Source organism: Lolium rigidum, chromosome 5 (assembly GCF_022539505.1).
Source record: "Lolium rigidum isolate FL_2022 chromosome 5, APGP_CSIRO_Lrig_0.1, whole genome shotgun sequence".
Lineage (NCBI taxonomy): Eukaryota > Viridiplantae > Streptophyta > Magnoliopsida > Poales > Poaceae > Lolium > Lolium rigidum.
The window spans coordinates 261193403-261265491 of NC_061512.1; the positions used below are offsets into that span (position 1 = coordinate 261193403).

A 72089-nucleotide genomic window follows, 5' to 3' on the forward strand; every position below is an offset into this window, starting at 1 on the left:
GGTAGCTATGTGGTTCACCTCTCTCCTATGTGTTTCAATACAATAATCTCATGAGCTGCCTTACATGATTGAGATTCATATGATGATGCTTGTGATCTAGATGTCATTATGCTAGTCAAGTGGGTTTTACTTATGTGATCTCCGGAGACTCCTCGTCCCACGTGTGTAAAGGTGACAGTGTGTGCACCGTGTGGGTCTCTTAGGCTAGATTTCACAGAATACTTACTCATTGAATGGCATAGTGAGGTGCTTATTTATATCTCTTTATGATTGCAGCATGTTTGTATCACTACTATCTATGTGCTACTCTAGCAATGTGTTATTAAAGTAGTTTATTCCTCCTGCATGTGTGCAAAGGTGACAGTGCGTGCACCGTGTTAGTACTTGGTTTGTGCTATGATCATGATCTCTTGTAGATTATGGAGTTAACTATTGCTATGATAATATTGATGTGATCTATTCCTCCTACATATGCATAAAGGTGACAGTGTGCATGCTATGCTAGTACTTGGTTTAGTCTCGTTGATCTATCTTACACTAAAGGTTACTTAAACATGAGCATTATTGTGGAGCTTGTTAACTCCGGCATTGAGGGTTCGTGTAATCCTACGCAATGTGTTCATCATCCAACAAAAGTGTAGAGTATGCATTTATCCGTTCTGTTATGTGATCGATGTTGAGAGTGTCCACTAGTGAAAGTCTATTCCCTAGGCCTTGTTCCTAAATACGCTGAGTTACTATCGCTTGTTTACTACTCGCTGCGTTACTACTACTGCGTTACTACGCTTGTTTCTTGCTTTCTATCGCGTTACTACTCGTCTGCAATACCACCACCATCAACTACACGCCAAGCACTTTTTCGGCACCGTTGCTACTGCTCATACTTATTTATACCACCTGTATTTCACTATCTCTTCGCCGAACTAGTGCACCTATTAGGTGTGTTGGGGACACAAGAGACTTCTTGCTTTGTGGTTGCAGGGGTGCATGAGAGGGATATCTTTGACCTCTTCCTCCCCGAGTTCGATAAACCTTGGGTATCCACTTAAGGGAAACTTGCTGCTGTTCTACAAACCTCTGCTCTTGGAGGCCCAACACTGTCTACAGGAAAGGAGGGGGAACGTAGACATCAATGCTATTGAGTGAAACCGTTGAACCAAGGTTTATGTTCAGATTGTTATTCATTATCATATCACCTCTGATCATGTTCCATATGATGTCTCGTGAGTAGTTCGTTTAGTTCTTGAGGACATGGGTGAAGTCTAAATATTAGTAGTGAAGTATGGTTGAGTAATATTCAATGATACTCCCTCCGGTTCATATTAATTGACTCTAATATGAATGTATCTAGACATAGTTTAGTTCTAGATACATCCATATTGAAGTCAATTAATATGAATCGGAGGGAGTATGATATTTAAGTTGTGGTGTTATTCTTCTAGTGGTGTCGTGTGAACGTTGACTACACGACACTTCACCTTTATGGGCCTAGGGGAATGCATCTTGTACTCGTTTGCCAATTGCGGGGTTGCCGGAGTGACGAAACCCGAGCCCCCGTTGGTATATCGATGCAGGAGGGATAGCAGGATCTCAGAGTTTAAGGCTGTGGTTAGATTTATCTTAATTACTTTCTTGTAGTTGCGGATGCTTGCAAGGGGTATAATCACAAGTATGTATTAGTCCTAGGAAGGGCGGTACATTAGCATATGTTCACCCACACAACACTTATCAAAACAATGAAGATTAATTAGCCGTATGTAGCGAAAGCACTAGACTAAAATCCCGTGTGTCCTCGAGAACGTTTGGTCATTATAAGTAAACAAATCGGCTTGTCCTTTGTGCTAAAAAGGATTGGGCCACTTGCTGCAATTGTTACTCTCGCACTTTACTTACTCGTACTTTATTCATCCGTTACATCAAAACCCCCGAATACTTGTCCGTGAGCATTTACGGTGAATCCTTCATCGAAACTGCTTGTCAACACCTTCTGCTCCTCGTTGGGATCGACATTCTTACTTATCGAAGATACTGCGATACACCCCCTATACTTGTGGGTCATCGGAGGCCATCCGCGGAGTCGACATAGACCTAGTGCCCAAGGGCGGGAAGGTTGTCCCGCGCGCCTTGGGGTCTGGACGTTGAGGAAGAGGCGAGAGACGTTGGGCATCCTGGCCGCGTGGGTCGTTGGTGGCGTCACCGGCCAGATGCCAAGGAAAGCGACATCTATGTGGAGCGGCTTAGTGGGATCCATCTTTCTTTCGTTGGTGAGATGTTGAGCACTGGTCTGTCCTTTTTTCACCCCTCCCGCAATTCTCACCGCTCTGGCCTCCATCGCTACGAATGTCAGCCTGTAGCTAAGTTTCAGGTCAAGGATGGGGATAGTACGCTAGGGTTGGGTAGTGGATTGCCTCCTCTAAAAAAACCCCCGCCGAGCCATCCGCTCGTGGAGGTACCTGGCCAGCCATCCGCGACGCCACCTGTGCGGCTCCGAAAAATGGTAATGTACATCACCGAAAAATGGTGATGTAATACGTTTACATAATTTACGTCACGAAAAACGTTTCAGTTTTATATGGTTATAATATACACATTTTAGTTGTAGATATGTCTGTACTTAGATTTTTTTTAGAAAAAAATGGTCCTCTCCCGTTTCATTGAAAGAACCACATGAATAGAGTTTTTATAGCTTCATCGAGATCGGAAATTCAATTCGGCACATGGGAGCATATGCTCCTGCCACCGGAAAAACATTTTGAAATGTTCAAAAAATTCGAACAAAAAATTCTCGCTTACGTATCAACATGTTACGTGCGCACATCAAGTCTTGCGAAAAACCGATATTTTTTGTGACTTGTGTGAAAAAGATAAACAAAACGTCTCGTACACAACTTTTTCTTACAAATTTTTTTGTCTTTTTTACAAATGACACTCAAAATGTCGATTTTCTGTGAAACCACTTTGGGAACATGTAGAATTTCGAGATGTATCCACTAAATTTTATGTTCAAATTTTTCAACATTTTAAAAGTGCATTTAAAATGAAGTTTAAAAACCGGGAGCATATGCTCCCGGGTGCCAAAACGCCACTCCCCATCGAGATACATTGACAGAATGTGGGGTGGAAAAAGTTTAATCACTTGATTTGGGACGGAGAGAGTAGTACTACTTATATTTCTTCCTTGGTACTACCGGCACAACGGCAGAAGATATCGTGGGTCAACTTTGGCACGTTCACCGCTGCATTTGCCACGTAACTTTTCTCGGTTTTGCCATGTCTCTGTCAACTGAGACATAGACACACCCAACTTTTCTCCGTAACAGAAGTGCCGGCCGGTAAGTCTAGCATTATTGGCAAAGAGGGTACAGAAGAATACTTGCCTGCCTACGTTCAGATTCCCCCTCGATCGCGCGCCGCCTGCACAACTGCAGATATGGAGTAGCAGATCTACCGGCATATATAGCTTCAGGCCGAGCTTGGTCGACAACGACCAGATAGCTCCACACGTCAAATCTCCGATCCGCGGAAGCGCGGCGCCACCATGCAATCGCCGGCGCCGGACTGGACGTCCCTAGCCCCCGACGTCGTCAGATGCATCTGCAGCATGATCCTCGCCACCTACGACGGCGACATCGACTACTACGTGAGCCTCCGCTCGGTGTGCCGCGCCTGGCGCGCCGCCACCTACGACCCGTGCGGCTCCGCCCCGTGCTTCCGGCCCTACGGCTGGGCCATGCTCGGCGCGCTCGATCGGGACGCAACGGGGGACCGGGATAGCCGCCGCCTCTTCCTCAACGTCAACACCGGGCGTTTCATGTGGAAGGACATGCCGATGCTCCACGGCCGTGCGGCCGACGCCTGCCTCGCCGCCGACGACACCAACGGGCTCCTCGTCCTCAAGTCGGCGGCCGACTCCGAGATCTGCGTCCTCAACCCCTTCACTGGGTACGAGGTCGCCTACGGCGAGTCATGGGACAGCTTCGCCCGCAGAACTGTACGAGTACAAGTGGGCGGCTCCCCGACGCGGGAGCTCTACACCTTCGGGGATTCTTGCCATGTTGTGCGCAACCGCCATGGCCAGGATGACCTCGACACCTTCAGCAGCTCCACACGTTTCGCGGCCCGGGTGAGCTTCCATGGTTATGGCGCCTGCATTGTCGACGAGAGGGGATATGTGGAAGATGAAAACCCCGACAGACGTCGGCAAATGAGACGTCGGGAAATGAGCCTGGGGCGCCCCTCGCACGGTCAACGCTTTTGCCCTAGTGAGGACGAGCGTAGTTATCGGGAAACATGCTTGCGGCCCCTGGACACCTTCCTTGTCGACAGTGATGACGAGGTACTGCTTGTGCGTCTCTGGACGTCGTCCTGGCCCTCCAAGGGCCACACCGACGTACAGGTCTTCTGGGTCAATCAGGAGGACAAATACGTCGATTCAATCAGGAGCATTGGAGATCATGCCATCTTCCTCGGCAACAGGTGCCTCTCCGTCAACGCCAGTAATCTTCCTGGCATCAAATCCAACTGCATCTACTACATCGGCGACAAGCATGAACGGTGCCGCGGGATCTACATGTTTTGCCTCAAGGACGGAAGCCATCAGAAACTCTTCGAGCCCTCTCTCGATCAGACAAGGTTAGCTCCAGCCCTGCCATTGAGCCTTCTAGAAATTCTCCTGGACTACCCGAAGTATCGATGGAAGTTGGGCAGTCCGTGCCCAACTTGGCAATATTAGCCTCTTCTTTTCTGCTTTGCACCCAGGCGCCCTGATCATGTCCAGCATCCAACCCATCTAGCTGTGTGATAGAGAGCACATATATATTGTCGGCTTGCTGCATACTATTTAGGATTTCGTATGAGAAGAGATCAAAGCCAGGATATTCTATGTGGGTTTTAGAGTGTGATCATCCATTTAAACATTTGCGGTTATTGACTAAATAGTTCACTATTATTATATCATTCACCACGCACTGAATGTGTATCTGTAAAGAATAGAGATTTGGGGGAACCGGCACTACTCCAAGGGAGAGGCCTATCTCATATATATATAGGCATACATGATACATATACAAGTGTCTATACCACATACGGTATGACGTACATATACAGCTACTATACATGTCTAACACCCTCCCTCAATCTTAGCCACTTCGTAAAGAATCAAGAAGGGTAAGATTGCGCCTACAAGCCTCAAACTGTGGTAGAGGTAATGACTTCGTGAAGATGTCAGCAAGTTGATCCTTAGAGGAGATGAACTTGATTTGTAGTAGCCTTTTTGCAACACGTTCCCTCACAAAATGAAAATCAACTTCAATGTGCTGTGTTCGGGCATGGAATACCGGGTTCGCAGAGAGGTATGTAGCACCGATGTTGTCACACCAAAGTATAGGAGGTCTAGGTTGGGGAATGCCCAACTCCTTAATCAGCGACTGTACCCAAATGAGTTCAGCAGTAGCATTACCAACAGCCTTGTATTCTGCTTCAGTACTACTGCGAGAAACGGTCGCCTGTTTGCGAGCACTCCAGGCAATCAAGGTAGAGCCAAAGAATACTGCATAACCCCCCGTGGATCGCCTGTCATCAGGATTGCCTGCCCAATCAGCATCAGAATAGGCCGAGAGCACAACAGAGGAACTCGGCCGAATATGGAGACCGTGGGACACTGTAAGACGCACATAGCGCAAAATGCGCTTAACGGCGGACCAATGAGTGTCACGAGGCTCATGAAGATACTGGCAAACTCGATTGACAGCAAAGGAGATATCTGGACGAGTAATTGTCAAGTACTGGAGACCACCAACAATACTCCTGTACTCAGTGGCATCAGCAGAGGAAAGAAGCTCACCATCTACAGCTGTGATCTTATCTGTGGAAGACATAGGAGTCGCTACTGTCTTACACTTCAGCATGCCAGCTCGCTGCAACAGATCCAAAGAATACTTTTTCTGTGTCAAAACTAAGCCACGGTCACGAGGAGTCACTTCCAAGCCAAGAAAGAAATGAAGCTGACCAAGGTCCTTGACAGCAAAATCAGCACCCAAAGATTTAATAAGAGCATCTGCAGCCATAGGAGACGAACTGACAAGGATAATGTCATCCACATAAACCAAAAAATACATAGTAACCTCGGGTTGCTGTAGAAGAAACAATGAGGAATCAGCTGTAGAGGGCACAAAACCACGAGTACGAAGCGCAGTGGCAAGACGCGCATGCCAAGCACGAGGAGCCTGCTTCAGACCATAGAGAGCTTTAGTGAGTCGACATAGATAATCTGGACGAGCCGAATCAACAAAACCAGGGGGCTGACGCATATACACCTCCTCCTCCAACAATCCATGAAGAAAGGCATTCTGCACATCGAGCTGACGCATAGACCAACCTCGAGTAACTGCAATGGAGAGAAGTATCCTGATGGTAGTAGGCTTGATCACTGGATCGAAGGTATCTTCATAATCAAGACCATAGCGTTGACGAAAACCTCTCGCAACAAGACGCGCTTTGTAGCGCTCAATAGACCCATCGGCATGTTTCTTCACTTTGAAGACCCATTTAGAATCAATGACATTAACTCGAGGTGGCGGAGGAACAAGTGTCCAAGTCTCATTACGAAGCAAGGCTTGATACTCCAATTCCATAGCTTCTCTCCAATGAGGCACACTCATAGCAGCTTGATAATTGCGAGGTTCGACGAGAGGGATCAACAAGTGCAGCTGCAAGACAGGCAGCATACCAGGCAACAGTACCATCAGTGCGCTGACGAGGTCGAATAATACCACTGCGACTGCGTGTATGCGGGCGAAGAGCCACAGGAGCAACAGTCGTCGAAGGAGCAGGCGGTGCAGAAGAAGAACTGTCCGCAGAGGCAGGCGACTCAGCCGCAGACGAGGCGGGCGATGGAGGCGCGGGCGCTGGAGAGGCGCGCTGAGGCGAGGCAGGCTCGGGCGCCGAGGGCCCGGGCGACGTGGGCGCGGGCGACACGGGCGCAGGTGACGAGGGCGCAGGCGACGAGGGCGCGGGCGACGGGCGGTCAGCGCCCGGTGCATGGGCACGATCCCCGGTGCCATGCACAGGTGGATCGGCCACTGCATGGGCACGGTCAGCAGGGCCACGAGGAGGCGGTGAGGGCGTCGCAGTAGAGGGCGACGTCGGCCAGGCGACGTGGGCGTCTACATGGGCACGACCATCGAGACCATGCAACGGAGTGCCGTGATCGACGTGATCCACAGCCGCGGTAGGAGGTGCCGCGGCAGACAGTGGGGACGACGGCGCGACGTCCTCTAACAGCTCCAACCGAGCTCCACGACCAGTACCTGCACCATGGTTAGACAACAACAGAGGAGAATATGCAGCATCTACAAATTGGTCAGCATGAACAGTAGTGGAAGGAGGTGGAGATGACTCGACCGTGGAGGACGGTAGGTTGGCAAAAGGAAACAGTTTTTCATCAAAGACGACATCCCTAGAGATATAGACACGATTGGTAGGAACATGAAGACATTTGTAGCCCTTGTGAAGAGAACTATACCCAAGAAAAACACATTTTTTAGAGCGGAATTCCAACTTGCGTTTATTGTAGGGGCGTAAGTGAGGCCAACAAGCACACCCAAACACCTTTAAAAAAGTGTAGTCAGGAACTTCATGTAAGAGCAATTCAATGGGTGTCTTCATATTAAGAACTCTAGTGGGAGTACGATTGATGAGAAAACAAGCAGTGGTGAAGGCATCACTCCAGAACCGAAAAGGAACAGATGCATGAGCAAGTAAAGTAAGGCCAGTTTCAACAATGTGACGATGCTTACGTTCAACAGTACCATTTTGCTGATGTGTATGAGGACATGCTAAACGGTGAGAGATCCCAAACTTTTGAAAGAAGGTGTTGAGGTTGCGATACTCGCCACCCCAATCAGACTGAACATGAATAATTTTGTGTTTGAGAAGCCGTTCAACATGAGTTTGAAACTGAATAAAAACATTGAACACATCAGATTTGCGCTTAATAAGATATAACCAAGTAAAGCGACTATAAGCATCGATAAAACTGACATAGTATTTATGACCACTGACAGAAACATCAGCAGGACCCCACACATCTGAAAACACAATTTCTAGAGGAATCTTAACTTCTCGACTAGAGGATGAAAAGGAGAGTTGATGACTCTTGCCCTGCTGACATGCATCACACACTGCAGGATCTTTATTACTAGACAAACTAGGAAGCTCATGACGATGAAGAATATGGCGAACAATAGGTGTGGCTGGATGACCAAGGCGAGCATGCCACTGTGACGATGAAGTGCGAACTCCACTGAAGACTTGGGATGCACGGGGTGAGTCCAACCGATAGAGACCTTGACATAGGCGCCCACTAAGAAGAATGTCCCTCGTGGCTCGATCCTTAACAAAAAGATCAAAAGGGTGAAATTCACAAAAGACATTATTATCATAAGTGAGTTTTGGAACTGAAAGGAGACTACGTGTCACGAGAGGAACTCTAGGGACATTACGAAGACAGAGATTCCTATTGGCATGTCTAGTAAGAAGAGATGCTTGACCAATATGAGAGATGCGCATACCTGCCCCATTGGCGGTGTGAACCTTGTCGGAACCATGGTAGGCATCACGTGTATGGAGCTTGCCCAACTCACTCGTCAGATGATCCGTAGCACCGGTGTCCATGTACCAGTGGGGATCAACATAGGTCCGAGTGTTCCCCTGCTGACCCTGGGGAGCGGGGCGATCGGCCATGGCAGCCTGACGGGCATTGTTGCGGGTGTCCTTGCCGTCATTGCCGATGCCGAGGAAGCTGCGCTGAAACCGGCGATGACACTTGGAGGCGAGGTGACCGTCACGACCACACAGCTGACAGGTGCGCTGGGGACGGCCACCGCCCGAGTGATCCGGTGGAGGCGCGGAGTTCTTGGGGATGTAGGTCTTCCCCGAGGTAGGCGCCGTGTAAGAGGGAGGCCGTGCTCCCCCTTTGTTGGCGGCGAGGGCGGACACGTCCCCGTGGCCACCGCGCTCCCGTCGCCCAGGACGGGCCTCCACACGCTGTTCAGTGTTGAGGAGGCGCTGGTACAACTCGTGAGGAGGCATCGGAGAGGTGGCGGCGCGCTCATTAACCACCTCAACGAGGCCATCGTACTCTTCATCGAGGCCATTGACGACGTAGGAGGTGAACTCGGAGTCGCGAAGAGGCTGACCAATAGAGGCCAGCGTGTCCGCAAGCTCACGGACTTTGTTGTAGTAGTCCGTGACGCTGAGATCAAGCTTCTCACATTCGCCGAGTTGGCGACGGAGAGCATTGGCGCGGGCCTGAGACTGCGCCGAGAAGGTCTTCTCCAGGGTGCTCCACGCCTCATGCGAGGTTTTGGCGAAGACGACGAGCCCAGCGACCCCCGGCGTGAGGGAGCCCTGGATCGAGGAGAGGTTGGCCTGATCCTGCCCAGTCCACACACGGTGAGCCGGGTTGATGACCGGCCCGTGCACGCCGTCTACCAGCGCGGGAGGGCAGGGGAGGGTACCGTCGACGTAGCCCATGAGGTAGTGGCTCCGAAGGAGAGGAAGGACCTGCGCACGCCAGAAGATATAATTTTCCGGCGACAGTTTAATGGTAACATGATTACCAAAGTGGTAGGGCGCCGGGAGCGGGCCAGAAGAGTCCGGCGCCTGGGACAGCGCAGCCGAGGGCGCGACCACCGCGGAGACAGCCGGCCGAGAGGCCGACGGTGGAGGATCCGCGGACGAAAAACCAGCAGCGGAGGAGGCCGCGGACGTGCCGAGGACCTGAAGCTGCAGCGCGGACGGGGCCGCAGACGACGATGCCGACGGCGGATGTGAGAACAAGGAGCCGACGGCGATCGTCCCGATCGACGAGCCAGTCATGGCGGCGTGGTCGAGCGGCCTGTTCAGCAGCGCGGCGAGGGAGGCCGGCAGGAGGCCGGCGGTGGTGAGGCCGGTGGTCGAGGACGAACCCGACATGGCGAGGCGGAAGCGTGGGATCGAAGACACGGCGGCGGCGGCGGCCTAGGGTTTGGGAGACCTAGGGTTAGGGGCGGCGCCGACCTAGTCTGATACCATGTAAAGAATAGAGATTTGGGGGAACCGGCACTACTCCAAGGGAGAGGCCTATCTCATATATATATAGGCATACATGATACATATACAAGTGTCTATACCACATACGGTATGACGTACATATACAGCTACTATACATGTCTAACAGTATCTTACTGGGATGATAGGCAAACTGGTGCATAGGAATTGAGCTTATTGTTGATAAGCATGATAGAATGTGTCGCATCCGTTGGTTGACCGAGAAAATTGAGCTGCTATCCGTAATGCAGCTAGAGTATTTTAATTGTTTGAAAATAAAAAGCTATATGTAGCTTGGTCTCCAAAACTTCACACTCTAAAGCAGGAAAATTTAAAACAGAGGCTGAGCTACACATTACCCTTTTTTAAACAGTCAGAATTTATATTTCAAAGTTTTAAAAAGTCCGACACAAAATTCTAGAAAGCCAATGGTGTATACTACAATAGTGTAAATCTCAATACAAACAACCTCATATTCTAGGATACACAAAAACGATAAATTCTTGTAAATTTTATAGAGAATAGTACATATTTCAAGACTATGAAAATTGTCAGATTTTATAAATTTCATCTAGCCTAGAATAAAAATTATTTTGCATTGGGAATTTACACCATTGTAGCATACATCATTGGCTACCTCTATAATTTTGTTTCGGATTTTTGTGAAACTTTGAAATACTAATTTTAATTGTTTGAAAATAAAAATCTACATGTAGTTTGGTCTCCAAAACATCACACTCTAAAGTAGAAAATATGGATAACCTAAGCTTCAGCTTGTCAGGCCTTTACTCTGATTCCTCTTACGAAAAATATATTTCAACATATAATCTTTATGACATATATATAGTTTAGAATAATTCTAAAATAATATAAAATGATGCAGCTTGTCGTGCCTCTACTCCGACTCCATTTGGATTTGTTTTAATAATTTTAAATAATTTGTTCCGATGACACAATTTCTCTCTAGCCTTCCTAAATTTGCAGAACAACACCGACCATCATAATTTTCTCTATGATTAATTCTAGAGATACATATATGCATACACATGTACACAAGTAGCTATTGGTAGAAATAATAATCATGGTATACAGTTCGCTGGGTAAATAGAAATAAATAGCTTCAAATGTCTTCACCAAGATTCCGAGGACTATGAATCTTTGAGATGTAAATATGATTTAGTTCGTTCTTACAGGGGAACAATACTTACCGGAGGACACGCTTGCGGCCCCTGGACACCTTCCTTGTCAACAGTGACGAGGAGGTACTGCTTGTGCGTCTTTGGAGGTCGTCCTGGTCGTCCAAGGGCCAAGACGATATACAGGTCTTCTGGGTAAACTAGGAGGACAAATACGTCGATCCAATCAGGAGCATTGGAGACCATGCAATCGTCCTCGGCAACAGGTGCCTCTTTGTCGACACTCGTAATCTTCCTGGCATCGAAGGCAACTGCTTTTTGTCGGCCCAGATTTTTCAGACCATTATCGCATCCTGGGTACAGCGACTTTTTGTGATCCACTAACATGCGATCCAAATTTTCCCTCTCCTTCTCAGTTTCACAGTCTCTCCATGCATCAGCAATGGTCTGACCAAGATCATCAGCGGGCTCATCACGTGCCTCTTCTTCCCCTTCCCCTTCATCTTCCCCTTCACCTTCTCCTTATGCTTCCCCTCCTTCAGCATCCTCCATGAAAGTATCACCGAAATGATCAAGATAGTTGACACGCGTACATCATGCGACCGTTGGGAACCCCAAGTGGAAGGTGTGATGCGTACAGCAGTAAGTTTCCCTCAGTTAGAAACCAAGGTTTATCGAACCAGTAGGAGTCAAGAAGCACGTTGAAGGTTGATGGCGGCGAGATGTAGTGCGGCGCAACACCAGGGATTCCGGCGCCAACGTGGAACCTGCACAACACAACCAAGATACTTTGCCCCAACGAAACAGTGAGGTTGTCAATCTCACCGGCTTGCTGTAACCAAGGATTAGATGTATAGTGTGGATGATGATTGTTTGCAGAGAACAGTAGAACAAGTATTGCAGTAGATTGTATTTCAAATGTAAAGAATAGGACCGGGGTCCACAGTTCACTAGAGGTGTCTCTCCCATAAGATAAATAGCATGTTAGGTGAACAAATTATAGTTGGGCAATTGACAAATAGAGAGGGCATGACCATGCACATACATATTATGATGAGTATAGTGAGATTTAATTGGGTATTACGATAAAGTACATAGACCGCTGTCCAGCATGCATCTATGCCTAAAAAGTCCACCTTCAGGTTATCATCCGAACCCCTTCCAGTATTAAGTTGCTAACAACAGACAATTGCATTAAGTATGGTGCGTAATGTAATCAATAACTACATCCTCGGACATAGCATCAATGTTTTATCCCTAATGGCAACATCACATCCATAACCTTAGAGGTTTCTGTCACTCCCCCAAATTCACGGAGACATGAACCCACTATCGAGCATAAATACTCCCTCTTGGAGTTAAGAGTAAAAACTTGGCCAGAGCCTCTACTAATAACGGAGAGCATGCAAGATCATAAACAACACATAGACATGAATTGATAATCAACATAACATAGTATTCTCTATTCATCGGATCCCAACAAACACAACATATAGCATTACAGATAGATGATCTTGATCATGTTCGGCAGCTCACAAGATCCGACAATTAAGCACAATGAGGAGAAGACAACCATCTAGCTACCGCTATGGACCCATAGTCCGGGGTAGACTACTCACTCATCACTCCGGAGGCGACCATGGCGGTGTAGAGTCCTCCGGGAGATGAATCCCCTCTCCGGCAGGGTGCCGGAGGTGATCTCTCCGAATCCCCCGAGATGGGATTGGCGGCGGCGGCGTCTCCGGGAAGGTTTTCCGTATCGTGGCTCTCGGTACTGGGGGTTTCGCGACGAAGGCTATTTGTAGGCGGAAGGGCAGGTCAAGGGGCGTCACGAGGGGCCCAGGAGACAGGTCGGCGCGGCCAAGGCTTGGGCCGCGCCACCCTACCTTCTGGCCACCTCGTGGCCCCACTTCGTTGACTCTCCGGTCTTCTGGAAGCTTCGTGTGAAAATAGGCCCATGGGCGTTGATTTCGTCCAATTCCGAGAATATTTCCTTACTAGGATTTCTGAAACCAAAAACAGCAGAAAACAGACAATTGGCTCTTCGGCATCTCGTCAATAGGTTAGTTCCAGAAAATGCATAAATATGACATAAAGTATGCATAAAACATGTAGATATCATCAATAATGTGGCATGGAACATAAGAAATTATCGATACGTCGCAGACGTATCAGCATCCCCAAGCTTAGTTTCGCTCGTCCCGAGCAGGTAAACGAGAACAAAGATAATTTCTGGAGTGACATGCCATCATAACCTTGATCATACTATTGTAAGCACATGTAATGAATGCAGCGATCAAAACAATGTAAATGACATGAGTAAACAAATGAATCATATAGCAAAGACTTTTCATGAATAGTACTTCAAGACAAGCATCAATAAGTCTTGCATAAGAGTTAACTCAGAAAGCAATAATTCAAAGTAAAGGCATTGAAGCAACACAAAGGAAGATGAAGTTTCACCGGTGGATATTGTCAATGTAAAGTAATATAACAAGTGCAATATGCAAGTATATAGGTATCAATGCACAGTTCACACAAGTGTTTGCTTCTTGAGGTGGACAGAGATAGGTGAACTGACTCAACATAAAAGTAAAAGAATGGTCCTTCAAAGAGGAAAGCATCGATTGCTATATTTGTGCTAGAGCTTTGGTTTTGAAAACAAGAAACAATTTTGTCAACGGTAGTAATAAAGCATATGTGTTATGTAAATTATATCTTACAAGTTGCAAGCCTCATGCATAGTATACTAATAGTGCCCGCACCTTGTCCTAATTAGCTTGGATTACCGGGATTATCCCAATGCACATGTTTTAACCAAGTGTCACAAAGGGGTACCTCTATGCCGCCTGTACAAAGGTCTAAGGAGAGAGCTCGCATTGGATTTCTCGCTATTGATTATTCTCAACTTAGACATCCATACCGGGACAACATAGACAACAGATAATGGACTCCTCTTTTATGCATAAGCATTCAACAACAATTAATTTTCTCATATGAGATTGAAGATATTTGTCCAAAACTGAAACTTCCACCATGGATCATGGCTTTAGTTAGCGGCCCAATGTTCTTCTCTAACAATATGCATGCTCTAACCATTAGGTGGTAAATCTCCCTTACTTCAGACAAGACGAACATGCATAGCAACTCACATGATATTCAACAAAGAGTGTTGATGGCGTCCCCAGGAACATGGTTATCGCACAACAAGCAACTTAATAAGAGATAAAGTGCATAAGTACATATTCAATACCACAATAATTTTTAAGCTATTTGTCCCATGATCTATATATTGCAAAGGTAGAGGATAGAAATTTAAAGGTAGCACTCAAGCAATTTACTTTGGAATGGCGGAGAAATACCATGTAGTAGGTAGGTTTGGTGGACACAAATGGCATAGTGGTTGGCTCAAGTATTTTGGATGCATGAGAAGTATTCCCTCTCGATACAAGGTTTAGGCTAGCAAGGCTATTTGAGACAAACACAAGGATGAAGCGGTGCAGTAAAACTCACATAAAAGACATATTGTAAACATTATAAGACTCTACACCGTCTTCCTTGTTGTTCAAACTCAATACAAGAAATTATCTAGACCTTAGAGAGACCAAATATGCAAACCAAATTTTAGCATGCTCTATGTATTTCCTCATTAATAGGTGCAAAGTACATGATGCAAGAGCTTAAACATGAGCACAACAATTGCCAAGTATCACATTATCCAAAACATTATAGCAATTACTACATGTATCATTTTCCAATTCCAACCATATAACAATTTAACGAAGAAGAAACTTCGCCATGAATATTATGAGTAAAGCCTAAGGACATACTTGTCCATATGCAACAGCGGAGCGTGTCTCTCTCCCACACAATGAATGCTAGGATCCATTTTATTCAAACAAAACAAAAACAAAAACAAACCGACGCTCCAAGCAAAGCACATAAGATGTGATGGAATAAAAATATAGTTTCACTAGAGGAACCTGATAATGTTGTCGATGAAGAAGGGGATGCCTTGGGCATCCCCAAGCTTAGAAGCTTGAGTCTTCTTGATATATGCAGGGGTGAACCACCGGGGCATCCCCAAGCTTAGAGCTTTCACTCTCCTTGATCATGTTGTATCATCTCCCTCTCTTGATCCTTGAAAACTTCCTCCACACCAAACTCAAAACAACTCATTAGAGAGTTAGTGCACAATCAAAATATACATGTTCAGAGGTGACATAATCATTCTTAACACTTCTGGACATTGCACAAAGCTAAAGTCAATGGAATCGAAATATCCATCGAACATAGCAAAATAGGCAATGCGAAATAAAATGCAGAATCTGTCAAAACAGAACAGTTCGTAAATACGAATTTTATTGAGGCACCAGACTTGCTCAAATGAAAATGCTCAAATTGAATGAAAGTTGCGTACATATCTGGGGATCACTCACGTAAATTGGCATAATTTTTTGAGTTACCTACAGAGAATTTTGCCCAGATTCGTGACAGCAAAGAAATCTATTTCTGCGCAGTAATCCAAATCTAGTATGAACCTTACTATCAACGACTTTACTTGGCACAACAAAGCACAAAATTAAGATAAGGAGAGGTTGCTACAGTAGTAAACAATTTCCAAGACACAAATATAAAACAAAGTACTGTAGTAAAAACATGGGTTGTCTCCCATAAGCGCTTTTCTTTAACGCCTTTCAGCTAGGCGCAGAAAGTGTATATCAAGTATTATCAAGAGACGAAGTGTCAACATCATAATTTGTTCTAATAATAGAATCAAAAGGTAACTTCATTCTCTTTCTAGGGAAATGTTCCATACCTTTCTTGAGAGGAAATTGATATTTAATATTACCTTCCTTCATATCAATGATAGCACCAACAGTTCGAAGAAAAGGTCTTCCCAATATAATGGGGCAAGATGCATTGCATTCAATATCCAAGACAACAAAATAAACGGGGACAAGATTATTGTTAACGGTAATGCGAACATTATCAACTTTCCCCAAAGGTTTCTTTGTAGAATGATCAGCAAGATTAACATCCAAATAACAATTTTTCAATGGTGGCAAGTCAAGCATATTATAGATTTTCTTAGGCATAACAGAAATACTTGCACCAAGATCACATAAAGCATTACAATCAAAGTCATTGACCTTCATCTTAATGATGGGCTCCCAACCATCTTCGAGCTTCCTAGGAATAGAAGTTTCGCGATTTAATTTCTCTTCTCTAGCTTTTATGAGAGCATTTGTAATATGTTTCATGAAAGCCAAATTTATAGCACTAGCATTAGGACTTTTAGCAAGTTTTTGTAAGAACTTTATAACTTCATAGATGTGGAAATCATCAAAATTCAAACCATTATAATCTAAAGCAATGGGATCATCATCCCCAATGTTGGAAAAAATTTCAGCAGTTTTATCACAGGCAGTTTCAGCAGTTTTAGCAGTTTCGGGCAGTTTCTCGCGCTTTGCATTTGAAGTGGAAACATTGCTAACACCAATTCTTTTATTATTAATAGTATGAGGTGCATCAACTTGTGGAGCATTAGCATTGCTAGTGGTGGTAATAGTCCAAACTTTAGCTATATTATCTTCTTTTTCATTTTCTTCTCTTTCCCACCTAGCACGCAATTCGGCCATCAATCTTATATTCTCATTAATTCTAACTTGGATGGCATTTGCTGTAGTAACAATTTTATGATTATGATTTTCATTAGGTATAACTTTTGATTTCAAAAGATCAGCATCAGCAGCAAGACTATCGACTTTAGAAGCAAGTATATCAATTTCCCCAAGCTTTTCTTCAACAGATTTGTTAAAAGCAGTTTGTGTATTAATAAATTCTTTAAGCATGGCTTCAAGTCCAGGGGGTGTGTTCCTATTATTGTTGTAAGAATTCCCATAAGAATTACCATAGCCGTTGCCATTATTATAAGGATATGGCCTATAGTTGTTACTAGAATTCTTCCGGTAAGCATTGTTGTTGAAATTATTACTTTTAATGAAGTTTACATCAACATGTTCTTCTTGAGCAACCAATGAAGCTAACGGAACATTATTAGAATCAATATTTGTCCTATCATTCACAAGCATAGACATAATAGCATCAATCTTATCACTCAAGGAAGAGGTTTCTTCGACAGAATTTACCTTCTTACCTTGTGGAGCTCTTTCCGTGTGCCATTCAGAGTAATTAATCATCATATTATCAAGAAGCTTTGTTGCTTCACCAAGAGTGATGGACATAAAGGTACCTCCAGCAGCTGAATCCAATAGGTTCCGTGAAGAAAAATTCAGTCCCGCATAAAAGGTTTGGATGATCATCCAAGTAGTCGATCCATGGGTTGGGCAATTTTTAACCAAAGATTTCATTCTTTCCCATGCTTGTGCAACATGCTCATTATCCAATTGTTTAAAATTCATTATGCTACTCCTCAAAGATATAATTTTAGCAGGGGATAATATCTACCAATAAAAGCATCCTTGCATTTAGTCCATGAATCAATACTATTCTTAGGCAGAGATAGCAACCAATCTTTAGCTCTTCCTCTTAATGAGAAAGGAAACAATTTTAATTTTATAATGTCACCATCTACATCTTTATACTTTTGCATTTCACAAAGTTTAACAAAATTATTGAGATGGGCAGCAGCATCATCAGAACTAACACCAGAAAATTGCTCTCTCATAACAAGATTCAGTAAAGCAGGTTTAATTTCAAAGAATTCCGCTGTAGTAGCAGGTGGAGCAATAGGTGTGCATAAGAAATCATTATTATTTGTGGTTGTGAAGTCACACAACTTAGTATTTTCAGGAGTACCCATTTTAGCAATAGTAAATAAAGCAAACTAGATAAAGTAAATGCAAGTAACTAATTTTTTGTGTTTTTAATATAGCAAACAAGATAGCAAATAAAGTAAAACTAGCAACTAATTTTTTTGTGTTTTGATTTAGTGCAGCAAACAAAGTAGTAAATAAAGTAAAGCAAGACAAAAACAAAGTAAAGAGATTGGGATGTGGAGACTCCCGTTGCAGCGTGTCTTGATCTCCCCGGCAACGGCGCCAGAAATTTAGCTTGACACGCGTACAACACGCGACCGTTGGGAACCCCAAGTGGAAGGTGTGATGCGTACAGCAGATAAGTTTCCCTCGGCTAGAAACCAAGGTTTATCGAACCAGTAGGAGTCAAGAAGCACGTTGAAGGTTGATGGCGGCGAGATGTAGTGCGGCGCAACACCAGGGATTCCGGCGCCAACATGGAACCTGCACAACACAACCAAGATACTTTGCCCCAACGAAACAGTGAGGTTGTCAATCTCACCGTCTTGCTGTAACAAAGGATTAGATGTATAGTGTGGATGATGATTGTTTGCAGAGAACAGTAGAACAAGTATTGCAGTAGATTGTATTTCAGATGTAAAGAATAGGACCGGGGTCCACAGTTCACTAGAGGTGTCTCTCCCATAAGATAAATAGCATGTTGGGTGAACAAATTACAGTTGGGCAATTGACAAATAGAGAGGGCATGACCATGCACATACATATTATGATGAGTATAGTGAGGTTTAATTGGGCATTACGACAAAGTACATAGACCCCTTCCAGTATTAAATTGCTAACAACAGACAATTGCATTAAGTATGGTGCGTAATGTAATCAATAACTACATCCTCGGACATAGCATCAATGTTTTATCCCTAGTGGCAACAGCACATCCATAACCTTAGAGGTTTCTGTCACTCCCAGATTCACGGAGACATGAACCCACTATCGAGCATAAATACTCCCTCTTGGAGTTAAGAGTAAAAACTTGGCCGAGCCTCTACTAATAACGGAGAGCATGCAAGATCATAAACAACACATAGACATGAATTGATAATCAACATAACATAGTATTCTCTATTCATCGGATCCCAACAAACACAACATATAGCATTACAGATAGATGATCTTGATCATGTTCGGCAGCTCACAAGATCCGACAATTAAGCACAATGAGGAGAAGACAACCATCTAGCTACTGCTATGGACCCATAGTCCAGGGGTAGACTACTCACTCATCACTCTCTCCGGCAGGGTGCCGGAGGCGATCTCCTGAATCCCCCGAGATGGGATTGGCAGCGGCGGCGTCTCTGGAAGGTTTTCCGTATCGTGGCTCTCGGTACTGGGGGTTTCGCGACGAAGACTATTTGTAGGCGGAAGGGCAGGTCAAGGGGCGTCACGAGGGGCCCAGGAGACAGGTCGGCGCGGCCAAGGCTTGGGCCGCGCCGCCCTACCTCCTGGCCACCTCGTGGCCCCACTTCGTTGACTCTCCGGTCTTCTGGAAGCTTCGTGTGAAAATAGGCCCCTGGGCGTTGATTTCGTCCAATTCCGAGAATATTTCCTTACTAGGATTTCGAAACCAAAAACAGCAGAAAACAAGCAATCGGCTCTTCGGCATCTCGTCAATAGGTTAGTTCCAGAAAATGCATAAATATGACATAAAGTATGCATAAAACATGTAGATATCATCAATAATGTGGCATGAAACATAAGAAATTATCGATACGTCGGAGACGTATCAATAGTTGTCATCATCCCCTTCTTCATTATCTTCCATTCTAAAACCTCTTTATTCATGCTTGGTCTAACAATTATATCTTGGCATGAAACCGTGCTGAAGCAGGTGGATGTGAATGGCTCTTGAGAAAGAGTAACCCTTCTGATTCTTACAGGCTACACATGGACATAGAACAAAACCCCGCTGCTTGTTCGCATTAGCCATAGCGTTAAAATCATTCAAACCCGTAATGAACTCGTCACAGAGTCGGTTACCGTACATCCATTGCCGATTCATCTGCATTATTATTATATTATTATATAAAGTATATAATTAATCATCATGCATTTGTTAAACTAACTAGCTAGAAATAATAGAAATTAAACTATGAACTACACATGCATATTTATCAATGACACATGAAAGGTTCAAGTTGCTAACCACGATCGAGGAGGAAAAATAAATGAGAAAGGTTAAGTGTGGCTCGGACACTTCATATCATGTTTGTTTTATGTGAACACAAGTGGCATCATACTCTCGGGTATTTCATCGAACACCTCTTGTGCATAAGAGGATAAAAGCCAAACCCACCACCCCTTGTGAATAGAAGTGATCTGGCCAACCGCGACCAAAGGTTCTCGACCAGGCCTGCGCATCTTTAGTCGCGGTTGGCTAGACCAAGCGGGACTAAAGGTCCACCCGTACACCAGCTGTCGACCGAGGCCGTTGGGCCCAGAGCTTTAGTCCCGGTTCCCCTGCCGAACCGGGACTAAAGACCCCATTAGTCCCGGGCCAAAATGTTTGGGGACTAATGGGGTGGTATAGAAACCCTCTTTTCTACTAGTGTGCAATTAGTTTTACCCATAGACAAAGCACGACTGACAAACATGCATGTCACTATTTGCATAGAATTATAATGCACACTATGGATGAAAATGATGGAATATTTAGTTCATTTTAAAGTGATGAGCTATTTTATAAATTGTTTGTCCCGTAGCAATCGCATGGGCAATTTACTAGTTACCATAAAAATCAAGTGTCATGCAAAAATCCAGTCAGACTAATTGAAAAATTAAAACCAGTTGACTGGCGTATAGCAAATCCATAGTCTATAATTATGCATGTCTGCTCAAATTGTTTTTACTAGTATTATGTCCAGAAACTTGGTTGATTCTAAAATAATGAACGATGTAAATTTACATCAAACAGCAGTTCTTTTGTCAACAGAACCTGTACTGCAAACGTCAAGCTTGCGACAAATACAGAAATAACAGAAAACAACTTCGCATTACATTGAAGCATAATAGCCGCATCATCGAAAAAAAGGTAGTATGAAAGATCACCTCATCTTCATTATCAACCGATACCGAGTAGTATTTGGTGTCCGAAAACCGACATAGCGGCGATGCACTTCCAAAAGTAGGGCGTGCCGCCTCGTATCTGTACCCGGGCTAAGGGTACGTGTAGACAAATTGAAGACGATACATCTGCATACCTACATTGAGATTCCGAACGCAGCTCCGGCGCGCTGCATATACAGATTCAGATCGAGATCCTATCAAGAACACCCATGACGAACGAGCACCGGCGAAAGCGCGCCAAGACCATGCCGTCGTCGTCGGTGGCGGCAGACTGGTCGTCCCCGGCCCCAGACCTAGTCAGCTGCGTCGGGGACATCTTCGTCGCCGGAGCCAAGACCATGCCGTCGTCGTCGGTGGCGGTAGACTGGTCGTCTCTGGCCCCCGACCTAGTCAGCTGCGTGGGGGACATCTTGCTAGCCTCCGGCGACATCGACTACTACATGATCCTCCGTGCTGTGTGCCGCACCTGGCGTGGCGCCACCGACGACCCGCGCGCCCCGGATCCACGGTTCCGCCCCCGTGGATGGGCCATGCTTGGGTCGCTCGACCAGAAAGACTCCCGCCGTCTCTTCCTCAACGTCCACACCGGCCGATTCCTGTGGAAGGACATGCCGATGCTCCGTCGCTACACCTGCGTTGGCGCCGACGACGGCAATGGCCTCCTCGTCCTCAAGGCCGCCCGTGACTCCAAGATGTGGATCCTTAACCCCTTCACGGGTTACCTGGTCCGCCTCCCTCGACCATGGGGCAAACTCGACGAAACGTTGATGGTGGCTGCACACGGCCAGCGGACCAAGGTGGTTTACAGCTTCTGGGACTCCTGTCGTGTCGCGTGCAACGGCGATGAACCGGATATTTTCACAGCGCCGCCGAACTTTGACTCGTCCAAGACCATGGTCGCATTCCAAAGCTGTGGGTACGTCATCGACGAGGAGGGAACGGTCACGGTGATGAAAGAAGAAGTTCACTCTAGGCTTCGAGAAGAACATCATCGCATGTTGCATCCGTACGAACGAAGGAGAGTAATCAGAGTATGGCCTGCCCCACTGAGCACATACCTCGTCGACAACGCCGGCGAGCTGCTGCTCGTGCGTCCTGGCACTCTCTCGTCAAAGGGCGACCGTACCATTCAGGTCCTGAGGGTCGACCTCGATGGCAACGGTCTTCACAGTCTTCACAGCATCACGAGCATCGGAAACAACGCCATATTTCTGCTCGACCATCGGTGCCTCTTGGTTGACGCCCGGAATCTTCCGGGCATCGAGGCCAACTGCATCTACTACGTCGGCGGCGGGGCGGAGATGACGCGGGGGATTTGGATGTATCGCCTAGAGGACGGCAGCCGTGAGAAATTCTTCTCATCGCTCTATCAAAGCAGCCCTCATCCTTCTGGACATCGTCGTTCGGATGTTGCGTATGCAAGGTTGCCTCCAGACCGTCCGTTGAGCCTTCAACAAGTTCTTTTGGACTACCCAAAGTATGCGCCGAGATATGGCTCTGGGATTCCAAAATGGCAATATTAGCCCGTCCCTTTTTTTTGCACCCAGGCGCCTTGATAATAATAAAAGGCATTCGATTTCATTAGCCGTTACCTACTAATACTTGAGCTACCTATTTGTTGACTGACGGTTGACAAAAAGGCCGTAAATATGACATAACATACTCAATATTTGAAATCTAAGGTAACATCGGCAACATGCATGGAGATGTACGAAGCATTTTATCCAAGGAGCTGGAGGAGCACGGTTATAATACGTAGAACACTTACATTGTGAAATAAAATATTTTCTATATCAAATATCCCCCATCACGAAAAGCCTATCGAAGATTTGTATAAATTTGGATGTATCAGTGTGTAGATACATCCGAAATCAAACAAATCCGCAACATCTTTTATTGGACTGAGGGACTATTTGTTACTATATGGATTACATAACCATAGAGAGGATTATGAGACTTCAGTTGGTAAGATCACATATCACAAAAAAAGAAACTTCGAGCAGACCATAGTAACATGCTTAAGTTCCAATAATCAAGAAGATGTATCAAGGTACTGCACGGTCGGTCGCGGAGATGGTCCAATTTTGGTGTTTTCATTGGTAGGTATTTTGGCGGCAGCGTTGGCGGTCGTTGTAGTAGGGCTCCCTTTCCCATTGATGACTATTGCACATTGGAAGTACGCCAGACGTGCATCCCGGCTATCACCGTTGTCGCGGATGACGAGGTCATCTTTGTGGTTTGACATGAGATCGTCCACTCGTAACATGATAAGTGTCGCAGTAAAAGCAATAGACCATTTTTGGTGCAAGAGTTGATGTCGATGCAGAGTACGAGATCCTTGTTACCTCCGGCTTGTTGCATTAGCCGACAGATGATGTTGTCATGGACACCGTGGTAGTCAACGACGTTCTAGACTCTGTTGTAGTTGAACAGATTGGATTGTGAGGAGTGCGGAACAATCCGCATTGAAGAGGAAGCGGAAGCTCCCGAAAGTCATCTCATCACCTTTACCGAAGGAGATGAAGACCGATCGCACGGCCGACAGGTGTGGCCGGATGGCCATGGATCCGAGGTAGATCGCTTCCTCCCGAAATGACGAGTCGAAGATTGTTGAAGTCAAAGCCGTAGAAACCATAGATCCAGCACGCGGACTTCCCACAGACGACGTCAATTAACGTTGGGTAGCCATGACAATGCCCATACGTGATGGACTTGGGCTTTGGGGAAGAACTGTAATGATGATTTCATCAGCGTACAAGCATAATACATAGGGGACAAACGAGTTTTTCCTAGCTTCAGTCCTCCGATGGAGAAACCATACGTATTGCTTATATACTTGTATTATGATGATGATTACAAGGAATTGTTGTAGAGGCCAAATTAGTGATGATCTAGCATAGCCAGGGTTTGATGTGTGTCTCTATTGTCTTCCCTCGCCTCGTGGCCCCTGCTAGCTTTCGCGGCGTAGCATGAATAGAAGTATACAATTCGAACATTCTTTCCCTAATTTTCCATTGTCCACACTTTTAATATACGGGCTCCAATCATATACATGTTGGGATGCCGCTAAAGGAGGTTGCTTCATCAAAGCAAGAGACATGAGCGCTCCAACTGTCATGCTACTGAATAATCAAGTTTTGTTACATCGTGGCAAGCGTGGTCTTGGATAATTGGCGCCGGGTTCATGCGTTGAACTTCAGGCAGCGCAACATAAGTCATTTGTTCATTAAAATAAATGTTTGGCCTAGTAAAAAGTCTAAGGTGACTAAATTTCCTATTATTTCCAAATGGACGGCATGTTTAAGAATATCAGAACTCTAAAGGACTTGTCTAGGCACTTACACATCGCTGATAGTATTAGGGAATATATTTTAGATTTTGTTGCCATTTCTGAGACGGGCAAGCGGAATTACTCAACAAGTTTTCTAAATTGTCTTTCAGGCGGGAAAGACTTTGCTTGGGTATCCCGCCCACCTCGGGGGCATCCGGGTGGCATATTAGTTGGAGTTTGAACTTCAACTATGGATATTCTAGATAATTCTGGAGGTGATTTTCATATAAAACTTCACATCCGGAATAAATCTGATAATTTTATATGGAGTTTGGTTTCTGTCTATGGGGCTACCCAGGATGCTGCTAAGTCTGCTTTTCTTCGAAGATGGTTAATTTAGCACAAGACAACCTGCATCCTATTATTGTTGCAGTGGATTTTAATTTGCTTAGATACCCTCAGGAGTAGAGCAGGAGCAGGTTTGAAACACATTGTCCTTTCTTATTGAACGCTATCATTGACAACTTGGATTCCAGGCAGGTTTCAATTGTTGGGAGACAATTTACCTGGAAAAACAGTCTCCCAGAGCCTACTTACGAGAAGCTAGATCGTGTACTTATGAACTCAGATTGGGAACTCAAATTTCCTCTAGCCTCGGTACGAGTTTTGCCTCGTATAGAAGCTTTGTCGGATCATGCTCCTATTTTACTAACCACTGGGACACCATCTCCACAACGTAGACGTCCGTTCAAATTTGTACTTTGATGGCTACAAAGGGAGGGCTTTCATGACATGATTAAATTTATACGCGACAAACCAGTTGCTGGAAACACCCCAATCTAAAGGTGGAATAACAAGCTACGCTCTACGCGTAGATACCTTGGGGGTGGTCTAAGCACATGATTGGGGAAATAAAACTGGAGAAACTCATCCTATCATCAAAAATTGATGATCTAGAGGAACTCGCTGAGGTACGACCATTGACAACGCATGAGATTGAACTTAAAATTTAATATAATGCATCGTTAGCTGGTCTACTACGGGAGGAGAAAATCACATGGTTACAAAGATCTAAGGCTCAATTCTTGTTGGAAGGGGATTCGAATACGAGATACTTTCATAGTGTGGCCAATGAAATGGTCGACACAAAAAGAAACTCATTCATTCTCTAATACAGGAAGAGGGTTTGATTGAATGTCATGAGAAGCTCAAGTCCTATATGACATTGTATTATAAATGATTGTTTGGTGCCCCGGAGGAATCTGATGTATCTATGGATGAGTCCAGAATTGATGATATACCTCAAGAGTCTCTATAAGAAAATGCGGTCTCTGAGCTCTCTATTTCAAATGGAACATAATAAGGCGTCAGGCCTAGATGGTTTTTCGGCTGAATTTTATCAGACCTTCTAGGACATAATCAAAGATGATCTATTGGAACCATTTAGTGAACTCCATAAGGGACAACTTGAGCTGTTCCGTATCAATTTTGGTAAAATTATTTTTTTACCAAAAGTTACAGATGCGGAACGGATTCAACAATACAGACCAATTTGTTTTTCTAATGTTTGCTTCAATTTTTTTTACCAAAGTGGTGACTATTAGACTAAATTCGGTGGATGAGCATGTGGTGCTTCTGTCTCAGTCTGCTTTCACGCAAGGTATATACATCTTAGAAGGTGTTGTCACTTTGCATGAAACAGTTCATGAGATGCACCGCAAAAAGTTGAATGGGGTAATACTCAAAATCGACTTTGAAAAAGCTTACGATAAGAATAAGGTTAAATGATCCTTTCTTCAACAAACACTCACGATTAAACATTTTTCTGATGAGTGGCGCACTCTGATTAATAACTTTTTTGAGGAAGTGTTGCCATTAAGGTCAATGATGACATTGGTAGATATTTCTTGACAAAAAAAGTTTGAGACAAGGTGATCCCCTATATCCAATGTTGTTTAATATTGTGACGGATATGCTTGCTATTATAATTGAGCGTGCTAAAGTTAATGCCTAAGGGGTAGTTCCCCATTTGGTTGATGGGGCCCTATCCATCCTTCAATATGCCGATAATACAAATTTATTTATGGATCATGACTTGGATAAAGCAAGAAATCTGAAGTTAATTCTTTCACCATTCGAGCAGTTGTCAGATCTTAAGATTAATTTCCATAAAAATGAATTGTTCTGTTTCGGTAATGCCAAAGACGATGCCAACCTATATACCGAGTTATTTGGATGTGAGCTTGTGTGTTTTCTAATTAGCTATCTTGGTATTCCGATTTATTATCGGAGACTAACGTTGGCTGAATGAAAAATTGTTAAGGAAAGACTTCAGAAACGTCTTAGTAGCTAGAAAGGAAAATTATTGTCCCTTGGAAGAAGATTAGTTCTCATAAATTCAGTACTTACAAATATAGTGCAGTATATGATATCTTTCTTCCAGTTGCCCAAAAGATTCTTGTGTAGACTGGATTATTTCCGATCAAGATTCTTTAGGCAAGGGTTAATGAATCGGAATACCCCCTGGAAAAGAACTTAGTCGTTGCGTGTTGTCAGTTAAGAATGCTAACTGGCAACTTCAATCGTGTAGACATTTTTTTGCTCGTAAAAGTAGGCTCGAGATAATAGATACTATCTGAGATGCCACGTCTCCGGCGACACCAACGGGCGGTAATATCTCCTCCAGTCTACTCGGCCGAAAATTGTCGCTCTCCGCTCTGCTCGCCCCGCCCGGCGCGGTGAGAAGAAAATGCAGTGGCCAGCGCGCGGCCACATCGGCGAGCCACCCCACACGCGGCCATGTGGGCTGTGGCCGTGACCCTCGGCTCAGCTCCGCCGTGCGAACCCAGCGAAAATCCCAAGTTTCCCCGTTCCCGTGGCCAGCGCGCCGCCACCTCAGCCACCCCATCCGCCCACCTCGCACCGCGCGCGCCAATGGCGACTCGGCTTAAGATTCCGCTGGATAAGGACTCGATCGCACCGGCCTCCTATTTAAACGCCTCCCGCTCCCGCTTACTCCACAGCACCAACACACACCACCATCTGAGCATCTCACTCCAAGAACCTCACTCAGAGCCAAGCAATGGCCGCCTCCACCATGGCGCTCTCCTCCCCGGCGATGGCCGGCACCCCGGTGAAGGCCTCCAGGGCCTCCCCCTTCGGCGAGGGCCGCATCACCATGCGCAAGACCGCCGGCAAGCCCAAGGTCGCCGCGTCCGGCAGCCCGTGGTACGGCTCCGACCGCGTGCTCTACCTCGGCCCGCTCTCCGGCGAGCCCCCGAGCTACCTCACCGGCGAGTTCCCCGGCGACTACGGCTGGGACACCGCGGGCCTCTCCGCCGACCCCGAGACCTTCGCCAAGAACAGGGAGCTGGAGGTGATCCACTCCCGCTGGGCCATGCTCGGCGCCCTCGGCTGCGTCTTCCCCGAGCTGCTCGCCCGCAACGGCGTCAAGTTCGGCGAGGCTGTCTGGTTCAAGGCCGGCTCCCAGATCTTCAGCGAGGGCGGCCTCGACTACCTCGGCAACCCCAGCCTCGTCCACGCCCAAAGCATCCTCGCCATCTGGGCCTGCCAGGTCGTGCTCATGGGCGCCGTCGAGGGGTACCGCGTTGCTGGTGGCCCGCTCGGTGAGATCGTCGACCCACTCTACCCAGGTGGCAGCTTCGACCCCCTGGGCCTCGCCGACGACCCGGAGGCCTTCGCTGAGCTCAAGGTGAAGGAGCTCAAGAACGGCCGCCTCGCCATGTTCTCCATGTTCGGCTTCTTCGTCCAGGCCATCGTCACCGGCAAGGGCCCCCTCGAGAACCTCGCCGACCACCTCGCCGACCCCGTCAACAACAACGCCTGGGCCTTCGCCACCAACTTCGTCCCCGGAAAGTGAGCTTTGTCCGCTCTCTAGCACTAGCGCCTGCGTGCGCTTGGCCGACAACTTCATTGCTGATGGATGCTGCTGCATGTGTGTGTCGTGACTGATGGATATCATGTACGTTAAGGCCAGTCGAGATGGGGAGTTGGTGTTGTACACTAAAGATGATGCTGTTTGTGGTTATTTCTCAGATTAATCAAGGCATCTTTCGTCTTCTACTTACTTGATTGCATTCTTCTGCTCTCTCTGAATGTCACTACTGAAGAGATGTCTGAATATTTTTCTGAATGTCAAAGCGTGTAAATCATTGCAAGACTGAAGAACCCAACTCAAAACTCCTGCAAAACTTCTATATTTTCTGTTACCTATGCTCTACAAATCTGAAGTTTCCTCCATTAAGAATATGAACACTAGGACCAGTGCGACTTCCTTCTCCAAAATGTTGCAGCTACTGTGTTACCGACCCTGAATAACTGTCATGGCCATGGTGTTCCTGGTGTTTTCTAATTCGGCCGTCTCTCCCATCATTCCGAGATAGGCAGGCTGGGTTGGCATCGGGAGCCACAACGAAGCAGTGGCCGACGCGCTTCCGTTCTCCAGTATGGACACGACAGATGACATGATCGGCCTCCTCTTGGGGTCGTCCTGGACGCACAGGAGGCCAACGTGGATGCAGAGCAAAGCCTCGTCCGGCGAGCAGCTCTCTGCCAAGGACGGATCTAGCAGCTCAACAGCTTTACCTTCCCTCCAGAGGTGCCACGCCTGTATGGAAATGGAACAATCAAACCAACCATTTGTGTTTTTTCGAAATAGAAACATGGATTTAATCATGTCATGGACTGTACTAAAAAGTTAAGTTAAGCAGCTGCAAGAATTTTGTTTGGTTTTGACAGTTTTAATTCAGTTGCTCAGTTGCTCACATAGGCTATAAGGCTGGGAAAGTCCTTGATGCCGTCAGGGGAGGTTACCCTCACGCCGGTCACGATCTCCAGGACCAGTACGCCGAAGCTGTAGACGTCGGACTTGACGGAGAACACGCCCTCCACCGAGTATTCAGGAGCAATGTACCCACTGTACACACCATCAAATTCAGAGATGTTAGAATTCTGTCAGACGCAGATTACGATCTCAAGCTATTTTTATTCAGATATTTAGCATCTTGTGACTTGAAACAAAGTAGTACTCACTATGTTCCGACGACGCGCCTGGTATTGGCGTTCACCTGGTCCTCGTAGAAGATCTTGGCCATGCCGAAGTCGGCGATCTTGGGCCTTAGCTCGGCGTCGAGGAGGACGTTGCTCGCCTTGAGATCCCTGTGTATCACCGTCAGCCTCGAGTCCTGGTGGAGGTAGAGGAGCCCCCTTGCCACACCCTTGATGATGCTCAACCTTGTTGGCCAGTCCAGCACCGATTTCCGTGCAGTGTCTGCAGCAAATACCATATAAAACTTCAGTAACTTCAGTTATGAACTTGTGATGGCTTAGGGCTCCTTCAAAGGATAGAAAAATGTAGGAATAGCAAAAGTGCAAATCGTAGGATTGAGACGTCATTACTAGTTGAATCCTATGAGAAGATGACTTCTCTTTGATTGTACCAAAGGAATTTTTCCTTGAGGTATGCCTTTATGTTTTGTTCCTAGGATTTGCAGTACAAGATTCCTATAAATTTATTCCTATATGATACGTTCATATGAATCATACAATATATGCTCTTTGTCGAAAAATATCAATCAGACAAGAAGTGTAAAAAATATTCTAAAGAATATAAATCCTACACAATTCTTATATAAACCCTATAAATCAAAGGAGCCCTTAGTTTCTGAACACTCATAGTACCAAATAGGATGGCGTCCAGGCCTTTGTTTGGCAAGTACTCGTAGATGAGCAGCTTCTCTGCTCCCTCCGTGCAGCAGCCCAGGAGACGGACCAAGTTTCTGTGTTGTAGTTTGGCGATCAGGATGGCTTCGTTCTTGAACTCCTCTGCTCCTTGGTCTGAATCCTTGCCCAGCCTCTTGACTGCAACCACCTGACCGCTCTCTAATGTTGCCTTCAAATGATGCAGTAAGCATGTGAAGTGAGATCATGTAATGTTTTGGGTGACAAAATCGCTCGCCGCAGTTACTGAAAATTTATATGCTAACCTAGATGAATAGAAAGAAATTCATGTTCGTGAAATTAGATGAACTAAATAAAACTAGTACTACCTTGTAAACCATGCCAAACCCTCCGCGCCCGATCATGAATGTCTTGGAGAAATTGCCCGTGGCAGCAACAATGTCAGCGAACCGTATCAACGGGAACTCAAGATCTTCAGTGTGGTCTCCTTCTGCGATCTCGGTCGAAGTATTTGCGCTTACAGGCATTAGCTTCTTCTGGCTCTCGGTTTTCTTTTTCTTGTCTGGAAAATTGATATTATGACTTGTGAGCATTTCATCTCTGAGTGATTGAGCATGACTATGTTTAGTGTCCAGGGAAGAAAGGTAGAAAATTTAACTCTACCTCTGAAGAACCATACAAAGAAAATGGATGTCAGCAGCAGCACACCTGCTATCACCGGCACTGCTATTTTCACTGCACTTTTGCTTGCCTTCTTACCTGCACATGTAAGTACAGACAAAAGTTTGATGATACGGAGTACAACATATTGGGCCACAAGGACGAAATGTTCCTGTCAAAAAAAAAAAAAAAAAAAGGACGAAATGTTGGTTTGAATTTAAAAAAATTCAAATGTTACTGCAATGCTAGGAATGCAGAGGAATTGTATCGTCGAGCTGCGTCTGTAACCCATATCGATCTTGTACCTGTGGAAGCTGGGGCAACGGGGACGCGGAGGTAGAGCGTCTCAGCAGTGGATCGCCACTGCGCGCCGATCATCATGGCGTCGACGAGGTCCCCGACCCACACCAGGCACCGACTGACGTCACCTTTGGCGCTGCTGCTCTGGATGTTTGCGTACGCGTACGCCACGCACGAGCAGCTCGCCACGCAGCTCGCCGCGCACTCCTCCGCGCTCCGGTTGCCGCCCTGCACCACGAACTTGTCCGGCACCCTCATGCTCCGCATCGGCAAGAAACCATCCTCTCCGCTGCCGCACGGCGGGAGCGCCTCCTTCCGCCGGCACCCCTGCCCGAACCTGCCGGCGCTCCAATCCGCCGCGCTCGCCGGCTCGAACCCGTCGGGGCACCTGCACGCGGGTGCCGGCGACACCGTGACGTCGCAGTACCCGTACGCGCCGCAGCTCCCGTACGCGCTGCAGGCGACGGACGGCCACGACGCGAGCGTGGCCCACGCCGACGCGGTGCGGTTCCAGCTGAGCAGCTGGAACCTGCCGGAGCCGGTGACCACGTACCGCGTGGGGGCGGCGCCGTCGGAGACGGTGAAGGACACGGACATCTGCTCCTCGTCGTCGACGACGGCGGTGTAGACGTTAGTCCCGGCGCTGACGTAGTTGCTAGTCACCGTGTACCCCGTCCAGACGGGCGAGCGCCAGTAGGGGCGCGTCCCGTTCCACATGACCAGCTGGAGGGAGGTGGACGGGTCCAGGCCGTAGGAGAAGCTCCCCGGCGCCGGGTCGCCGGGGGATCTCCACGACACGATGCGGTTTCCCTGGCGCGTGCGGTGGTTCAGCCGGACCTTCATGCCCGGGACGAAGGTGTCGGTGGGGTGGTCGAAGCTCTCCCATAGCACCGTGCCGTTCCGGGAGCGGAGGACCAGGTTGCCGTCGTTCTCCAGCACGGCAGGCCGCGGCGGCGTGGACGAGCCGCTCGGGACGCCGGTGGAAGCCCAGAGGGCGCGGCCGTCGGCGTCGGAGAGGACGAGGGTGGAGGAGTCGTTGGACAGAGCGAGGGTGGGGTTGCTGGCTGGTGCTTCGCGGTTGGCCACCCAGATGACGGTGCGTGGCCCTGGGATGCTGTTGTACCATATGCCGAGGTACAGCCTCGCCGGCGCGGCACCGTCGACCGGGGAGAAGAAACCAAGAGCAAAGGCGCCGCCGTCGGACACGAGGGGCTGGCCGGGCGTAAGCCGCTCGCCGACAGCCAGCTGGTCGCCCTCCGACGCGCATGGGCGGGGCAGAAGACTGCAGACGACTAGGAGAGCAGCCGCGACGGTGCAGGTGGCAGGACGTGGCGACGACTCCATGGATCGATCAAGGCACGTTCAGGTACATTAGCTCTAATTCACTGACGAGATCAATTACCCTTGCTGAGCAAAGGGAAGCGATCTAAACGGCACGAGTTTCCGAGATCCATTGGAGATCGACTAGTTTCATCAGTGCACATATCGAGCAGGTGAAGTAGTCGCTACCTGTGCCAACAACCTATAGTTGATTCCTGGTTCTGGCACGAGGCTGCGACCAAGTTAACGCGGATTCTTTTTTTTTTTTTTTGAGAGCAACCACATATTTCATTAATAGAAAATCAAGTTACATGAAGCAACACATGTGGAAACTAAAAGACAAACCGGGATAAAATGATTATCCTGAATTTGCAGATAAAATCCTAAAAGATCGAAAAATACAAAAGCGATCCCTAGGGTTTCCACGAAACCACCGTAGCCGGCGGCCGCCGTCCAATTCCAACGCCGCCGAGACGAACGCAAGAAGAGACGCCGAGCCTCCACCATTGCAAGATCCAAAAGAGCACCATCGCCAACGAGGCTTTGTGAGTCGATGAACGAGGCCTGCCGTAGCCAGCCGAGGCACATGTCGCTGTGGCACGTCGGCCGGGGACGTCCCCGTGCTTGTCTTGGACCAAGATACGCCGCCTCCCATCGACGAAGTCGGAGAAGAACGGCATATCCACCACCTCCGGGACCAACATATTCGTTCCCGGAAGAACCACCTCGCCCGGCCCCCAGCGCCATCGTGGACAACGACAAACGCCGGTGACACGTCGAGAAACGGATCTCGCCGGATCCGAAGAACGGCGAGAAGACCAAGCTGCCGACCCGAAAGATCGACAAGCACACGTTGCCAACAACTCCGAGACGCCGCCGTGAAGGTCGCCGCCGATGTGGGAGTGGAGTTGAGGCAGATTTATTTGCCCGGGCGCCGCTCCCACCACCCCAACGACGCACCACAGCAGACAAGGCCAAGCTACAAACGGAGGAGAAACGAGGTCCCCTCCCCCTCCTGCCGCCGGAGCGGCAAGCGGAGGGAGAGGGGCCCAGAGCTCACGCCGGTGGAGATGGGATCTGGCCGCCGCCGCCTGGGAGAGAGGAGCGGGGACGAAACGTTTCGTGGATCCTTTCAACGATGCAAGTTAACGCGGATTCATTGCCACGCGAAATACCAGAGATTTTGACTGTTTTTAATGGATCTCCAGCCAACCAAGAAGCGAATTACTCCCGTACACATGCTAAACCAAGCCTTGTTTTGTATGTATGATACGCTATCACCCGTGACATACGATCCCTGTCTGAAACCGTACGTATTCTGTGTTTGAACCAGGCTTAAGTTAAGTGCGACCTTGCAGAGGTTCTCGACCTCGCGATCGGATGGAAGTCTACCCCATGCGCGCGCACGCTCATGCAGTCATGCTCACGACCTTATATATGTTCAGACCGCAAAGCTGCAATTTCTTTTCTACACTTAATTTCAAGTTACCTATGAACCACAAGCGCGCTTCTCACAACGGTCAAAGCCCTTCTCTTCGTACATGTCGACGTCCAACTCTCTAATTTTGTTCAACCGGCCGGCACCTTTTATTAGCCGGTCAAAAAAAAAATTGTGCAAATCTCATTGCAAGAAAGAAGGTAAACAAAATTCGATCCCACTGCAAGAAGCCAATAACGGAAGGAAAAAAAAAAGCAGACATAAATCATTCCCATCGATTTTTGTTTCTTCTCTTAGACATGCACAAGAGGCAACTGGGTCAATACTCCCTCCCTTCCAAATAATAAGACCTTTCTCGAAAAATCGAGCCAAGAAATGTTTGATCAAACATTTCGAAACAATTATCAACACATGTGATGCTATATAGATACATATGAAAATATATTTCATGATGTACCTAACCATGTTGATTTTTCGATTGTACATAATAATTCGTTCCCCGAAAAACTTGGTCGAGCTTACTTAGTTTGACTTTTAGATCGAAAAGCATATAAAACTTATTCATTGGAACGGATGTAGTACGTCCTTCGTCCCACGAAGGTTGTCTAAGATTTGTCAAAACTTGTATGTATCCTTCATGAGATAGAGGGAGTATTAGAACAATATCTACGCACTTTAACAAAATAAACATTCTCCCTCCAGTCTTTTTAAATTGACTCAATTTTAGTATAAAGTTGTACTAAATCTGAGTCAATTAAAAGAGATCGGAGGGAGTACTTTTTATGCTGACATGATAACTTTTTGGAAAAATATAGTTCATTTTTGAAAACTAAAAGAGGATAAAATGTATCCTAATGGTGATCCACTTACATCTCTACTTCCTTTGAGTTATTATTATTTCTTACATGAGTCAAGAATTATAAAAAAACTCAAAAAAATGAATTATAAGGTTTGCTAATTCTCTAAAAACTGAAAAATAACTTAGTTTTTAGCAAACCCTGAATCTACAAGATTCGTTTGTACGAAGATTGGTGTGTGGCTTTTGTTTGGGCGGCGGTAGATGTATTTTCTCACAATATTTGATGCACAATTTTAATCACAAATAAATATAACTTTTTTGAAGGGAACCTTATGTATTGGAATGGAGGGAGGAAATCCCATCTAGCCTCTTTCATAATTTTTTAAAATTATGTGTTTTCAGTAGCTGTATATTTTCATGGATAGTTTTTCTAACTTTTTTAATCATACAAATTGTACAACTCATTTTTATAAATTTTATTTTATAAATTTATAATGGAAAACACCTGCGAACTCACTTGCATCTTGGAAAAAAAATTCAGTTACAACCTCAGTGGCTACTAAATAAAAAACTAATACAACCTCGCTTGTGACTAGAAAAACTTAGTTGAAACTCCACTTGCAACTGAAAAAACTCATAAGCAACTCCACTTTAAAATGAACAAATCTAACTTGCAACTACACTTGCTACTAAAAAATCTTATTTTTAACCCCTCATATAGCTGGAAATTAAGTTACAACCTTGCTTGCAACTGGAAAATCAAGTTGCAACCTCTATTATAATTAGAAAATGTTACTTGTAACTCACGTACAGCTAAAAATAAAATAAGTTAACAATGTGTCTCTTACTCTCTTGGCTTTTCTTACAATTCAAATCTTTATACTTGAGGGCATGCTTAAGGTCATAATTCATCACAGTCTTGAGTTCCACTATCCGTATCATAAGCATCTTTAATTATTGAAACAAGATAAAAGCAATCATTCATAAGTACAACATCCATATTGTCCTTCGATGGCCTAAGTTATAAGTAAATAAAATAAAGTTAACCAGTGTGCTGAAAAGGTCCCGCTGATTATTCCTAAAGCTAGAATGTTGAACACCCAACTGCCGATCCGATGGACCCACTCTATTTCTTAACAACGTAATCATATAAAAAACAAGGTTAAAATGACAACTTTATGATGTATACATGACTAAAACATTGTTTATTTTGTAATGAAGAGAGAAAATATGAAGATCAAATAACTTGAAGACATAAAAATAAATGCTCAGGGGGATGGTGTGGAGCTTAGGCCGCCGCCACCGATAGATGGAGCAGGCGAGCGCCCAACTGCCGCCTCGTACATGCATACCGATTCAAAACGAGGGAAATACTTTATTTATACACCTAAACCTACTTTACCATTATTTTATCGGCCACCTATCTCAGTAAGTGTCAAATTGTTTACAGAGTTCGGACGATCATCACTAACTATTTGTTCTATTTCAATCTTCCGCTGCATAAAGTAGGCGGGACGGTTGGGTGCTGGAAGTGAAACGCTTCCATTCTCCAATATAGAAACAATGGATGAAATGAATGGTCTATCATCTGGGTTGTCTTGGACACATAGGAGTGCTACATGGATGCAAAGAAAAACTTCATGTGCTGAACAAGTTTCCATGATAGATGAGTCTGCCAATTCCTCTGTCTTCCCTTCCATCCACATATTCCATGACTACAACAGATAAAATTACATTAAACATTTGTAAAAAATCAATCTATTTTAAATATAAACACCAGAGAAGTTTTGTGTGTACTCACAAACACTATAAGGCTAGAATAGCCCATGGCATGACAATTGGAGATTCTCCTTAAACCAGTTACAACCTCGAGTAGTAAGACACCGAAGCTATAGACGTCGGACTTAGTAGAGAAGACACCTTCCATTGCATACTCTGGAGCCATGTAGCCACTGTTTGACCATTGCACTCTTGTTAGTTTGTAGGAGTTTAATGTGATCAAAAGTTCACAAGATGTATATACAAGACTAAAAGGTTACTCACTATGTTCCTACTACACGTTGGGTATTTGCATTTTGTTGATCATCGCCAAAGATCCTTGCCATACCGAAATCTGCTACTCCCTCCGGTTCATATTAATTGACTCTAATATAGATGTATCTAGACACATTTCAGTTCTAGATACATCCATATTGGAGTCAATTAATATGAATCGGAGGGAGTATCTTGGGTTTCATCTCAGCATCTAGCAGAATATTTCCAGCTTTGAGATCCCTATGAATTATGGTTGGTCTAGAATCTTGGTGGAGATACATGAGTCCCCTTGCAACCCCTTTAATTATATGAAACCTTTTTGTCCAATCCAACAATAATTTTCTTGTGTCATCTATACAATAAGCAAAGTAAGTTAACTTGTTTTGAGTTTTTTTTTGGAAATTAGCGGGTCATACTAGAATATGTACCAAAAAGGGCAGCATCTAAACTTTTGTTAGGAAGGTACTCATAAATCAACAACTTTTCATCTCGCTCCCCACAACATCCAAGAAGTCGAACCAAGTTTCTGTGTTGCAATTTGGCAATTAATATTACTTCATTCCTGAACTCCATTGTTCCTTGTTGTGAATCCTTACTCAACCTCTTGACTGCAACTTCTTTACCATCTAACATTCCCTAGAGAATTAGAACATAAAATCGTCATTTAAGTATGCGACATGAATCACTTTATACTACCAATCTTATAATAAATTATAGAAATAACAAACGTCGTTACCTTGTAAACTTTGCCAAAGCCTCCTTGACCAATCATACATGCTTCAGAGAAGTTGTCTGTTGCTAGGGCAACTTCTTCAAATGCTACAAATAGGAATTCATGATCGCGGGGAAGGTTCCCTTCACCAAATCCACATATGGTTGTTATACAGTTCCATGTTGCAATGTTGTGCTTTCTCCTTTTATTGTTTTTGTCTGCTTCCACAATGTTAGAATAATTTGTTCTCCAATGAGTGTATCATAGAAAAATTGCTAGGATAGTTGATGTTAGTCCTTTATTGAAAAATACCCTTTATGAATAATGAAACTAGACCGAATAACCAAGATGACACTTTTGTCACCATTCAAAATGATAGACCCACAATTATATGGCCATGACTTAACATACTAGATGAGGTTCACACATAAACCCTGAAACCTAAGTCGTAAATCCCATATCCCCACATCCACGAGTTTGTTTGTGCCCGCATGCGTACACACACTCACGGGGACGCAAGCATGCAAACATGTACATCTATCCTCGATCCCATACGCTGTCACTGAGCATGGTTATCCATTGTCACTGCATTTCTTGCCATGTGTGATGGCTATAACAAACTTAAACTATATTAGTTGCTAGTTGATTGTGTGGCCTGGTACGCCAAGGTTAAACTCAACTGAAGGGATATTCGTACTAGTTTTGCATTTTCAGTGGGTTTAAATATTCTGTAGCCAGTACAACAACAAACGGAGGTGACTAGATGGATGATCTCCTAGTGGAGAAACACTATGTGTACCTTTGAATTTTAACCATGCGAAGAAAATGCAGATGAGTACAAGAACACTGCTTCCTACAACCGGCAGCACAATCCTCGCTATATTGTTGTTTGTCCTTTTACCTATGCAATGAATACATCGACACATAGTATATAAGTCTATAAGAGGAAATACCTTTGGCCATCAATACTTGTAGTATATTTAGGAAATATATAATATAGATATTATTTTAAAAATGGGATGGGTTATCTATGTGCAAACTGAGAAATAACTACTCCTAGGCTGGACATAATAAAGCCTACCCAACTTGCTTGAAAAAAAAACATTGATGCTGTTGAAAATCAGGACATAATAAAAAGCTGAAATCGAGGAGGAGACCCCTACCTCTGCATTGAAAAGATACAAACAACATTTTTATTAATTTTATCCAACAAAGGACAAACAAAAAGCATATATTAAAAAACCTAAAACCTCCACACAACACCTACAAACCCGACAATGAGTGAAGATCATTTCAACAAGGTCTTGTGCCCAATAAACAATCCCTCCATTAGCTAGGAACTGAGAACATATCGCATATCCAGAGATGCCCTCTTGGAGAAACGAGAGCGCTTATCTGGTTTAGCAGACTCTTAGCGAGCACCTCACGTACAAGCTACACATGCCATCACCACCGAGCAATATTCTTGTTTAAGACCCGCATAAACTTCGCCGATCATGCCAATACCGCCAAATGGCGCCTCCTCCTTGTGTGCGCACATCCTCCGTTGAAACTCCACAAGACCATGCCGCAGAGACCCACCATCGTTGACGCGGTAAGAAACACACCGCTCCACCTAAGAGCCACTTCTGCTCCAAAACGATACCCCACGGGAAAAATGGCGCGCGTTGCCATCATTCGATCCTGGAGAACAAGATGTGTGTTTACCCCGTAGCAGCCCTTGCAAGGAGACGAAGACTGCAACAACGATGTCTTAAATAAGGTAGCGATAAGCATGATCCGCCATCATCCACCATGACTGAACTTGAGGTGTGTTTACACCGGCAGCCGCACCTTCCCAAACCAACACTTGGCTAGATCATCACCAGTCGCGAGGTCGGTGCCGCCACCATCACCGGAGTTGCCGTGCCAAGATGCCCGACCACAGCATGGCGATGGCCACCTAGATCGTTGAACCACCATGGTGTCAAGCAGCCTTCACACGTAGGACGAACCTCCCACCGCCTATAGCCATAGACTTGGATGCCACCAGCAGTAGCTATAGGTGGCGTCACCACCGGGCGGAGGGAGCCCCCACCACCACCGTATGTGCCAAGATCGGCTTCAAAGTTCAACACTACACCATCGAAACCCTGCTGCCGACCTGCCGCCGCCAAATGAAAGGGGGCGCGCCCGTGGAGAAGGGCCCCACTACCATCGTTTGCTTCGTGGTTTTTTCCCATCAGCCTCCTCTGGCAAAGACGAGTATGGAGATGTGGAGCGTGACATGTTAGGGTTAAGTAGGATGGAAATAGGGTTTTCCTTGCAGACGGAGGACAAATGGTAGGTGGAATGGGAATAGCGTTTTTCTTCGCCGTGTATCAAGTTTTTGCCGTGCTTTTTTACTGTTGGTGCACGACAATTCGGCAAAGAAAGATTTTGCCGAGTACCCGTATTTTAGCACTTAGCAAAGACAAAATAAAAATACAACAAAGATCCCGTTTTCTGTAGCGGGCACTGGATATAGAATATGGGTGTGTACCCGGGAAATAGCTGTTTTAGATGTTATTTAGCTATATATAGTTGTTGAAAAAGTATAGTACAGAGAGGGGGAGATTTGGTACCATCCGCTGCGACCAAACCTGCAATCCGGAGAAAGAGAGTATCGGTGCCGGGCACTGCGCCTATCTTCACCGTGTCAACCAGCTCCCCAGTCCACACCAAGCACCTTGGTATTTCTCCCCTAGACCTGCCGTTGCCCAGGTTGGCATAGGCGTACGCCATGCAAGAGCAGTTGCGTCCGCACCCAGCTGAGCAGTCCTCCATTGTGCTACTGTTCCCGCCGACGAGCATGAACCCGTCCGGTGACTTCATCCCTGGCATGGCCAAGAAGCCGTCTCTACACCCACGCAACGCCTCCTTCCGCCTGCACCCAGCCGAGAACCTGCCACTGCTCCACTCCACCATGCTCGCCGGATCAAAGCCGTCAAGGCATCTGCATGTCGGAGCGGGTGTTGCCGTCTCGTCACAGTAGCCATACGGGCCGCAGTAGCCGTACCGGGCGCATTCCGATGATGGCCACGTCTCCAAGACCGCCCATGCCATTGAAATGCTGCTCCAGGTCTGTAGCTGAAACTCGCCGGAATATGTAAGCACGTACCTGGTGCTTGGGGCGCCGTCAGAGAGGCTGTAGGTAATATATATCTCATCATCGGTGTCAACGACAGCCATGTATACGATGATGTCCGTGCTGGCGCCGTTTGCCACTTGGTATCGGCGCTCGCTCTTCACCACGTACCCCGTCCACGGGCCGATGCGGGCCACAGGGCGTGGCCCGTCCCAAAGGAATACTTGCAGTAAAGTGTTTGGGTCGATGCCGTAGGAGAACCGCCCCGGCGAGGGATCGCCGGGGCCCTTGCAGGATACAAGCCGCCCGCCCTCCCGCGGGCTGTATTTCATCCGGAGATTCATGCCCGGAAGGAGCGTGTCGGCGTGGTGGTCGAAGCTCTGCCATAGCGTGGTGCCGTTCGACGACCGGATCACCAGGTTACCGGTGTTCAGAAGCACGGCCGTCGAGGGCGACGAGCTCTGCTCAGCGGCAACGTTAGTCGCCCAAAGGACGCGTTTGTCACCGCTGCCGTCGGAGAGGACAAGATCAGAAGTGTTGGTGAGGGAGAGAATCGGTGTACTGGTGGTGGCTGGTGTTTCCCGGTTGGCTACCCACACGGTGGTGATCTCGGGGATGCCGTTGTACCATATGGCCAGGTACAGCCTGCCCGGAGTAGTGGCCGTGGAGGGGTTGAAAAACCCCAAGGCGAAGCACCTCCGTCGGAGATAACAGTTGTGCCCACGGAGAACGGCTTGCCGGTGACAAGCCGGTCGTCCGACAAGCACAACGGCAGAAAGATCACAAGGGTCAGCACTGCTGTGCAGCAGGCGAGAGCCGGCCAATCCATCTGCCGATCTGGCCAAACTCTCTGAGCGATAAGTAGCTGGTAAATGGGTTTACTTGCACTGCATCATTGAGCCTAGGCCTGCAAGCCAAAAAATGCTCTAACGGATGAGGATGATTGAATAATGTAGAGTTTTGGAGATCTGGTACATTCTTTGCCATCGGAGTAGCTGACAAGACTTATGACTTTGTGGAGTTTGACATTTTAGTTGTCCGCGTGGGAGTTGCCATACCTCACTGCGACTAGTCAGACTAGTGACTGAATCATTAAGCTATATAAACCCTGACGTGTTAGTAGAACGTTTAAATAGTCACTCTAACTACTCTCGCTAAAAGTACACGAACAAACATTGTGTGCTTACCTTCTGTTACATCCATTTCGAAATGTATGCATTTCTAGAAGTAACTAGCATAGTGCTCCTCGCAAATGCCAGGCCATCATCTCAACTGTAGAATTTGCATGAGATTTGTGTATTGTATGAGATAAACATTATTGATGTTTCAGAGCATCATCTTTATGTGCAACTTGTTTGATAAAAACAAAATTCAAAGAAAAACAACAATTTTTCTAAGATGACGTGAATAGAAAATATTTTACTGCTTGATTATATTGATAGATGTGTTTACAAGTTGACGGAGGCCTAGATGGAGGGTAAGGTACGCGAATGATTCATTCCACTACTCCCTCCTAGACAAGCCGTATATAGGTGAATTGACCTAAGGTTTACATTATACAGGCGAGTCAGCTAAACCGTAAGTCCAGGAAGCACCCTTGGATACTTGGCTTGTTTTCTGTCCATCTTCTCTGGGTCAACTAGTCCTTCGGGTCGCACTGGACCTTTGCGGGTAGGTCAAGCTGGGAGGCGAATGGATTGGGCCACCCTGATCTTGTGTACTAACTCGCTCCGATGGGCCTATCCGGTTGAATATTCTCCCGCCATAGGTTCTGAAAAAAACTTTAGAACGTCACGGAATGCATTGCATTTTTTGGTCGTGTCACGGTAAAAATGCCACATCCTCTAGATTTCTTCTAACGTTCATATGGGAGTAAATTTCCTTGCTCCTAAATTTGGTTTAAAGTGGTTCTATTCCTTATTCCATTATTTTTAAGTAATTTTCTCTAATGGATTAAGTCACCTATGTATGTAAAAGGTAGAGATCTGGCCTCACAACCAAAATATTTGTTTATATTGTTTCACTACTGCCTCATTTTCTCTCCAAAATAAATAAAAAATCACTTTACGGAAGTCAATCTTAAGGACCGATAGTTGTTTAAATATACAAAGAATAATTTCATGTTTATGAGTCACCATTTTCGTAGGCCAGATACTCTTTGTCAGTGTTTGGTACATCAAAAATAATTACAAGAACATTTTATATACATCCAAAACTAATAATTATAATTTCATCTCCCCACCAACTTAGTAAGTGTGAAACTATTTGCTGAATTTTTTATTTCCTCCATTTCAGCTCCTGGTCGCACGAAGTAGGCAGGGCGCTTGGGGGATGGGAGTGTAGTACTTCCATTCTCTAGGATGAACAAAACAGATGCCATGGCCGGCCTATCATCTGGATTCTCCTGGACACACAAGAGTGCAACATGGGTGCAAAGCAAAACTTCATCTAGGGAACAAGTACACATGATAGATGAGTCTGGCAATTCTTTAGTCTTCTCCTCCTTCCACATGCTCCATGCCTAAACCAACAATGAACATCATATTGGTATTTATTTTTTGCCAAACAAAAATATGCTTTGCCATTTAAAAAAAAATGAAACTTGAGAAATTTTGCGTGTGTACTCACATAGACTGTGAGGCTAGGGAAGCCCATGGTTTGGCTATTAGAGCTTCTCCTTATACCAGTTACAACTTCTAGTAATAAAACGCCAAAGCTATAGACATCTGACTTGGTAGAGAAGATACCTTCCATTGCATACTCAGGAGCCATGTAGCCACTAGAAGAGCATACCAATTGTATGGGTCATCTCAAGTGGTATTTAAATTTATTAAAAAGTTAAAATGCGTTTTTTCAAATGGTTACTCACTATGTTCCAACTATGCGTTGGGTATTTGCAGTTTGTTGGTTATCACCGAAGATCTTTGCCATACCAAAATCTGCAATCTTGGGTTTCATCTCCGCATCTAGCAAAATGTTTCCAGCTTTGAGATCTCTGTGAATTACAGTCAATCTTGAATCTTGGTGGAGGTACAGAAGTCCCCTTGCCACCCCTCTGATTATATTAAACCGTGTTGCCCAATCCAACAACAGTTTTCTTGAATCATCTGTAAATATAGGAGTTATAGAAAAAAAATGTTTTACTTGTTTGAGGGAAATGTGTTGTGTCACGAACATGTACCAAAAAGTGTAGCATCTAAGCTATTGTTAGGCAGATACTCATAAATCAACAACTTTTCATCTCCCTCACAACAACATCCAAGAAGTCGAACCAAGTTTCGATGTTGTAATTTTGCAATCAGTATCACTTCATTCTTGAATTCCCTTGTTCCTTGTTTAGAATCCTTACTTAGTCTCTTGATAGCAACTTCTTGACCACCTAACATTACCTAGAAAATTTAATGGTAAACTATTGATTCAAATTTATCACATGAACCACTCCATCCTAATTAATACATAGATAATAGTAAATTAAAGAACGAATAACGTACCTTATAAACTTTTCCAAAGCCCCCCTGTCCAATCTTAAATGTTTCAGAGAAATTTTGTGTTCCTTGGGCAATTTCCTCAAATCTTGCAAATGGCAATTCATGATCGTTGGGAGTGTTTCCTTCCCCGAGTTCGTAAGAGGTACTCGGCCCATCTATTATTGCATTTTTATGTTTTCTCCATCTTTTGTTCTTTCCTGCTACCACAATGTTATTACAATTTCTTCTCTATATATACTATATAGGAACAAAGCATAAAAACGATAAGATCCCATGTCAAGGTGGAAAACCTTATTGTCATTGTGGAATTTTGTGGAAGATCAACACTGTTTTTCTCACGAACTCGCGAAACAAGACATTATCGACAAGACATTTTTTCTTTTCCAAATACGACATGCATAAAAAAATGGCGATGACTTGAAATATAAGTTGAACCTCACATCTTAGGAAAACAAATCTCTAACTATCCTCCCCCTCTCACCTCTATATATCCTATGCACGCACAATCCGATGCCCCTATATCATCATCTTTTTTCTCAAGACCGTCCACGTTGAGTACGATTTATCTAACATGTGGATTTCCATCATTTTACTACTACTACATCTATTTAGCCTACCCAAAACGTCTTATAATTTGGAATATAGGAGTAGTAGTTTATTCTTTGTCATTATATTGCATTCCGAGCATGGTGGATTATTGTACCAGCTCAAAATTACCTAAGGAACTCCACCTATATTGTCCCAACATAGCCGGTCCCAAGCCGGGTAAAGGAGGAGGGTTGCGATAGGCTTGGCAAGCCAACGTAAAAATCAAGCCACTCTTATGGAGATGAAACTCAAGAGATGCGCATGTTGAGATGGATGTGTGGCCACACGAGGAAGGACCCAATCCGAAATGATGATATACGAGATAGAGTTGGGGTAGCACCGATTGCAGAGAAGTTTATCCAACATCGTATAAGATGGTTTGGAAATATTCAAGGCGGGTCTCCAGAAGCTCCAGTGCATAGTGGATGGCCAAAGCGTGCGGATAATGTCAATAGAGGACGGGTAGATCAAACTTGATATGAGAAAATTCCATAAAGAGATATCTGAAGGACTTGAGTTATCACCAAAGAACTAGCCATGGAAAGAGCCGCGTGAAAACTTGCTATCCATGTGCGAGAACCATGAGTTGGTTACGAGATCTTACGGATTTCACCTCTAGCCTACCCAACTTGTTTGGGAATAAACGCTTTATTGTTGTTGTTGTTGTTGTTATTAAAATTAGCTAAGGATTTATTTGCTCTAGTTTTGCGTGGATTCCATGATTTTCTAGCCCAAGTGTAGTACATAGCAGTACCCGAATTGCAATTAAGCTCAGATGATCAAATTGCGTGAATGACACTGAATATGTACCTTTGAATTTTATCCATGCGAGGGAAACGCATATGACTACCAGAACAACGCTTCCTAGAAGTGGCAGTACAATCCTCACTGCATTACTCCCTGCCTTTTTACCTGCGCAGTGCATATATGCATCAAGAATGGCAAGCTAGGGAAGAACTGGAAGAGGGAGAGAGAGGTACCATCGGCTGCAGCCAGGCCTGCAAGTCGGAGGTAGAGCCTGTCAGTGGCATACGCAGGCCCCACGGTAAACTTTCCGGTGTCAAGCAACTCCCCGGTCCAAACCAAGCATTTTGTCACTTCTCCTCCAGAGCTGCTGCTATTGTTGCTGCTGCTGAGGTTGGTGTACGCATATGCCACGCAGGAGCAGTCGTGGCTGCACACCGCCGTGCAGTCCTCGGGTGTACTTATGCCTGCACGGACGAGCACGAATTTGTCGGGGGTCTTCATCCCTGGCAAGGCCAAGAAGCCGTCGCCACACCCTCGGAGTAGCACCTTCCGTCGGCACCCCGCCGAGAACCTACCAGCCCTCCACTCTTCTACGCTCGCCGGCTCGAACCCGTCCAAGCACTTGCACGTCGGGACGGGGGCCGTCTCGTCGCAGTAGCCGTATGGACCACAGTAACCGTAGAGGTTGCATTTGAGAGACGGCCACTTCTCCACCACTGCCCACTCCGAGGACTTGTCGCTCCACACCTGGATTTGGGCCTCGCCATAGTAGGTCAGAACGTACCTGGTGCGTGGCGCTCCGTCCGAGACGCTGTAGGTGATGTACGTCTCCTCGTCGTTGTCGATGATGGTTTGGTAGAGGATGAGCTCGGTGCTGGTGTTCACCGCCAGGTAGTCGCTCCTCACCGGGTACCCCGTCCATGCGGCGCTGCGGGCCACCAGCTGATCGCCATCCCGAAGTAATAGCTGGAGAACCGTGGCCGGGTCGGCGCCGTAGGAGAAGCGCCCCAGAGAAGGGTCGTCTGGGCCCTTCCAGGATATGAGACGCTCGTCGTTACCGCTGGTGCCGGGCATGTTGTGCTTCAGCCGGAGCTTCATGCCAGGGAGGAACGTGTCCGTGTGGTGGTCGAAGCTCTGCCACAGCGTGGTGCCGCTCGACAACCGGATGACCAGGTTGCCTGTGTTCAGGAGTACCGCTGTGGAGGAAGAAGAGCTCGAGGTGGAGTTCACCGTGGTTGTTGTCCTCCATAGTACACGGCCACCGCCATCCGACACAACAAGATCGGAGGTGTTGGTGAAGGAGAGCATCGGCGCAGCGCTGCTGCTTGCTGGGGTTTCTCGGTTGGCCACCCACACCACCGTAAGTTGCGGGATGTCGTTGTACCATATGCCCAGGTACAATCTGTCCGGCGTGGAGTTGGAAGGGTTGAAGAAACCCAAAGCAAAGGCACCACCGTGGGAGACGATTGTGGCGCCAGGTACGAGCGCCTTGCCAGGGACAAGCTGGTCGTCGGACACACTCAACGGCAGGAAGATCATAAGGCTCAGCACTACAGTGCAGCAGGCAAGAGCCGGCATATTCATCGATCGATCAGCCCAAACTCTCGGGACTGACTAGCTACGCTAAGTCGATCGAGCTCTAGTCTACAGTCAAGAAACATATGATGTAGATGACTCGTTCCACAAATGTTCCATCGCGGCAACACCTGATTCAACTATCTAAAGTCTTGCAGTTCTCATTGTTATCTTTGGATATGCTGAGAGCGGCATTACAGCTGTCCACGAAGATGCATCACTGCGACTAGTCAGACTAGTGATTGAAACACTAAACTATGTAGCTGACTGAACATTACTGACTGAAACATTAAGGTATGAGTATTCAATTTATGTACTAGCAAACTCTCAGGACTGACTAGCTACGCTACGTGTCGATCATCAATCGAGCTCTGGTCTACAGTCAAGAAACTTGCTTTGACAAAAAAAAAAAAATTCGCGGGCACGCGAAAAGCGTGCCATATCTTTATAGAAGAGAGCAACTAGATTTACAAGAGACCAAAAGGGGGATGCGAACATCTGCCCTTGGCCAACCCACACACGCCACCCCACAAAAAACTAAGGTCCTACTCTTGCAACATGACTCTCCACTCCACTCCCCTCGCAGCCCTCCAAAGTCTGAACTCCTCAAGAATCATGTCGATGAGCTGCTCCGTGGGTAGCTGCCTCTCCAAGTTCCCGAACAAACGGGTGTTCCTTTGCTTCCAAAGTGTCAAGGCAATCAGCAAAACGAAAGTGTCAAAACCTCTCATGTCCTCCTTCCGCAACCTCTTCCTGGACTCCGTCCACCATCTCTCCAGCTTTGACAAATTAGATGACTCATTCCAGGCACTAGCAGTCGCCACAGATGTTGCATCACGGCAGCACCTGATTGAACAATCTAAAGTCTCGCAATTATGGCAGTTACCTTTGGATATGCTGTGAATCTGTGATTGGCATTACAGATGTCCACAAAGACGCATCACTGCCACTAATCAGGTACATAGTAACTGAAATATTAAGCTATGGAGTTGACTAAACATTAGTGACTGAAACGTTATGCTACGAGTATTGAATTTATGCACTAGCAAAGCTTTTCGAAACAACTCCTGAGTCATCTTCCGGAGCTGCGAGCACGCTAACCCCTCCTCTCTCCCGAACCCCTCCTCTCCCGAACCCCTCCCCAACCCTAACCGATGTCGCCGCCGCCGGTAGCGCCGCCGGGGCAAAGACCCTCGGGGCGTGACGGCGGCGGGGGCCTTTCCTCGCCGACGTGGGGGACGGCGGACGGGCTCTCCCCTCCTCAACGCACGCGGCGGAGGACGGCACGGATGGTGATGGGCGGCGGCGGCTCTTGCACTGCGGTTTCCCTCCCCTCCCGTAGGCTTCCACCCGCAGCACACCGGCATGGACTTGTAGTGGGCGGCGGCCAGGCCCTCGGTCTGCGCCATGCCCTCCCCCCGCCTCTCGTCGGTACGTGGAGGCGATCTCGGGCTTCTTCCACGTCACGAGGGCTCCCGGGGCAGCAGCCTTGGGTTCGACGGAGGAGGTGGCTCTCTTCTACGCTGGAGAGGGTCGGCCCGTGATCCGGCGGCGAGATGGAGGGGCATGGAAGCCGACGATGGTGTCGCCGGTGGAGGGTTGGATTGGCCAGCCCGGGATGGTCGCCGACGTGGGGGTCCGACCTGTATAAAGGCGGCGGTCCTAGGGTCTCTCTTGCGTGAAGAGGAGGACCTACCGGAGACCTGGACTCGTGATCTGCCGGTGGGTCGAGTTCCGGAAGGCTCCGTCGGCGAATGTAACAGTGCTTTGCCTGGAGTTTACTTGATCGGAGGTATTCGGTCGTGCGCACCCATACTTTTTTTTCGACCGATTGGTTCTGGAGGGTGCGGCACGAAGCTCTTTCTCTGTGTTGACATCAAGTGACTATGGATGCATGAGGAAAGTCGAAGAAGAGAATTTCATAAAGGCCGGAGGGGAGGACTAGCTAAGGGAGGTTCAAGTCTCCGCGTTGTTGAGAGACTTGCTTGGTGTTCCGGCCTTCACAGCAGCGGTATGAAAGTGGGGGCGACAACATTTCGCAGAGTCCTACCTTTCAGGGTGAAAATCCAAGGTCTGACCTTAACTGGTTGTGTCTGGCAATGGCCTTGGTGGAGAAATTGTTTTGAGAGCGGAGACTATCTTAAGGGTGAAAACCTAAGATCTTTGATCGGGCGACGACGGAGTTTGAGCACTGTTTCCTTCTTGGAGGCGTCGTTTTTTGGAGAGTCTGTAATTCAGGTGTTGTCTTGGCGGTGGATGTATTGTTGTTGTTAGGCCCGAGATACTGTAGCGGGACTTTTGTTTCTTATTTTTCATTTTCTTTTTTTGGTTGTGTGCATCCGTAGTGCCATTAGGGTGGTGCGTTGTTGCAGAGGCTGGGTGTAATTGGTATCTTCTTGATATTAATATATTCCTTTTATCGAAAAAAACAAAGCTTTTCGAAAGTCCAAACCGCTGCCTCACATCAAGGCTGGGCATGTAGGGACCGTCATGCTCGTCCACTTTCTTGATAAATAACATACGTGGAATGGAAAGGACACAACTATTTTTATATTAAACTAGAAAAATTACTCGTGCGTTGCACTGGGAAATCGTCAGTAAGAGTGCATACATTGCAAAAAAATACTTCAGGTCCGGTGCGTATTTTGACGCAATGATCAATATTTTGTCCTAGACAGACGAAAAAGATATACCCAAATTTTGCGACAATAACATTAATAAGCACAAAAATTCAACGGGAGAATTACAGACCGTCAACTTTACACCAGATTTTATAATAAAAGGATGAACTAAGCAGGGCTTAAAACCACAATGGCTTACATAAATTGAAGCCAGCTTAAAAACCACAATGGCAGATTATCCACATTTTACAATCAGAAATCTTTGCCGTGCGCACAGATAAAAATGCACGGTAAAGATACGATTCGCGGCAACGATGGAAGATGCTGCGCGGTAAAGAAAGGTGCACGGCAATGGCCCAACACACCGCACGGCAAAGATTCGGTGAACGGCAAAGGCGTTGGGAATTGTCGTGCCTCAACCTTTGCCGTGCGCGCAGCTTGGTTGCACGGCAAAACAGCCTTTACCTAGTGTTCTTAATAAACGCACGACAAAGAAGCCTTTGCCTAGTGTAAGCGCACGGCAAATATGTAAAAATTGGATTATTTTTTTCTCATCTCAAAATGTGTGGCGTGATATAGTTATCAACAAACGAACACTTATCTCAGTGGCAAGGTTGCATGCTTTTCTTTCTCTGCGTCCTAGGTTCAATTCCCGGACCAGCCAGTTTGGAGCTTTTTTTAGATAAAACATGTTTGGCACACCGCAAAGAAGCGACCTTTACCATGCGGCGTCGCACGGTAAAGCCTTTGCGGTGCATATAGGGCCCTTTGCCGTGCACTAGTAGAAAAAAAGTCTTCCATCCCAACTCATTAGTCCCTAAATACTTTGATCCGGGACTAATGGGGTCTTTAGTCCAGGTTCTGCTGGTGAATCGAGGCTAATGCTCACCAACCGAGATTAAAGGTTTTTTCTGGTTTCTCTTGGAACACATCTCGGTTTCGTAGCTAAGCTTGGATCGAGATCGCCCCAAGTTTAAATATCGGAGCAGGCAACAAGAGGCCGCGACTTGTGTCTGTATCGATCTCTTATTATGGTTGGCGTGCGGGAGCCTTAACCGATCTGAGTTGTTTTCCTCCACGAGAGCTAAACCCGTGAAACAAGGTGAAGTACTTCTCTACATTTTTTTCGAAAATGGGCACTTTATTACTTTAAGCAATAGACCCGGTCTCTGCATAGCTAGGATGCACACAGCTGTACGAAAATCTGTTACAAACACCAATAAATCTGACTACAAGAGTTCCAAGATCATAAAAAGCAAAACTAGGTAGGTGGATCCAGGCGAAGATCACGCTGCCACCCATATTGGGAAAAATATCCCTCGTCGTATCCTCCAACCGTGAAGACACCTCCGTAAAGAGGTCTCGATGCTCCAATCGCTGAAGTGGCACCCATGAGCGCAGTGTAGTTGTGCACCGGTATATGACCTGCATAAGAGAAGAAGAAATATTATTGAAAATCTTGTCATTTTTACATAACCATAGCGACCAAATGATGACAATCTCTCACATCCTAATAAGACGCTTAAACCTAACCGCCACACCATTGAGCCAATTACCAAATATATTGGCAACACTACACAGTGGGTATAAGGTAGACCCTATTTGGACAACTGACCATATAGACCTAGCAAACTTACACTGAAAGTACAAGTGTTTAATAGTCTCGTTTTGGTGACAGAAGGCACACTTCTTACTTCCATGCCAGTTGCGTTTGGCAAGATTATCTTTAGTGAGTATGACCCCACGGCGAAGATACCATGTAAAAACTTTTGTTTTGAGTGGCATCCTCATCTTCCAAATTTTGAATTATTATCGACTGAAATATCAAGCTGAATCAAAGCATTGTACATGGAAGCCACCGAAAATGCACCATTTCTGGTGAGATTCCAACGAAACTCATCTGACCCCTGCGTCAATTGAACTATCTCAAGACGCTGTAGAAATTCATGTCAGGAGGTTTGTCTAGGACCGATGAGACTTCTTCTGAACGACACATTCGGTTGTGAAGTTTCCAACACCTTAGTGATAGTATCACTTTTGTGTCGCACAATATTGTACAATGCCGGGTATTGTTCTCGGAGCGTGGCATTACCAAGCCATTTATCCTCCCAGAAACGAATCTCCGACCTATCCTTAATAGAGAAAGATCCATATGGAAATAAAAACTTCTTTGTATCCATAAGACCTGCCCAAAAGTGAGAATCTCCTGGTTTCCAAAGAACCTGAGATAATGCCTTTGAGCCAACATACTTTTTCTTGAGTAGTGTTTGCCAAACTCCCTCCTCTAGCTTAGAAAGCCACTTACCAAGTAAGGCCCTGTTCTTGACCTGGAGATCTTGGATGCCAAGTCCTCCATGGTCTTTGGGGCGGCAAAGCACACTCCACTTAGCCAATCGATATTTACGCTTCTCACAATTCCCTTGCCAGAAAAATCTAGATCGGAAATAATCCAATCTTTTTAAGACTCCTTTAGGAAGTTGGAAGAAAGAAATCATATGGGAGTGGAGTTTAATTTAGCTCCCGGGTCCAAATGAACCTGCTATCTGAACCGTTGTATTGCGCATGGGGATTGATGAATGAGGCAGCAATAAATGAGCTACACACACAAGTAAATAAAGAATACACCGTGGTTGCAGTGTACAGTCCGTAGCAAAGTCTGCAGCACTAACGATTGCGGGACGGAGGAGTCGCGGTACAATTTGCTGGAGGCTTCCTAGACCATAGGTCCAGGTGCTGTTTATGTGGCTGTCGGCGCGTGTCTTCGGATCTGACCTGATGGAACTTTGTGTCGTCCCCAAGCAGAGAGTAGGCAGCCTTCCACATACCACCGGTAATTCGAGGAAGCGAAGCGGGCGACGAAGCTGTTGCGGCGGCCGGGACGGGGAGTAGATCACGACTTCGCCGACGACCTGTATCAACGAAATGGACTTCCCCTTGGATCCAGGGAGCAGGCAGGTGTGTGCAAGCCTTCTTCCCCGGGCATGGCGCTAGCAGCTACAAAATCAGCTCCGGTGATTTGACCGGTAGGCCATGTCTCCTCCATTTTCTGTGCTGATATCTACGCGGGCAAAGGATGACAAAGTCGGATCGACGAAAACGCTGATGATCCGCAACCGCCGAGCCCTCCGGAAGATTCCCACGACGAGCTTAGCCCTCCGAAGCGCCGCATACCAAGGAAGCACCTTCAAGAAGGGATGCGACGATAACGATGCTGCTGCCCGGACAAGCCTAGGGTTTCCACAGGTATGTGGAAGGGAAGTGGGAAGGGGAACCCCGACGCCCCTCAATAAGGAATGGTGGCGCCCACGAGCGTCACCGCGTCGGTGTCGGCCATCGACAAGGATTTCTCCCGTCCCCCAACGTCCCACGGCCCCGGACACTCCGTCATGCTCCACCAACCTCGCCACCCACCAACTCGCGCCACCACTATCACGCAACCACCATTGCCGTCTCACCATGGCCCATTGACGAAGACCGACGAAACCGATCGGAAACACCCCGAGCCGAGGAGAGCCTGGACATCAGCCACGCGGGAGGGCGCAACCTCCACCGCCAGCTGCGGTGACAGACCAGACGCAGCTACAGGAGCAAACCAGACCCCTCTGGCCCAACCGAGCCCACCGGGCTCGTGAAGCTCCCGTGGCCGCGCTGCAGTCCACGCGCCGCCATCCTAGCCACCCTCAGAAAGAGAAGCTCCACCTATCGCCGGGAGCAGGCCTCGGGATGCCAGACCTGGCCCGCCCAAGCCCAGATGGGGCCCAGACAGGCCCAGATCTGGGTCAGGGCCGCGCCGTCGCCACCACGTCACCCGGCGCCGCCGCCACCTGGGAGGAGCGCAACCGCCGCCGGAACCCTGCCCACCAGGATGCACCGCCGCCAACACCGGGGGTCCCCGCGTCGCCCGCCTCGCGTGCGGGTGATACGTCTCCGACGTATCGATAATTTCTTATGTTCCATGCCACATTATTGATGATATCTACATGTTTTATGCATACTTTATGTCGTATTTATGCATTTTCCGGCACTAACCTATTAACGAGACGCCGAAGAGCCAGTTGTTGTTTTCTGCTGTTTTTGGTTTCAGAAATCCTAGTAAGGAAATATTCTCGGAATTGGACGAAATCAACGCCCAGGAGCCTATTTTGCCACGAAGCTTCCAGAAGACCGAAGAGAAGACGAAGTGGAGCCACGGGGCGCCCCACACTAGCGCGGCGCGGCCCAAGGGGGGCCCGCGCGGCCCTAGCGTGTGGGGCCCCCGTGACCCTTCCGAGGCTGCCCTTCCGCCTACATATAGTCTTTGTCGCGAAACCCCTAGTACCGAGAGCCACGATATTGAAAACCTTCCAGAGACGCCGCCGCCAATCCCATCTCGGGGGATTCAGGAGATCGCCTCCGGCACCCTGCCGGAGAGGGGAATCATCTCCCGGAGGACTCTTCACCGCCATGGTCGCCTCCGGAGTGATGAGTGAGTAGTTCACCCCTGGACTATGGGTCCATAGCAGTAGCTAGATGGTCGTCTTCTCCTCATGTGCTATCATTGTTGGATCTTGTGAGCTGCCTAACATGATCAAGATCATCTATCTGTAATGCTATATGTTGTGTTTGTCGGGATCCGATGGATAGAGAATACTATGTTATGTTGATTATCAATCTATTACCTATGTGTTGTTTATGATCTTGCATGCTCTCCGTTATTAGTAGAGGCTCTGGCCAAGTTTTTACTCTTAACTCCAAGAGGGAGTATTTATGCTCGATAGTGGGTTCATGCCTCCATTAAATGCTGGGACAGTGACATAAAGTTCTAAGGTTGTGGATGTGCTGTTGCCACTAGGGATAAAACATTGATGCTATGTCCGAGGATGTAGTTATTGATTACATTACGCACCATACTTAATGCAATCGTCTGTTGTTTGCAACTTAATACTGGAAGGGGTACGGATGATAACCTGAAGGTGGACTTTTTAGGCATAGATGCATGCTGGATAGCGGTCTATGTACTTTATCGTAATGCCCAATTAAATCTCACTATACTTATCATATCATGTATGTGCATGGTCATGCCCTCTCTATTTGTCAATTGCCCGACTGTAATTTGTTCACCCAACATGCTATTTATCTTATGGGAGAGACACCTCTAGTGAACTGTGGACCCCGGTCCATTCTTTTACATTGAATACAATCTACTGCAGTACTTGTTCTACTGTTTTCTGCAAACAATCATAATCCACACTATACATCTAATCCTTTGTTACAGCAAGCCGGTGAGATTGACAACCTCACTGTTTCGTTGGGGCAAAGTACTTTGGTTGTGTTGTGCAGGTTCCACGTTGGCGCCGGAATCCCTGGTGTTGCGCCGCACTACATCCCGCCGCCATCAACCTTCGACGTGCTTCTTGGCTCCTCCTGGTTCGATAAACCTTGGTTTCTTTCTGAGGGAAACTTGCTGCTGTACGCATCACACCTTCCTCTTGGGGTTCCCAACGGACGTGTGCTTTACACGCCATCAAGCATTTTTTATGGCGCCGTTGCCGGGGAGATCAAGACACGCTGCAAGGGGAGTCTCCACAATCCAATCTCTTTACTTTGTTTTTCTCTTGCTTTATTTTATTTACTACTTTGTTTGCTGCATTATATCAAAACACAAAAAAAAAATTAGTTGCTAGTTTTACTTAATTACTGTCTTGCACTCTATATCAAAAACACAAAAAAATTAGTTACTTGCATTTACTTTATTTTCCTTTAGTTTATTTCATCATGTTTCCTCCTAAGTTTACTCTGAAAGATATACCGGTAGGACGTGGGTTATAATTGGGAAAGATAATATAGAAGATTTTTTCACTCATGTTAGTACCACTGAAGATTTTGAAGATAGACACTTGGTAGAACTTGCTCCTACTTATGAAATTGCGGTTGCTTCTTTAGTTCACATGTTGGAAACTAAATTTGTTAATCTTAATCCTATAATCCAATACATGTTTCTCACACTGGGTGATATGGAAGAAGGGGAAAAGAAAGATTTTGTATTAGAAACCCTTCTTAAAGAATTTGGGGGAGTAGCAAGAGAAGCTAGAAAAGTCTTCACTAAATATAATATGCTAGGCTCTTATACCAATTTTGCCAGTACCCTTGAAAAAATGGAAAAAGATAGACAAAAGTATACTAATCAAGTTAATTATGAGGGGGATATTAAAACCTCAATACCGTGCAAACTCTTAGGAATGTGCGAGGCACTAGAAAATAATTATGCTTGGCTTGTTCCCGAAAATTTGTTTGATGAGAATAGCAAGCGTAAGACTAATAAAAAGGGAGCCTCTGAAATTTACATAGATAATATACAATGCATAGTCGAGAAAACTCCAAACCCCGCTGTCGATGCATCATCTCTTGACAACACTTGATACACACTTTCTGCGCCTAGCTGAAAGGCGTTAAAGAAAAGCGCTTATGGGAGACAACCCATGTTTTTACTACAGTACTTTTATTTTATATTTGAGTCTTGGAAGTTGTTTACTACTGTAGCAACCTCTCCTTATCTTAGTTTTGTGCATTATTGTGCCAAGTAAAGTCGTTGATAGTAAGGTTCATACTAGATATGGATTACTGCGCAGAAACAGATTTCTTTGCTGTCACGAATTTCGACCTGCCTCTCTGTAGGTAGCTCAGAAAAATATGCCAATTTACGTGCGTGATCCTCAGATATGTACGCAACTTTCATTAAATTTTAGCATTTTCATTTGAGCAAGTCTGGTGCCTCAATAAAATCCGTCTTTACGGACTGTTCTGTTTTGACAGATTCTGCCTTTTCTTTCGCATTGCCTCTTTTGCTATGATGGATGAATTTCTTTGTACCATTAATGTCCAGTAGCTTTGTGCAATGTCCAGAAGTGTTAAGAATAATTATTTCACCTCTGAACATGTGAATTTTTATTATGCACTAACCCTCTAATGAGTTGTTTCGAGTTTGGTGTGGAGGAAGTTTTCAAGGATCAAGAGAGGAGGATGATACAATATGATCAAGGAGAGTGAAAGCTCTAAGCTTGGGGATGCCCCGGTGGTTCACCCCTGCATATTTTAAGAAGACTCAAGCGTCTAAGCTTGGGGATGCCCAAGGCATCCCCTTCTTCATCGACAACATTATCAGGTTCCTCCCCTGAAACTATATTTTTATTCCATCACATCTTATGTGCTTTGCTTGGAGCGTCGGTTTGTTTTTGTTTTTTTGTTTTTGTTTGAATAAAATGGATCCTAGCATTTATTGTGTGGGAGAGAGACACGATCCACTGTTGCATATGGACAAATATGTCCTTAGGCTTTACTCATAGTATTCATGGCGAAGGTTGAATCTTCTTCGTTAAATTGTTATATGGTTGGAATCGGAAAATGATACATGTAGTAATTCTAAAATGTCTTGAATAATTTGATACTTGGCAATTGTTGTGCTCATGTTTAAGCTCTTGCATCATATACTTTGCACCTATTAATGAAGAAACACATAGAGCTTGCTAAAATTTGGTTTGCATATTTGGTCTCTCTAAAGTCTAGATAATTTCTAGTATTGAGTTTGAACAACAATGAAGACGGTGTAGAGTCTTATAATGTTTACAATATGTCTTTTATGTGAGTTTTGCTGCACCGGTTCATCCTTGTGTTTGTTTCAAATAACCTTGCTAGCCTAAACCTTGTATCGAGAGGGAATACTTCTCATGCATCCAAAATCTTTGAGCCAACCACTATGCCATTTGTGTCCATCATACCTTCCCACTACATGGTATTTCTCCGCCATTCCAAAGTAAATTGCTTGAGTGCTACCTTTAAAATTTCCATTCTTTACCTTTGCAATATATAGCTCATGGGACAAATAGCCTAAAAACTATTGTGGTATTGAATATGTACTTATGCACTTTATCTCTTATTAAGTTGCTTGTTGTGCGATAACCATGTTCCTGGGGACGCCATCAACTACTCTTTGTTGAATATCATGTGAGTTGCTATGCATGTCCGTCTTGTCTAAAGTAAGGGAGATTTACCACTCATTTAATGGTTAGAGCATGCACATTGTTAGAGAAGAACATTGGGCCGCTAACGAAAGCCATGAATCATGGTGGAAGTTTCAGTTTTGGACATATATCCTCAATCTCATATGAGAACATTAATTGTTGCTACATGCTTATGCATTAAAGAGGAGTCCATTATCTGTTGTCTATGTTGTCCCGGTATGGATGTCTAAGTTGAGAATAATCAAAAGCGAGAAATCCAATGCGAACTTTCTCCTTAGACCTTTGTACAGGCGGCATAGAGGTACCCCTTTGTGACACTTGGTTAAAACATGTGTATTGCGATGATAATCTCGGTAATCCGAGCTAATTAGGACAAGGTGTGGGCACTATTAGTATACTATGCATGAGGCTTGCAACTTGTAAGATATAATTTACATGATACATATGTTTTATTACTACCGTTGACAAAATTATTTCTTGTTTTCAAAACCAAAGCTCTAGCACAAATATAGCAATCAATGCTTCCCTCTGCGAAGGGCCTTTCTTTTACTTTTATGTTGAGTCAGTTCACCTATCTCTCTCCACCTCAAGAAGCAAACACTTGTGTGAACTGTGCATTGATTCCTACATACTTGCATATTGCACTTGTTATATTACTTTACATTGACAATATCCATGAGATATACATGTTACAAGTTGAAAGCAACCGCTGAAACTTAATCTTCCTTTGTGTTGTTTCAATACCTTTACTTTGATTTATTGCTTTATGAGTTAACTCTTATGCAGGACTTATTGATGCTTGTCTTGAAAGTACTATTCATGAAAAGTCTTTGCTTTATGATTCATTTGTTTACTCATGTCATTACCATTGTTTTGATCGCTGCATTCATTACATATGTTTACAATAGTATGATCAAGGTTATGATGGCATGTCACTCCAGAAATTATCTTTGTTATCGTTTACCTGCTCGGGACGAGCAGGAACTAAGCTTGGGGATGTTGATACGTCTCCGACGTATCGATAATTTCTTATGTTCCATGCCACATTATGGATGATATCTACATGTTTTATGCATACTTTATTTCGTATTTATGCTTTTTCCGCCACTAACCTATTAACGAGATGCCGAAGAGCCAGTTGCTGTTTTCTGCTGTTTTTGGTTTCAGAAATCCTAGTAAGGAAATATTCTCGGAATTGGACGAAATCAACGCCCAGGGGCCTATTTTGCCACGAAGCTTCCAGAAGACCGAAGAGAAGACGAAGTGGGGCCACGGGGCGCCGCCACACTAGGGCGGCGCGGCCCAAGTGGGGCCCGCGCGGCCCTAGCGTGTGGGGCCCCTGTGACCCTTCCGAGGCTGCCCTTCCGCCTACATATAGTCTTCATCGCGAAACCCCCAGTACCGAGAGCCACGATACGGAAAACCTTCCAGAGACGCCGCCGCCAATCCCATCTCGGGGGATTCAGGAGATCGCCTCCGAGCACCTCGCCGGAGAGGGGAATCATCTCCCGGAGGACTCTTCACCGCCATGGTCGCCTCCGGAGTGATGAGTGAGTAGTTCACCCCTGGACTATGGGTCCATAGCAGTAGCTAGATGGTCGTCTTCTCCTCATGTGCTATCATTGTTGGATCTTGTGAGCTGCCTAACATGATCAAGATCATCTATCCGTAATGCTATATGTTGTGTTTGTCGGGATCCGATGGATAGAGAATACTATGTTATGTTGATTATCAATCTATTACCTATGTGTTGTTTATGATCTTGCATGCTCTCCGTTATTAGTAGAGGCTCGGCCAAGTTTTTACTCTTAACTCCAAGAGGGAGTATTTATGCTCGATAGTGGGTTCATGCCTCCATTAAATCTGGGACAGTGACAGAAAGTTCTAAGGTTGTGGATGTGTTGTTGCCACTAGGGATAAAACATTGATGCTATATCCGAGGATGTAGTTATTGATTACATTACGCACCATACTTAATGCAATTGTCTGTTCTTTGCAACTTAATACTGGAAGGGGTTCGGATGATAACCTGAAGGTGAACTTTTTAGGCATAGATGCATGCTGGATAGCGGTCTATGTACTTTGTCGTCATGCCCAATTAAATCTCACTATACTTATCATATCATGTATGTGCATGGTCATGCCCTCTCTATTTGTCAATTGCCCGACTCGTAATTTGTTCACCCAACATGCTATTTATCTTATGGGAGAGACACCTCTAGTGAACTGTGGACCCCGGTCCATTCTTTTACATTGAATACAATCTACTGCAATACTTGTTCTACTGTTTTCCGCAAACAATCATCATCCACACTATACATCTAATCCTTTGTTACGAGCAAGCCGGTGAGATTGACAACCTCACTGTTTCGTTGGGGCAAAGTACTTTGGTTGTGTTGTGCAGGTTCCACGTTGGCGCCGAAATCCCTGGTGTTGCGCCGCACTACATCCCGCCGCCATCAACCTTCGACGTGCTTCTTGGCTCCTCCTGGTTCGATAAACCTTGGTTTCTTTCTGAGGCAAAACTTGCTGCTGTACGCATCACACCTTCCTCTTGGGGTTCCCAACGAACGTGTGCTTTACACGCCATCAGCGGGTAAGAGCGTGTCCGCCGCCGCCGGCATCGCACGGGGCTTTTCCCGGCGGCATGCGCCGACAGCGTCGAAGGGGAGGAGAGAGGGGGCGAGACCTGGCGACGCTAGGGTTAGACGTTCACTAATTTTTGTGTTTTTAATATAGAGAACAAGACATTAAATAAAGTAAAGCTAGCAACTAATTTTTTTTGTGTTTTTAATATAAGAAGCAAACAAAGCAGTAAATAAAATAAAATAAAGCAAGACAAAAACAAAGTAAAGAGATTGGAAGTGGGAGACACCCCTTGCAGCATGTCTTGATCTCCCCGGTAACGGCGCCAGAAAAAGAGCTTGATTGCGCGTAGTTGACACGTCCGTTGGGAACCCCAAGAGGAAGGTGTGATACGCACAGCAGCAAGTTTTCCCTCAGTAAGAAACCAAGGTTATCGAACCAGTAGGAGTCAAGAAGCACGTCGAAGGTTGATGGCGGCGGAGTGTAGTGCGGTGATACGTCTCCGACGTATCGATAATTTCTTATGTTCCATGCCACATTATTGATGATATCTACATGTTTTATACACATTATATGTCGTATTTATGCATTTTCCGGCACTAACCTATTAACGAGATGCCGAAGAGCGAGTTGCTGTTTTCTGCTGTTTTTGGTTTCAGAAATCCTAGTAAGGAAATATTCTCGGAATTGGACGAAATCAACGCCCAGGGTCCTATTTTGCCACGAAGCTTCCAGAAGTCCAAGGGAGAGTCGAAGTGGGGCCACGAGGTGGCGACACACCAGGGCGGCGCGGCCTGGGCCTGGGCCGCGCCGGCCTGCTGTGTGGGCCCCTTGTGACGCCCCTTTACCTGCCCTTCCGCCTACAAATAGCCTTCGTCGCGAAACCCCCATTACCGAGAGCCACGGTACGGAAAACCTTCCAGAGACGCCGCCGCCGCCAATCCCATCTCGGGGGATTCTGGAGATCACCTCCGGCACCCTGCCGGAGAGGGGAATCATCTCCCGGAGGACTCTTCACCTCCATGGTCGCCTCCGGAGTGATGAGTGAGTAGTTCACCCCTGGACTATGGGTCCATAGCAGTAGCTAGATGGTTGTCTTCTCCTCATGTGCTTCATTATCGGATCTTGTGAGCTTCCTAACATGATCAAGATCATCTATCTGTAATTCTATATGTTGTGTTTGTCGGGATCCGATGGATAGAGAATACTATGTTATGTTGATTATCAATCTATTACCTATGTGTTGTTTATGATCTTGCATGCTCTCCGTTATTAGTAGAGGCTCTGGCCAAGTTTTTGCTCTTAACTCCAAGAGGGAGTATTTATGCTCGATAGTGGGTTCATGCCTCCATTAAATTTGGGACAGTGACAGAAAGTTCTAAGGTTGTGGATGTGCTGTTGCCACTAGGGATAAAACATTGATGCTATGTCCGAGGATGTAGTTATTGATTACATTACGCACCATACTTAATGCAATTGTCTGTTGTTTTGCAACTTAATACCGGAAGGGGTTCGGATGATAACCTGAAGGTGGACTTTTTAGGCATAGATGCATGCTGGATAGCGGTCTATGTACTTTGTCGTAATGCCCAATTAAATCTCACAATATTCATCATATCATATATGTGCATGGTCATGCCCTCTCTATTTGTCAATTGCCCGACTGTAATTTGTTCACCCAACATGCTATTTATCTTATGGGAGAGACACCTCTAGTGAACTGTGGACCCCGGTCCATTCTTTTACATCGAATACAATCTACTGCAATACTTGTTCTACTGTTCTTCGCAAAACAACCATCATCATCCACACTATACATCTAATCCTTTGTTTACAGCAAGCCGGTGAGATTGACAACCTCGCTGTTACGTTGGGGCAAAGTTCTGTGATTGTGTTGTGCAGGTTCCACGTTGGCGCCGGAATCCCTGGTGTTGCGCCGCACTACATCTCGCCGCCATCAACCTTCAACGTGCTTCTTGGCTCCTACTGGTTCGATAAACCTTGGTTTCTTACTGAGGGAAACTTGCTGCTGTATGCATCACACCTTCCACTTGGGGTTCCCAATGGGCGTGTGCTTTACGCGTCATCAAGCTAAATTTCTGGCGCCATTGCCGGGGAACGAAGAAAAGTTACACCACAAAGATTTTCAACTCCCACGTCAACAGCTAAATTTATGGAGCCGTTGCCGGGGAGATCAAGACACGCTGCAAGGGGAGTCTCCACAATCCAATCTCTTTACTTTGTTTTTGTCTTGCTTTATTTTATTTACTTACTTGTTTGCTGCATTATATCAAAACACAAAAAAAAAAATAGTTGCTAGCTTTACTTTATTTACTGTCTTGCACTCTATATCGAAAACACAAAAAAAAAATTTACTTGCATTTTACTTTTTGTTACCATGTCTAGCTCTGCACTTGTTACTTCCTCACCTGAGGAATTAGTCTTCACTTTTAAACAAGGGGATGAGGAGAGTTTTAAAGATGCTTGGTCCAGAATTTTTACTTCTTATCGTAAAACTGAACCTCAAATGACTCTAAGTTTGCTCCTTAGTAATTTTTATTTTGGTCTTATGATTCGCTATAGATATGCCTTGGATGCTTGTAGTGGGAGGAGATTTCCTTCATTGCAATGGGGATCAAGCTTTTAATGCCATAAAGAAGTTGGTTGCATCACATGATTCAGCTAATAACTTTGATTCAGCGCTTATTAGCATTTATAATAGATTAAACACTCTTGAGACAAGTGCATCTCCTTGAATGAAAATTATGGATATGTTCGTAACCGTCTTGATCAAGTTTTAATGAACTCTGAACCTTCATTATAGGATCCTACTATTAAAATTGCTATCGGTGACCAAACTCTTCATGCTAATTGTGATATTATGTCTGAATTTTGCCTAATGCCTAAGAGTATTCATGAATCTTTGAAACTTTGGGGATTTGTTGAAGGGGGAGAAGGAATAACTCTTATTGATAACTCTATTGTAATTCCTAAAGGAATAGCTGTGGGTGTGCATACAACCATTCTTGGGAGAACAATATCCATTGATTATCTTGTTATTGAATGTGCAGCAACAGGACAAATCACACTCGGAAGATCCCTGCTGAAACTATTGGGAGCAGTCATAGACATGGGAGAAGACACCTTAAAATTCACCTCTACACCCGGAGGTAGACATATATTCCCTAAGCCAAAGATTAATAAAAAGAACAAGAAAGGTAAGGGTAAAGTCCAAGGTGATATCAATGCTCCATCTCTTGATAATACTTGATACACACTTTCTGCGCCCAGCTGAAAGGCGTTAAAGAAAAGCGCTTATGGGAGACAACCCATGTTTTTACTACAGTATTTTTGTTTTATACTTGAGTCTTGGAAGTTGTTTACTACTGTAGCAACCTCTCCTTATTTTAGTTTTGTGCTTTGTTGTGCCAAGTAAAGTCTTTGATAGTAAGGTTCATACTAGATTTGGATTGCTGCGCAGTAACAGATTTCTTTGCTGTCACGAATTTCGACCTGCCTCTCCGTAGGTAGCTCAGAAAAATATGCCAATTTACGTGCGTGATCCTCAGATATGTACGCAACTTTCATTCAATTTGGGAATTTTCATTTGAGCAAGTCTGGTGCCTCAATAAAATCCATCTTTACGGACTGTTCTGTTTTGACAGATTCTGCCTTTTATTTCGCATTGCCTCTTTTGCTATGTTGGATGAATTTCTTTGATCCATTAATGTCCAGTAGCTTTATGCAATGTCCAGAAGTGTTAAGAATGATTGTGTCACCTCTGAACATGTTAATTTTTATTGTACACTAACCCTCTAATGAGTTGTTTCGAGTTTGGTGTGGAGGAAGTTTTCAAGGATCAAGAGAGGGAGATGATACAATATGATCAAGGAGAGTGAAGGCTCTAAGCTTGGGGATGCCCCGGTGGTTCACCCCTGTATATTCTAAGAAGACTCAAGCGGCTAAGCTTGGGGATGCCCAAGACATCCCCTTCTTCATCGACAACATTATCAGGTTCCTCCCCTGAAACTTTATTTTTATTCCATCACATCTTATGTACTTTACTTGGAGCGTCGGTTTGTTTTTGTTTTTGTTTTTGTTTAAATAAAATGGATCCTAGCATTCATTGTGTGGGAGAGAGACACGCTCCGCTGTTGCATATGAACAAATATGTCCTTAGGCTTTACTCATAATATTCATGGCGAAGGTTGAATCTTCTTCGTTAAATTGTTATATGGTTGGAATTGGGAAATACTACATGTAGTAATTCTAAAATGTCTTGAATAATTTGATACTTGGCAATTGTTGTGCTCATGTTTAAGCTCTTGCATCATATACTTTGCACCTATTAATGAAGAAACACCTAGAGCTTGCTAAATTTGGTTTGCATATTTGGTCTCTCTAAAGTCTAGATAATTTCTAGTATTGAGTTTGAACAACAAGGAAGACGGTGTAGAGTCTTATAATGTTTACAATATGTCTTTTATGTGAGTTTTGCTGCACCGGTTCATCCTTGTGTTTGTTTCAAATAAACCTTGCTAGCCTAAACCTTGTATCGAGCGGGAATACTTCTCATGCATCCAAAATCCTTGAGCCAACCACTATGCCATTTGTGTCCACCATACCTACCTACTACATGGTATTTCTCCGCCATTCCAAAGTAAATTGCTTGAGTGCTACCTTTAAAATTTCCATTCTTTACCTTTACAATATATAGCTCATGGGACAAATAGCTTAAAAACTATTGTGGTATTGAATATTACTTATGCACTTTATCTCTTATTAAGTTGCTTGTTGTGCGATAACCATGTTTTACGGGGACGCCATCAACTACTCTTTGTTGAATATCATGTGAGTTGCTATGCATGTTCGTCTTGTCTGAAGTAAGGGAGATCTACCACTTTAATGGTTAGAGCATGCATATTGTTAGAGAAGAACATTGGGCCGCTAACTAAAGCCATGAATCATGGTGAAAGTTTCAGTTTTGGACATATATCCTCAATCTCATATGAGAGCACTAATTGTTGCTACATGCTTATGCATTAAAGAGGATTCCATTATCTGTTGTCCATGTTGTCCCGGTATGGATGTCTAAGTTGAGAATAATCAAAAGCGAGAAATCCAAAATGCGAGCTTTCTCCTTAGACCTTTGTACAGGCGGCATGGAGGTACCCCTTTGTGACACTTGGTTAAAACATGTGTATTGCGATGATCCCGGTAGTCCAAGCTAATTAGGAAAAGGTGCGGGCACTATTAGTATACTATGCATGAGGCTTGCAACTTGTAAGATATAATTTACATGATACATATGCTTTATTACTACCGTTGACAAAATTGTTTCTTGTTTTCAAAATAAAAGCTATAGCACAAATATAGCAATCGATGCTTTCCTCTTTGAAGGACCTTTCTTTTACTTTTATGTTGAGTCAGTTCACCTATTTCTCTCCACCTCAAGAAGCAAACACTTGTGTAAACTGTGCATTGATTCCTACATACTTGCATATTGCACTTGTTATATTACTCTATGTTGACAATTATCCATGAGATATACATGTTATAAGTTGAAAGCAACCGCTGAAATTTAATCTTCCTTTGTGTTGCTTCAATAACTTTACTTTGATTTATTGCTTTATGAGTTAACTCTTATGCAAGACTTATTGATGCTTGTCTTGAAAGTACTATTCATGAAAAGTCTTTGCTTTATGATTCATTTGTTTACTCATGTCATTACCATTGTTTTGATCGCTGCATTCATTACATATATTTACAATAGTATGATCAAGGTTATGATGGCATGTCACTCCAGAAATTATTTTTGTTATCGTTTACCTGCTCGGGACGAGCAGGAACTAAGCTTGGGGATGCTGATACGTCTCCGACGTATCGATAATTTCTTATGTTCCATGCCACATTATTGATGATATCTACATGTTTTATACACATTATATGTCGTATTTATGCATTTTCCGGCACTAACCTATTAACGAGATGCCGAAGAGCCAGCTTGTCGTTTTTCGCTGTTTTTGGTTTCAGAAATCCTAGTAAGGAAATATTCTCGGAATTGGACGAAATCAACGCCTGGGGTCCTATTTTGCCATGAAGCTTCCGAAGTCCGAGGGAGAGTCGAAGTGGGGCCACGAGGTGGCGACACACCAGGGCGGCGCGGCCCGGGCCCGGGCCGCGCCGGCCTGCCGTGTGGGCCCCTCGTGACGCCCCTTTACCTGCCCTTCCGCCTACAAATAGCCTTCGTCGCGAAACCCCCAGCATCGAGAGCCACGATACGGAAAACCTTCCGCAGAAGCCGCCGCCGCCAATCCCATCTCGGGGGATTCGGAGATCACCTCCGGCACCTCGCCGGAGAGGGGAATCATCTCCCGGAGGACTCTTCACCGCCATGGTCGCCTCCGGAGTGATGAGTGAGTAGTTCACCCCTGGACTATGGATCCATAGCAGTAGCTAGATGGTTGTCTTCTCCTCATGTGCTTCATTGTCGGATCTTGTGAGCTGCCTAACATGATCAAGATCATCTATCTGTAATTCTATATGTTGTGTTTGTCGGGATCCGATGGATAGAGAATACTATGTTATGTTGATTATCAATCTATTACCTATGTATTGTTTATGATCTTGCATGCTCTCCGTTATAGTAGAGGCTCTGGCCAAGTTTTTGCTCTTAACTCCAACAGGGAGTATTTATGCTCGATAGTGGGTTCATGACTCCATTAAATCTGGGACAGTGACAGAAAGTTCTAAGGTTGTGGATGTGCTGTTGCCACTAGGGATAAAACATTGATGTTATGTCCGAGGATGTAGTTATTGATTACATTACGCACCATACTTAATGCAATTGTCTGTTGTTTTGCAACTTAATACCGGAAGGGGTTCGGATGATAACTTCGAAGGTGGACTTTTTAGGCATAGATGCATGCTGGATAGCGGTCTATGTACTTTGTCGTAATGCCCAATTAAATCTCACAATATTCATCATATCATGTATGTGCATGGTCATGTCCTCTCTATTTGTCAATTGCCCGACTGTAATTTGTTCACCCAACATGCTATTTATCTTATGGGAGAGACACCTCTAGTGAACTGTGGACCCCGGTCCATTCTTTACATCGAATACAATCTACTGCAATACTTGTTCTACTGTTCTTCGCAAAACAACCATCATCATCCACACTATACATCTAATCCTTTGTTTACAGCAAGCCGGTGAGATTGACAACCTCGCTGTTACGTTGGGGCAAAGTTCTGTGATTGTGTTGTGCAGGTTCCACGTTGGCGCCGGAATCCCTGGTGTTGAGCCGCACTACATCTCGCCGCCATCAACCTTCAACGTGCTTCTTGGCTCCTACTGGTTCGATAAACCTTGGTTTCTTACTGAGGGAAACTTGTTGCTGTACGCATCACACCTTCCACTTGGGGTTCCCAACGGGCGTGTGCTTTACGCGTCATCATGTGGCGCAACACCAGGGATTCCGGCGCCAACGTGGAACCTGCACAACACAATCATAGAACTTTGCCCCAACGTAACAGTGAGGTTGTCAATCTCACCGGCTTGCTGTAAACAAAGGATTAGATGTATAGTGTGGAAAATGATGATTGTTTGCAAAGAACAGTAAAGAACAATTGCAGTAGATTGTATTTCAGATGTAAAGAATAGGACCGGGGTCCACAGATCACTAGTGGTGTCTCTCCCATAAGATAAGCAGATGTTGGGTGAACAAATTACAGTTGGGCAATTAACAAATAAAGAAGGTATAACAATGCACATACATATATCATGATGAGTACTATGAGATTTAATCAGGGCATTATGACAAAGTACATAGACCGCTATACAGCATGCATCTATGCCTAAAAAGTCCACTGTCAGGTTATCATCCGAACCCCTTCCGGTATTAAGTTGTAAACAACAGGCAATTGCATTAAGTATGGTGCGTAATGTAATCTACACAAATATCCTTAGACAAAGCATCGATGTTTTATCCCTAGTGGCAACAGCACATCCACAACCTTAGAACTTTCTCACTGTCCCAGATTTAATGGAGGCATGAACCCACTATCGAGCATAAATACTCCCTCTTGGAGTCACAAGTATCAACTTGGCCAGAGCCTCTACTAGCAACGGAGAGCATGCAAGAACATAAATAACATATATGATAGATTGATAATCAACTTGACATAATATTCAATATTCATCGGATCCCAACAAACACAACATGAAGGATTACAAATAGATGATCTTGATCATGATAGGCAGCTCACAAGATCTAACATGATAGCACAATGAGGAGAAGACAACCATCTAGCTACTGCTATGGACCCATAGTCCAGGGGTGAACTACTCACACATCGATCCGGAGGCGATCATGGCGATGAAGAGACCTCCGGGAGATGATTCCCCTCTCCGGCAGGGTGCCGGAGGCGATCTCCTGAATCCCCCGAGATGGGATTGGCGGCGGCGGCGTCTCTGGAAGGTTTTCCGTATCGTGGCTCTCGGTATCGAGGTTTTAGGTCGAGGAGGCTTAAATAGGCGAAGAGGCGGATTCAGAGGGCTGACGGAGGCGCTGATACGTCTCCAACGTATCGATAATTTCTTGTGTTCCATGCCACATTATTGATGTTATCTACATGTTTTATGCACACTTTATATCATATTCGTGCATTTTCTGGAACTAACCTATTAACAAGATGCCGAAGTGCCAGTCGCTGTTTTCCGCTGTTTTTGGTTTCAGAAATCCTAGTAAAGAAATATTCTCGGAATTGGACGAAATAAAAGCCCAGAGGCCTATTTTCTCACGAAGCTTCCAGAAGACCGAAGACGAGACGAAGAGGGGCCACGGGGTGGCCAAACCCTAGGGCGGCGCGGCCCCCCTTGGCCGCGCGGCCCTGTGGTGTGGGCCCCCGTGCCGCCTCTCGACTTGCCCTTTCGCCTACAAATAGCCTCCGTGACGAAACCCCCGGCACCGAGAGCCACGATACGGAAAACCCTACCGAGACGCCGTCGCCGCCGATCCCATCTCGGGGGATCCTGGAGATCGCCTCCGGCACCCCGCCGGAGAGGGGATTCATCTCCCCGGAGGACTCTACGCCGCCATGGTCGCCTCCGGTGTGATGTGTGAGTAGTCTACCCCTGGACTATGGGTCCATAGCGGTAGCTAGATGGTTGTCTTCTCCCCATTGTGCTATCATTGTCTGGATCTTGTGAGCTGCCTATCATGATCAAGATCATCTATCCGTAATTCTATATGTTGCGTTTGTTGGGATCCGATGAATAGAGAATACTTGTTATGTTGATTATCAAAGTTATGCTTATGTGTTGTTTATGATCTTGCATGCTCTCCGTTACTAGTAGATGCTCTGGCCAAGTAGATGCTTGTAACTCCAAGAGGGAGTACTTATGCTCGATAGTGGGTTCATGCCCGCATTGACACCTGGACAGTGGACGAAAGTTCTAAGGTTGTGTTGTGCTGTTGCCACTAGGGATAAAACATTGATGCTATGTCTAAGGATGTAGTTGTTGATTACATTACGCACCATACTTAATGCAATTGTCCGTTGCTTTGCAACTTAATACCTGGAGGGGTTCGGATGATAACTCTGAAGGTGGACTTTTTAGGCATAGATGCGGTTGGATGGCGGTCTATGTACTTTGTCGTAATGCCCAATTAAATCTCACTATACTCATCATGATATGTATGTGCATGGTCATGCTCTCTTTATTTGTCAATTGCCCAACCGTAATTTGTTCACCCAACATGCCTGTTCGTCTTATGGGAGAGACACCTCTAGTGAACTGTGGACCCCGGTCCAATTCTCTTTACTCGAAATACAATCTATCTGCAATACTTGTTCTACTGTTTTCCGCAAACAATAATCTTCCACACAATACGGTTAATCCTTTGTTACAGACGAAGCCGGTGAGATTGACAACCTCACTGTTTCGTTGGGGCAAAGTAGTTTGGTTGTGTTGTGCAGGTTCCACGTTGGCGCCGGAATCCCTGGTGTTGCGCCGCACTACATCCCGCCGCCATCAACCTTCAACGTGCTTCTTGGCTCCTCCTGGTTCGATAAACCTTGGTTTCTTTCCGAGGGAAAACTTGCTACCGTGCGCATCATACCTTCCTCTTGGGGTTGCCCAACGAACGTGTGAAATACACGCCATCAAGCTCTTTTTCTGGCGCCGTTGCCGGGGAGATCAAGACACGCTGCAAGGGGAGTCTCCACTTCTCAATCTCTTTACTTTGTTTTTGTCTTGCTTTATTTTATTTACTACTTTGTTCGCTGCACTAAATCAAAATACAAAAAAAAAATTAGTTGCTAGTTTTACTTTATTTACTGTCTTGTTTGCTATATCAAAAACACAAAAAAAATTAGTTTACTTGCATTTACTTTATCTAGTTCACTTTATTTACTATCGCTAAAATGAGTAATCCTGAAGTTGAAGTTCGTTCATTTAAGCAACAAGGGGGAGAATGTTTAAAAGATGCTTGGTATAGAATTAGTGATGCCCATAATAGGTGCACTAAGAAACACTCCACCACTATCCTACTCAGGAATTTTTATGTTGGTATCTCTAGCTGGAATAGATATGTTTTTGATTGTCTCGCGGAGGTAACTTCCTAGGTGCTCCCGCTTTAGAAGCTAGTTGCATTATTGAGAGTTTATTTGGAACACCACCTGTTAATGAAACTAAAAGTGAAACCTCCCTTGAGGATGTTATGAAAAAATTGGAAACCATAGAGAAAAATTGTAGCATTGAAACTAAAATAGAAATATTACTGGATAATACTCGATAAACTTGATAAAATCCTAGGAGGAATTAATGAAAGAATTGCTACTCTAGAAACTTGTGCTATCCATGATAATCAAACCCATAGAATTGGTAAACTTGAAGAAGCTATGAGAAAATTGGGTTCAACCTTTTCTTCTCTTAAATTTAATGAGAAAGCTTATGTGGGTAAGGAGCAAAAATTCATGTATGTCTCTAAGGTGCCTAAACCAAAGAATTACTATAGGCCTAAAATTGATAAAACTCCCAACACCGCTGGTAATGATGTTGATGCTTCATCTCTCGATGTTACTTGATACACACTTTCTCGCGCCTAGCTGAAAGGCGTTAAAGAAAAGCGCTTATGGGAGACAACCCATGTTTTTACCTACAGTACTTTGTTTTTATTTTGTGTCTTGGAAGTTGTTTACTACTGTAGCAACCTCTCCTTATCTTAGTTTTGAGTTTTGTTGTGCCAAGTTAAGCCGTTGATAGAAAAGTAAGTACTAGATTTGGATTACTGCGCAGTTCCAGATTTCTTTGCTGTCACGAATCTGAGCCCACTGCCCTGCAGGAAGCTCAGAAAATTATGCCAATTTACGTGCATGATCCTCAGATATGTACGCAACTTTCATTCAATTTGAGCATTTTCATTTGAGCAAGTCTGGTGCCATTTTAAAATTCGTCAATACGAACTGTTCTGTTTTGACAGATTCTGCCTTTTATTTCGCATTGCCTCTTTCGCTATGTTGGATGAATTTCTTTGATCCACTAATGTCCAGTAGCATTATGCAATATCCAGAAGTGTTAAGAATGATTGTGTCACCTCTGAATATGTCAATTTATATTGTGCACTAACCCTCTAATGAGTTGTTTCGAGTTTGGTGTGGAGGAAGTTTTCAAGGATCAAGAGAGGAGTATGATGCAACATGATCAAGGAGAGTGAAAGCTCTAAGCTTGGGGATGCACCCGGTGGTTCACCCCTGCATATATCAAGAAGACTCAAGCTGTCTAAGCTTGGGGATGCCCAAGGCATCCCCTTCTTCATCGACAACATTATCGGGTTCCTCCCCGAAACTATATTTTTATTCCATCACATCTTATGTGCTTTTTCTTGGAGCGTCGGTTTGTTTTTGTTTTTGTTTTGTTTGAATAAAATGGATCCTAGCATTCACTTTGTGGGAGAGATACACGCTCCGCTGTAGCATATGGACAAGTATGTCCTTGGTTTCTACTCATAGTA

At 45.4% G+C, this 72089-nt stretch overlaps 3 protein-coding genes and 1 pseudogene across 3 annotated transcripts; 1 reads left to right on the plus strand and 3 right to left on the minus strand.

Annotated features, from left to right (window-relative positions):
* Positions 1–27420: 27420 nt before the first annotated feature.
* Positions 27421–28485, plus strand: LOC124652669 (chlorophyll a-b binding protein of LHCII type 1). Its single transcript, XM_047191708.1, has one exon. It carries the CDS (start codon positions 27481–27483, stop codon positions 28276–28278), a length of 798 nt encoding a protein of 265 aa, XP_047047664.1. The 5' UTR covers positions 27421–27480; the 3' UTR covers positions 28279–28485.
* A 145-nt stretch (positions 28486–28630) lies between these two features.
* On the minus strand, positions 28631–32402 carry LOC124652668 (G-type lectin S-receptor-like serine/threonine-protein kinase B120). The gene is made up of 7 exons (XM_047191707.1): positions 31064–32402; positions 30762–30857; positions 30467–30660; positions 30099–30309; positions 29451–29688; positions 29184–29334; positions 28631–29025 (listed from the first exon to the last, which is right to left on the minus strand). The coding sequence occupies exons 1-7, from the start codon at positions 32400–32402 to the stop codon at positions 28720–28722; spliced, it is 2535 nt and encodes an 844-aa protein (XP_047047663.1). The 3' UTR covers positions 28631–28719.
* A 3622-nt stretch (positions 32403–36024) lies between these two features.
* On the minus strand, positions 36025–41296 carry LOC124658121 (annotated as a pseudogene).
* A 1401-nt stretch (positions 41297–42697) lies between these two features.
* On the minus strand, positions 42698–46874 carry LOC124658148 (G-type lectin S-receptor-like serine/threonine-protein kinase At1g11300). The gene is made up of 7 exons (XM_047196569.1): positions 45524–46874; positions 45354–45455; positions 43959–44152; positions 43649–43856; positions 43337–43574; positions 43096–43246; positions 42698–42988 (listed from the first exon to the last, which is right to left on the minus strand). Exons 1-7 carry the CDS (start codon positions 46872–46874, stop codon positions 42698–42700), a joined length of 2535 nt encoding a protein of 844 aa, XP_047052525.1.
* Between the last annotated feature and the right edge of the window lie 25215 nt (positions 46875–72089).

Coding starts and splice junctions, on each gene's coding strand:
- LOC124652668 (XM_047191707.1), bottom strand. CDS start 32,402: ATGGAGTCGTCGCCACGTCCTGCCACCTGCACCGTCGCGGCTGCTCTC. Junction 30,858..31,063: donor CGTTGCCCCAGCTTCCACAG/GTACAAGATCGA, acceptor TTACATGTGCAG/GTAAGAAGGCAAGCAAAAGT. Junction 30,310..30,466: donor GGTTTGGCATGGTTTACAAG/GTAGTACTAGTT, acceptor CATCATTTGAAG/GCAACATTAGAGAGCGGTCA.
- LOC124652669 (XM_047191708.1), top strand. CDS start 27,481: ATGGCCGCCTCCACCATGGCGCTCTCCTCCCCGGCGATGGCCGGCACC.
- LOC124658148 (XM_047196569.1), bottom strand. CDS start 46,874: ATGAATATGCCGGCTCTTGCCTGCTGCACTGTAGTGCTGAGCCTTATG. Junction 45,456..45,523: donor AGGCCTGGCTGCAGCCGATG/GTACCTCTCTCT, acceptor TGCACTGCGCAG/GTAAAAAGGCAGGGAGTAAT. Junction 42,989..43,095: donor TCCCTAGCCTCACAGTCTAT/GTGAGTACACAC, acceptor TTGTTGGTTTAG/GCATGGAGCATGTGGAAGGA.